This window comes from Lissotriton vulgaris, chromosome 2_1 (assembly GCF_964263255.1).
Source record: "Lissotriton vulgaris chromosome 2_1, aLisVul1.2, whole genome shotgun sequence".
Classification (NCBI taxonomy): domain Eukaryota; kingdom Metazoa; phylum Chordata; class Amphibia; order Caudata; family Salamandridae; genus Lissotriton; species Lissotriton vulgaris.
In genome coordinates this window covers 1,311,826,664-1,311,898,752 of record NC_141687.1, presented here as the reverse complement: position 1 = coordinate 1,311,898,752, position 72,089 = coordinate 1,311,826,664, and positions in this window count along the sequence as shown.

Here is a 72,089-nt window from a genome sequence, read left to right as displayed (position 1 = left end):
GCGGATGGTGTCTTCGGTGCTGATCGGAGTCCAGGTTCGGAGGGTGGTGGTGGGCGGCGTTGCTGTGGTCGTGGCGTGCGTCGGTTGAGTGCTGAAGCTGTTGTGTATGTCCGCGATCTTGTTGTGGAAGTAGGAGGCGAGGGAGTTGCAGAGGTCTTGCGAAGGGGTGATGTCGTTGTTTCCGGCGTTGGGGTTGGAGAGCTCTTTCACGATGTTGAAGAGTTCCTTGCAGTTGTGTGCGTTGCTGTCCAGCCGGTCCTTGAATGCAGTTTTCTTGGCGGCGCGGATCAGTTGGTGGTGCTTCCGGGTGGCGAGCTTGAGGGTGGTCATGTTGTCCGGTGTAGGTTCCTTTCTCCAGACTTTCTCGAGGGCTCTGCAGTTCTTCTTGGAGCTCTTGAGTTCGTCGGTGAACCATGGGGCTTTCTTGCTGCCGGGTCTGCTGGGCGGGGTCCTCAGAGGGGCGAGTTCGTCCGCGCAGTTGCTGATCCACTTCGTGAGGTTGTCGGCGGCCTGGCTGGGGTTTGCTGAGCTGGCAGGAGGGTGCTGGCTCAGGGAGGCGGCGAGCTGGTCGGCGGTGATCTTGTTCCAGCTTCTACGGGCAACCTGTTGCTGGTGGTGGTGGATCGTCGTTCTTTCGAAGGTGAAGTGGACGCAGCTGTGGTCCGTCCAGTGGAGTTCTGTGGCGTGGCTGAAGGCGATGTCTTTGCTGGATGAGAAGACAGCGTCGAGTGTGTGTCCGGCAAGGTGAGTGGGGGTGCTCACCAGTTGCTTAAGTCCAAGGTTGGCGAGGTTGTCGAGCAGGGTGCTGGTGTTGCGGTCGTTGTTGTTATCCAGGTGGAAGTTGAGGTCCCCCAGGAGGATGTAGTCAGCGGAGGGGAGGGCATGCAGGCTGACAAAGTCGGCGATGTCCTCGCTGAATTGAGTGCGTGGTCCCAGGGGTCGGTAGATCAGGGTGCCTCTCAGGGTGGTCTTCGGGTCGGTGTGGATCTGGAAGTGCAGGTGTTCGGCGGTGGTTAAGGTGTTGTCGATGCTAGTCGTGATACGGATGGTGTTCCTGTGGATGATGGCGATGCCTCCTCCCATCTTGTTGGCGGTGCGGTCCCTCCGGGTGATCTTGTAGCCCTCTGGGATGGCGATGGCGATGTCGGGCGCTGAAGAGGCGTTCATCCAGGTCTCCATGAGGAAGGCGACGTCAGGGGCTGTGGTGTCTAGGAGGTTCCAGAGTTCGATGGCGTGTCTGCGGACGGAGCGGGTGTTGAGCAGGATGCACTTGAGGTGGTAGCTGCTGGTGTTCGGCTTGGCAGGTGCTGGTGCCGGGCAGGTCCGGATGCAGGTGAACTTGCAGGCGTGGCAGCTGAAGGGTCCGTGGGAGCGTCGTGGGGTGGCTCGGTAGCATCCTGGGGTTCGGCCGGTGTTGAGAGCGATGAGGGTGGCGGCGGTGTACGTCAGGCGGGTCGGCCGGGATCCTCGTGGGCCAGGGGTCCTGGCGCTGGACGCGGTCCGGTCGCGGACGGGCGCAGACGGGCTTACCTTTGGCGCGCCTTCGGCGCACAATCGGCGCGCCCGCTGCGCGTTCGCACGGTCGCCATATATGGCGAAGTGCGCGGGGGGGCGGAGCAGCTGGGAGGCGGGAGCGGGGAGGGTACAGAAGGCAAAAAGGGGCGGGGTTAGCGGCGGTGGCGGGAAGCGGGGAGCGGGGAGGGAGGACGCAGGGGGCAAAACAGGCAAAAACAACAGGCAATACAGAAGGCAAATACAAATTACAAATTACAGGGAAACACTAAAAACAGTTCTAAACACCAATGATGACGGGGGCAGGTCAGGCGGTCACGGACCTCGCCGCTAGAAGCAGGGGGTGTGGTCACGCGGCGGCAGCTTGGGCAGCGGGCAGTAAGGCGGGGAAGACACACGCAGCAGCTGGTGGCCGTGCGGCGCGGGGGTGTCCTAGAACTAGGTCACACTCACCTGCGTCGCACGGTCGCCATATATGGCCAAGTGCGCGGGGGGGGCGGAGCAGCTGGGAGGCGGGAGCGGGGAGGGTACAGAAGGCAAAAAGGGGCGGGGTTAGCGGCGGTGGCGGGAAGCGGGGAGCGGGGAGGGAGGACGCAGGGGGCAAAACAGGCAAAAACAACGGGCAATACAGAAGGCAAATACAAATTACAAATTACAGGGAAACACTAAAAACAATTTTAAACACCAATGACGACGGGGGCAGGTCAGGCGGTCACGGACCACGCCGCTAGAAGCAGGGGGCATGGTCACGCGGCGGCAGCTTGGGCAGCGGGCAGTAAGGCGGGGAAGACACACGCAGCAGCTGGTGGCCGTGCGGCGCGGTGGTGTCCTAGAACTAGGTCACAGAAGGCTAGTACTTGAAAAAGGGGCAGGGTAGAGATTCCTGACCCCCCTAGGTTTTGTCATGGGGTCTCTAAAGGACCCCGAAGATCGAAAAAAAATATATGTATATTAAATAATCGCGGGGTCTGCGCAAGGTGCACGGACGGTGGTCTAAAAAAACAAAAAAAATACATTTAAATAACAAGTTTGAGTGTTTAGATGTTGGTTAAGTGTAATATCGAGTGGTGACTTTTTCATCTTTGGGTTTAGATAGGTGTTTTGTGGAGAGTTAGTATGGTAATAGATAGAGAGCAGTGGGTGTAGGTTGAAGATTATGTGAGTTTGAAAGTGTTGAAATTTTGAACCAATTAAAATGTTTCTTTGGTTTTAATTTTGTGTGTGATGCAATTTGATTGACTGGGTATCTGAATATGTATGAGAAATGGGAGGGAAACACAGCCATTTTGTAATTGTAGTGTCTGAGGTACACTTCTGAGGGATTTTTTTAGTTGAATATCTGGTGTGAGATTGACACAGTATTTACTGTTCAACAGTTTTCTAGAAGGTGAGTTGTTAATTTGTAAGGAGATCTATGTTGTTTAGTTTAAGTTAATAGGAAAAATGTTTTGCTACTCTCTCTGTCTTTCTCTCGCTCTCACTGTGTCCCTTTCTGTCCACCACTGTTCTTTTTCCTTTTTATCTTTTTCTAAAAATTCTTTTGTTTCACTTATTCCTTTTTCTTTTCTCTTTATATTGTTGTTTTTCTCTCAGTCTTCGATGTTCCGGTTGATGAGAGTAATTTTGAAGGAGAACTTTATGATGGAGGAGATGGCATGAAGGATTTCTATGATGAATCCTTGGATTCAGATTTAATGGAAGCTTTGGAATTCATTGAGATTGAGGATTCTTTTTGGGAGATTTTCAATGTTGATATTGCTGATGATGCAATGTTAGACGATGATTTAAATTTTGAAAATTCCCAACAATAAATTTCTATTTAGTAAATAAAATTTGTTTGAGAAATGAAACTTTTTTAAATGTAATTTATGAGGTAGTGGTCAAATAATTGTTGTATGGAGTGAGATTTGTAGTATAGAGTGCAACATTTTTGTGTTATATAGTAAGTTTACTCATATCCTTAAGCCTTATTGAAATGTAAAAACATGGAGATTACATGATAGTATGGGAACCGTGTAAATGTAACTGCATTGCTGTAATTTTTGAAATACCAATGCTGCCTTGTCTTTTTATACTACCCTAACAGCAGTGCACTATCCTTATTACTAAAGACTTGATAAAGCTAGTTTAATATTAATTATTTCTAAAAACAATAAATTAAAGTGATTTATTTTTCTTTCCAAGTTACAGCAAGAAAATTTAAATATAAAATGGATCACCACAATGAGGAGGCTGTTGTAATTTTTTATGAATTTTCTGCAACCTATATTGAGATTATGAATGAACCAGAAATTGACAGTATCAGTAATAATCAAGTTGATGTTGGAGGCAAAGACATGATGGAATTCTTTGATCAGTCTGTGGATGATGAATTTGTAGAATGTTTGGACACCATAGAGTGCCAGGAAATTTCTTTGCAGACTTTTCATGAGGAGAATCCAGAAGATGTGAATGAAGAAGAAATACCAGATCAGTTAATGTTGGAAGTTCTTTTACATTTTGAAAATTCTGAATATTAAATTTATAATTAGAAAGTAAGAATTGTTTGTTTGTAATTTATGAGGTAGTTTCCAAGTGATTGTGGTATGATGTAAGACTTGTAGTATAGAGTGCAATATCGCCGCCATTTTGTGGTTTCAAAAGAAAGTGAACAATAAAAGATGAAAACGTAGAAAGGGGTTCCCTGAAGGACTCCAAAGGTCAAAAATAATATTTATTTAAAAAAAAAAATTCTATAGCTCCGCGCATGGGAAGTGCTCGGTGAGTGCCCTGTGAGTGCTCGGAGAGAGCACCCTACCGCCGCCATTTTGTGGTTTTAAAAGAAAGTTAACAATAAAAGATGAAAACGTGGAAAGGGGGCAGGGTTGAGTGTCCATGACCCCCTAGCCCTTCTCAGGGGGCCTCTAAAGGACTCCAAAGGTCAAAAATAATGTTTATGCGGGAGGAGCCTAGCCTGCGACCATGATGGCCGCTTAAACCCTCGGCTCCGCCGACCCTCTCGCTTTCCTCCCGCATTGCAATTTATCCTGCAAGCTATCCTGTATTTGAGCCGAGTCATCGGAACCGGGAGGTGACTCCGATTCCAACGGTGTGTTCCCCGGCACGCTCCCTGCGGTAGAAGAGATGGGGCGTCCTCGCTTCCTCCCTGGCGCTTAATGGCGGTGACCGGGTCTTTGTTCCTCGGGGACGGCCGGCCCTGACCACAACAACAGCGGCCACTGAAGACGGGGCGGAGTCGGCCGGCGGAGAGTAGCTGCCGCACTGTGTTTTCCGCTGCAGTGATCCACTCTGCTCCGCTAATCTATACGCTTGGAGGATATCGCAGTTGCGAGTGATACATTGTATCGTTTTCCCAGCCCGTAGACGGCCCTGATAGCTTTTTCGTCTCCAGCACTGTGGTGGGTGCCATTTTGGAGATCGAGCACTCGGCACTTGCAACTGACGACCCCGGGCTGCTACTGAGAGTACGGACGACTGCCGACACTGCATTGGCACCATGTGTGGTGTCGGAATGGAGTGTGCTGCCCCTGTGCTATGCGGAGCGGCGGCGGGGTGATCGGCTGTTCGCAAGGGATGTTGGCGGCCAGTTTCGAGGACTATTACATGTCCGTGAGCCCCGTGTGCAGGGGGCTGCTGCATCCTTTCTTCCTGAGGCACCATTGATGATTGGTGATATTCTGGGCGCTCTAGGTACTTTGCGAGCTGCCCTACATAATAATGCCCAGGATCTGGGGGGCCGACTGGATGCCATTTTATCTGACGTGCCCTCGACTGGCCGAGTTTGCTCTCGAGTGCGGGGCACTGCGCCACACCCTGTATCCGACTACTGTGGACTGCCTACTCAGATGTATACGGAGGCGTTGGAGGTACGGGATCCTGATACCGCTGAGGTGCTGACTGTAATGGTTGTGAAGAGGTCTGGTGTTCGTGGACTTGTGCAGTGGCTGGGGAATCGTCTCCGGACGCCATGTCCAGCAACCCCTTTGTGGTCTACTGGCGTGACTCACTCTCCTATCCTGGAGCTGATGCTACTGCTTTGGCCAGCCGACCTTGGAGGATTGCTGCTATGCGTTGCTTCTTTTTGTACCGTTGTTGAACACATGGCTTTGAGTTGGACAGACTTTGGTGGACAGCGTCCTATTCTGTTGTGGTCGTCCCGTCCGCTTATCCCATCCAAGATGGCTACTGTGCAGCTGGACTTCGTCGATACACCAGATCGCAGGGGGCAAGGTTGAGGATGTTTTCCTTTTTTGATTGCTGTTGCTCGCACTGCTGGGACTATGAAGGACAGACGGGGGAGTTGAACGTTGGGTTTACATCGGTTCGGGGGTCCGGGGATGAGCGGCCAAGAATGCACGTGTTGGTTGTCTTGAGCACATACGTTTGGCCCTCCTCCGGTTTTATATGATTCCTTTCTTTCTTCCTTTTCTTTCTGCGTCTGTATTTCGGGTACTCTTTTTTGGGCGACAGGCACACTGCTAGGGGGGGTAGGCCGTAGCCTCTGCATGCGTGTAGGGTGGGGGTAGGGGGGGGTTATTTTGTCCGTTTCAGTTTCTATGGGCCTTATTTTTCTCTCTATTCTTAAATTCTTTTTCTTTTCTTGTTCCTTCTTTGGGTCAGTAGGGTGGTTCGGTGTGAGGTGGGTAGCGACCGGCATGCAACATAATTTGTGATTGTTTATCCTTTTGTGTTATCCCTATGCCGCTATTCTGGTTATGTTTTTCTGCTTGTTGGATTTCTTCTGGTAGACGTTGCCCACTCATGTCTTCGGTGGATTGTATGGACTTTGATCCTTCTTAGTTCCTATAATTTAAAACACACTTTAAATTTTTTTTAAAAATGAACCATAAATTCTCCTGTTTCTCGGTAGTGCGAAGATATCCAGTGTAACCCAGGCTGATTGTTATTTTGTATTGATGTGCTACTGAGTCGCCGTATAGCTTGCTAAAGTGCTTAAAAAGATGTCGAGGCTGGCCGGCTGGTTGTGGGCCCGTATTTGTTTGCTGATACTGCGCAATAAAGGTTTTAAAAAATAAAAAAAAATTTAAAAACATGTTTATTTTATTTTTTACATTTCTCTAGGTTCGCGCACGGGAAGTGCTCGGAGAGTGCCCTGTGAGTGCTCGGAGAGCGAACCTTACCACCACCATTTTGTGGTTTTAAAAGACAGTTAACAATAAAAGATGAAAACATGGCAAGGGGGCAGGGTTGAGTGTCCATGACCCCCTAGGCCTTCTCAGGGGGCCTCTAAATGACACCAAATGTCAAAAATAATGTTTATTTATTAAAAAAAAGTGCTCGGAAAGTGCTCAGTGTGCAGACCTTTTTAAAAATTAATAAATAAAAAAAAGGTAAAACACATATTTGAGGGTTTAGATGTTATTTGGCTCTAAAAAGAGCCGTTGTGTTCATTGTGGTTTTTTTTGTACCTACAAGTAAGTACCAATGCAGAGTCTGATGTTACAGAGAAAGACTTTGTTCCCATCATCAGTGAAATGTACACCATCTCTCCTATAGATGCCTTGCATGTTGTAAGGCAAGATGTTGTGGTATATACTACCCATTCTATAGTCTCTCATGTAAGCAGAAACAGATTTATTTACATGTTTCCTTGCTTTCTCAACCTGCGGACAAAATTGGTTGGACCAATTCCATTTTTGTCTTTGGCATATATTGGAATAGACAAAGGCAGTTTGAGGAAAAAGTGACATCAATTGTCCAAAGATGTCCTTTAAAAGCATTTCCAGACCTACCCCAGTCAATGTGCCTAAATCATTTCCACAACAGTGCACAATTATGAGGTCAGGGTGTGGGAGATGCATAAAGGATTTCACCAATGGTACCAATTGGTGACATCTCAATCCTCTCTGGCCAATCCACAAAATATCCACATTTGGTATATCAAGGTTGTGAATTCCTCTGTTTGCTGCGTACCTTTTAGACCAGAAAATAAAGCTGTGTCCCACAATCCATACTGAAGGCATCTTCAAGGCAGGTCTGGTTGTACTCAGATGAGGGCTGTAAATGAAATGGCAGTTGGAAAGCTTGCAGTTTAGAAAAAAAGAGGATGACATTCACTGCACTTGAAGCTTAAGAAATGATTGGTGCTTTTTGAAAATGCAACACAGCATAATAGGGTGTATAGTTTTGATTTTTGAAAGAAACCATTGAACTGGTTGAGAAAAGGTCTTTGAAAGGAACAATGCACATGATTAGCTGGTATATTGAGAGCTCAAACACCCTTGCTGGGTTCATTTGCAACATTATATGATGAACTTTTTACCTGTGTCCTTAGCTAGGTGGGAGTTACCATGGTAACAGGCTGAATGAGCACTAGGGGGATGGGTGAATATTATGTGAGTTTGAAAGTGTGCAAATGTAGAACCAATTAAAATGTTAGTTTAGCTTTGAAATAGTGTGGGAAGATATTTGATTGGTTATGACCACAGATATGTGTGAAGAATTAATGGGAAACTGTGCCATTTCTGGTTCCAGTGTCTGAGCTGCATTTCAGAGATTCTGCTTAAGAAAATCTGCTGTGTGTTTGACACTGTTCTAAATTTTCAAAAGCGATTTTAAAGGTGAGTAATGGTTCATTTAATATAGAGAGAGTGCTGTTTGCAGTATTGGGAAGCATAACAAGCATATTGGGCATCATTATTGTTGTATTTTGAAAATGAGTCAGGTTTCTGCATTGTAATGTAGTGCACATTTAAATGGGCTGTGCTCTATGTCTAAAACAATTTAACATGCTAAATGATTTTGGGCAATATGTCTGGCTTAAAGATTTTTGACAAGGATCACACTGAGTGTCTGTGTGAATTAAGGAATTATACTTTCACCTTTTTCCATAATGTTACCTGTGTTTTCCCACAGTTTGCATCTCTTAGCTTATAGGGTAGACTTCTTTTTAAAGTGTTTCTCATGCTTGGATTCAATGCTGGTATAGAGATACTGCTAATGGTTTCATTGGGCTAGTAAATATGTCTCTCTTTTTCTAGATTGTTTCTTATGCTTTGCTCAAATGCTGGTATATCGTTAAATGTGACACAAGGGGCTTGTAAACATGCTCCTTTCTTTGTTAAAGGTAACGCAAGGGCTTGTAAATATGCTCCTCTTTTTGATAAAGGTGACGCAAAGGGCTTTTAAATATGCTCCTCTTTTTGTTAAAGGTGACGCAAGGGGTTTGTAAATATGCTCCTGTTTATGTTAAAGGTGATGCAAGAGGTTTGTAAATATGCTCCTCTTTTTGTTAAAGGTGACGCAAGGGGCTTGTAAATATGCTCCTATTTTTGTTAAAGGTGACGCAAGGGGATTGTAAATATGCTCCTCTTTTTGTTAAAGGTACACATGGGGCTTGTAAATATGTTCCTATTTTTGTTAAAGGTGGCGCAAGGAGTTTGTAAATATGCTCCTCTTTTTGTTAAAGGTGACGGAAGGGGTTTGTAAATATGCTCCTGTTTTTGTTAACGGTGACGCAAGGGGCTTGTAAATATGCTCCTCTTTTTGTTAACGGTGACGCAAGGGGCTTGTAAATATACTCCTCTTTTTGTTAAAGGTGAAGCAAGGGGATTGTAAATATTCTATTATTTTTGTTAAAGGTGACGCGATGGGCTTGTAAATATGCTCCTATTTTTGTTAAAGGTGACGCAAGGGGCTCGTAAATATGCTCCTATTTTTGTTAAAGGTGACGCATGGGGCTTGTAAATATGCTCCTTCTTTTGTTAAAGGTGACGCAAGGGGCTTGTAAATATGCTCCTGTTTTTGTTAAACGTGGCTCAAGGGGTTTGTAAATATGCTCCTCTTTTTGTTAAAGGTAACGCAAGGGACTTGTAAATATGCTCCTCTTTTTGTTAAAGGTGACGCAAGGGGCTTGTAACTATGCCTCTATTTTTGTTAAAGGTGGCGCATGGGTCTTGTAAATATGCTCTTATTTTTGTTAAAGGTAGCGCATGGGGCTTGTAAATATGCTCCTATTTTTGTTAAAGGTGACGCAAGGGGCTTGTAAATATGCTCCTCTTTTTGTTAAAGGTGGCGCAAGGGGCTTGTAAATATGCTCCTCTTTTTGCTAAAGGTGACGCAAGGGGCTTGTAAATATGCTCCTATTTTTGTTAAAGGTGATGCAAGGGGCTTGTAAATATGCTCCTCTTTTCGTTAAAGCTGACGCAAGGGGCTTGTAAATATGCTCCTCTTGTTGTTAGAGGTGGTGCATGGTTTTTGTAAATATGCTCCTATTTTTGTTAAAGGTAGCACATGGGGCTTGTAAATATGCTCCTGTTTTTGTTAAAGGTGATGCAAGGGGCTTGTAAATATGCTCCTCTTTTTGTTAATGGTGACGCAAGGGGTTTTGTAAATATGTTCCAATTTTTGTTAAAGGTGACGCAAGGGGCTTGTAAATATGCTCCTATTTTTGCTACAGGTGACGCAAGGGGCTTGTAAATATGCTCCTCTTTTTGTTAAAGGTGACGCAAGGGGCTTGTAAATATGCTCCTATTTTTATTCAAGGTGACGCAAGGGGCTTGTAAATATGCTCCTCTTTTTGTTAAATGTGACGCAAGGGGCTTGTAAATAAGAAGAGGATTTCACTAATGACATAAATTGAGAAACAATATTAAAAAATGGACATATTTACAAGCCCCTTGCGCAACCTTTAACATGGGTAGAGGCAGTGAATGCATGCACAGAGATACAAATGGGACACAGAAAACAATATGAAATGGTGTGGGAGCTGCATAAAGGATTTCACTAATGGCATCAATTGAGAAACAATATAAAAAAGAGAGGTATATTTGCAAGCCCCTTATGCAATCTTTAACATGGGTGCAAGCAGTAAATGCATGCAGAGGGATAGGAGTGGCACACAGACAAGAATATGAAATGGTGTGAGAGATCCGTAAAGTATTTCACTAATGGCATCAATTGAGATAGAATATAAGAAAAAGAGGGGCATATTTACAAGCCCCTTGCGCAACCATTAACATGGCTACAGGCAGTCAATGCATGGAGAGTGATAGGAATAGCACACAGAAAAGAATATGAAATGGATTTCAGCAATGGAATCAATTGAGATACAATATTAAAAAAGGGGGCATATTTACAAGCCCCTTGTGCAACCTTTAACATGTGTACAAGCAATCAATGCCCATGTTAAAAGTTGCGCAAAGGGCTTGTGAATATGTGTCTCTTTTTTTATATTGTTGCTCAATTGATGCCATTAGTGAAATACATTTTATATTCTTTTCTGTGTGCCATTCCTAATTCCTCTACATGCAACCACTGCCTGCATCTATGTTAAAGGTTTCTCTTCCTGTAAAGAACTCAACAAGGGGGTTTGACTTCTCTGTATACCAGCTTTTCCTGTGAAATGTTCCTTTTAATGATCTTTTCTCAACCATTAGAATTACTTCTTTGAAAAATGAAAAGCATGCATTCTAATATGCTGTGTTGTATTTCAGAGATTCTGCTGAAGAAAATCTGGTGTATGTCACTGAGACTGTTCTAACTCTTCCAAAGCTTTTTTTCAGGTGAGTAATGATTTATTTAATATAGATAGAGTGTAGTATACACTCTTGGGACCATTAAGAAGTATATAGGGCTTTATTATTCTTTCATTGTGAATCATGTTTTTTTGTAATGCTGGTAAAAAAATTATGCATTATGGAAATCGATTTTTATATGACACACAAACACACACAACCAGGGAGATGGTGCAGGCATAGAGTGAGATGACACACACACACACAAACAGAAAGATGGTGCAGGCAGAGAGTGAGATGACACACGTACACAAATAAAGAGAGGGTGCAGGCAGAGAGTGATATGACACACACACACAAACAGAGAGATGGTGTGGGCAGAGAGTGAGATGACACACAGGTGCAAAGAGAGAGATGGTGGAAGGAGAGAGTGAGATGAGGCATGCAAAGAGGCTTGATATAGTTTGGAATTAGCATTTAAAAAACTTTTGAAATTCACTGAAAAAAACATAGGTTTCAGGTCATATATATTTAGGAATTAGCATTTAAGAAACCTTGCAAATTCACTGAAAAAACCATAGGTTTCAGGTCATATAGAGTTAGGAATTAGCATTTAAAAAACCTTGCAAATTCACCTAAAAAACATAGGTTTCAGGTCATATATAATTAGGAATTAGCATTTAAAAAAACGTGCAAATTCATTAAAAAAACATAGGTTTCAGGTCATATATAGTTAGGAATTAGCATTTTAAAAACCTTTGAAATTGCACCTATATAGTTAGTTGGACTAACTATATTTTGCACACCCGCATTCCACTTCTGATGATGTCACATATTACATCATTCATGACATGGTCAGTGACATCACTGATGACATCTCAAATGACATCACTGATGACATCACTGATGACATCATCCAGTGACTGTGTTTTTCTGTAAAGTTTAAATATGTTTTACATATTGAAGAATGAGTGGATGTATAAGTGTCTGGATGAAGGATTTAGTAGGTGCGTGACTGACTGTATGAGTGAGTGAGTGAGTGATTAAATGTGTCTTACTGAATGCATAGGTTAGTGAATAAACTGTCTGAATGTGTGCATCAGTATGTCTGTTGTTGTGTAAGCTGCTGCATGTATTGATCAGTAGCTATATGAGTGGCTATATGGGTCATTGATTGGTTGCCCAAGTATTTGTATGGGAGACTGAGTGTGTGTGTGGGTGGCTGGGAGGTGTGTGACTGTGCATAGATGTGTGAGCAGTTGATTCACTAGGTGTATGGGTTCAAGAGTGCATGTGGAAACAGCTGTATGGGGGGTTGACTGTGTGCATGTGTGTGTTGGTGAGTGAATGGATATCTCAGTGCTACATGTCCAAGTAAGTACATATGTAAAGCACAGTGCATGTGAGAGTTGGCATATATAAATGACTATACATGAGAGCCAGTGATTGTGCGAGTGGCTGTGTGGATCATTGTGTACTTGTATCAGTGATTGCATAAGAGAGTAAGTATGTGTTAGTATATGTTTGAATAAGTAAGGTGTTGTGTGCATAACTGTATAGTTGAGGAAATGGAAGTGTGATTGATTCTTTGCATGACTGACTAGGTGTGTGAGTAACTCCATGGATGAGTGCCAGTGTGTGAGTGTCTGTATAGGGGTATGAGTGCATATGTTAGTGTTGTATTGATGAATGACTGTATGTATGAGTGATTCTATGGGTGAATAAGTGGATGTGTGTGTGTAAACCTAGCAATCAGTGAGTGCGTATGTAGTAACTGGTATTGGTGTGTCAATGGTTTCAAGAATGGTAGTCTGGATTTAACACTGGGTGTATCAAAGGTTATATTAGAGTGTAAGGAGGTGCATCATATTATCACATGAATTATGTCATCAGTGATGTCATCAGTGATGTCACTGACCATGTCATGAATGATGTAATATGTGACATCATCAGCAGTGGATTGCGGGTGCGCGAAATATAGTTAGTCCAACTAACTATAAAGGTGCAATTTCAAAGGTTTTTTAAATGCTAATTCCTGACTATATATGACCTGAAACCTATGGTTTTTTCAATGAATATATATATATATATTTCATGGACTATCTATGAGCAAGGGCATCCGCCCGAAACGCGTCAGACCGTTGTGCTGTGTAACTGGTGAAATAAACAATATTTGCCTAATAATTTGGGACTCGCCGTGGTTTCTGTTCGCCAGATATGAACTGGAGGTGCAGGGCAAGTATTTTTGGATATATATATATATATTAGGCTCACTATCCGTCAACTCCCCTTCACTCACAGCCGGGTGCTGTAGCAGCAGGTGACGGAACCCGCGGGTCGCGCTGAGACCAAAGCTCCTTGCACAAAGTACATAGCACTCACAGGGACAGGTCCAATAAATATATTTATTGGGCAACACTCTCACAGACGCGTTTCGTGATTCTATGGGTGAATAAGTGGATGTGTGTGTAAACCTAGCAATCAGTGAGTGCGTGTGTCGTAACTGGTATTGGTGTGTCAATGGTTTCAAGAATGGTAGTCTGGATTTAACACTGGGTGTATCAAAGGTTATATTAGAGTGTAAGGAGGTGCATCATATTATCACATCAATTATGTCATCAGTGATGTCACTGACCATGTCATGAATGATGTAATATGTGACATCATCAGCAGTGGATTGCGGGTGCGCGAAATATAGTTAGTCCAACTAACTATATAGGTGCAATTTCAAAGGTTTTTTAAATGCTAATTCCTAACTATATATGACCTGAAACCTATGGTTTTTTCAATTAATAATTATATATATTTCATAGACTATCTGTGAGTAAGGGCATCTGCCCGAAACGCGTCAGACCGTTGTGCTGTGTAACTGGTGAAATAAACAATATTTGCCTGATAATTTGGGACTCGCCGTGGTTTCTGTTCGCCAGATATGAACTGGAGGTGCAGGGCAAGTATTTTTGGATATATATATATATAAAAATAAACAATAAAATATATATATATATATGGGCATACCGCAAGAGCCTCCTGCACATCCAGTTTCCACTGTATATAATATGGACTCTCACTACATGGGTTCAACTATGGACTTACTTAATAATTTCCATACGAAACGTGAATTGTATGTTGCGAATAACTACACATGTCTTTTTGCTGCTGTACGCGATGCATCTCACTTCATAGATCCCACACTCCTTTTTTAAGTTACCCCTATCACATGGTTGTTGATTTGGAAGTTACTTATTCCCTTTTGTTTATAGGCGATTTGGATTATGTATTTCATATGGGGACATTAGCCGATCCACGGCTGTATGTTTTTGTCTAACTCATGACGTTTAATTTTGTTACGCCATGCATGGAATAATGCGTCTGCCCATCTATGGGCTTAACCACTTTAGTCTATCTTAAGTATAATGTTACACAGTGTTACATATATAACACACATTACAAGATGGCCGCACCTATTCCATGCAAGGTGTAAGTCCCCTTGTCTATGTCCATGCCTTATTGAATGTGGGAGTGATTATCATCTGTTTAAAACAATGTCGGGAGTAAACACAGTGCATCACACACTGACGAAGGCAGACCGCCGAAACGCGTCTGTGTGCACCCCTCCGCTAAATAAAATCTAGCACGTTGAAACCTTCATCCTCGAGTGCTGTCTTATTCTTTCCGGGAGTCGGAGGGATTTGGAGCGTTTTATATATATATATATATATATATATATATATATATATATATATATATATATATATATATATATATATATTGCAGTACTCTATCCTTCGGGAATCCAGTAACAAAACCACGGACTCAGATAGACAACGCGGACCCAATTTCATCGTGCGTTTTCTTTATTTATTTAAAGTTTTCCGCCCTGCATCAGTACGCCGCTATATATATATATATATATAATATATATATATATATATATATATATATATATATATATATATATATATATATATATATATATATATATATATATATATATTACCTACTGGCGGTCGCCAGTAGGTATATATAGTTAGGATTTTTTCTCTATGGGATTTTTGAAAATTCTATGTCTAATAACTTTGGCGTTTGTGGACGGAATTGGCTGAAATTTTCAGGAAAATGGAACATTTTGTTTCTGAGCAGCCCCTGACAATTTGGGGGGGTTTCATCAAGGGGGGGCCGAGAAAAAAGGGGGGTCCCAAAACGCATTTTTCCCATGTTAATTTCCATAGGGCGGTTGGCCTCACTTTTAGCTCGAACGGCTGAATGGATTTGCACGAAACTTGGCAAAATTGTAGGGACTGTTAGCCTGATGTGCCTTTGCTAGGTCTCAATATATGTGCTCCAGTGGATTTTGAGTAATTTAGGTTCAAAAAAATATATATATCTGGGCGGAGCCTAACCACACATCTGATCTGATTGGCTGTCAGCACTTCATCCAAGAAGTGTTGGCAGCCATCTTGGGACCAATATACATGATAGCACCTCATTAAAAAGCATTGTAGTTAATAGAGGGTTTTAGGACTTTAGTTACATTATAAATCATTTGTTGATGGTACCATACTCGTTTTAGGAATTGTGGTGGGTTCTAAGGTGATTTTACCATGTGAAAAAACCTTCTGCTGTGATATCATGAATATTGTTTGAAAGAAAACTAATATCTCATGATTTTCCCACAGTGGTTTGGAAGGGGATCTATAAGCTAAACTGAAAGCATATTTTCTGTAAATTCACATTATCTTTCTCAGTCATGTGAAAATGAAGTCTGACATTCTCAGTAAAACATGTACATCCAACAAGGACAGAGACTGTCAGTTGATTCCTTTGTGTTCTACTGCAGCCTCCTAGAGTGTTCTAAAGAACAACTAGAGCGCTAACAGTCCTACTTATTACAAAGGTATGGCACACCTGAAGCCATCTTGATTGGAATAAAGTGGTAACTCTTAAAACATTTAATTTAAAAAGAAACAACATGAAGGGGTATATTTTGCCATAGAAAGTATGATTAGTGCTGCAGAATGAAAAATTAGGGCACATTTTGAGTGACTTCTCAAATCCTTTTCTATTTCATTAAAACATTCTGACATGCAGTCTCCCAAAATGGCCACCAGAGACAAAAGAGCCCAAATGTAGCCCAAATATCACCCAGATGTAGCCCAAGTATAGCCCAATGACAGAATGTCCCAGAGTGTTCTAAAGAACAACTAGAGCGCTAACAGTCCTACTTATTACAAAGGTATGGCACACCTGAAGCCATCTTGATTGGAATAAAGTGGTAACTCTTAAAACATTTAATTTAAAAAGAAACAACACGAGGGGGTATATTTTGCCATAGAAAGTATGATTAGTGCTGCAGAATGAAAAATTAGGGCACATTTTGAGTGACTTCTCAAATCCTTTTCTATTTCATTAAAACATTCTGACATGCAGTCTCCCAAAATGGCCACCAGAGACAAAAGAGCCCAAATGTAGCCCAAATATCACCCAGATGTAGCCCAAGTATAGCCCAATGACAGAATGTCCCAGAGTGTTCTAAAGAACAACTAGAGCGCTAACAGTCCTACTTATTACAAAGGTATAGCACACCTGGAGCCATCGTGATGGGAATAAAGTGGTAACTCTTAAGACATTTAATTTAAAAAGGAACAAAATGAGGGGGTATATTATGCAATAGAAGGTATTATTAGTGCTGCAGAAAGAAAAATTAGGGCACATTTTGAGTGACTTTTCAAATCCTCTTCTATTTCATTAAAAAATTCTGACATGCAGTCTCCCAAAATGGCCACCAGAGACAAAAGAGCCCAAATGTAGCCCAAATATCACCCAGATGTAGCCCAAGTATAGCCCAATGACAGAATGTCCCAGAGTGTTCTAAAGAACAACTAGAGCGCTAACAGTCCTACTTATTACAAAGGTATGGCACACCTGAAGCCATCTTGATTGGAATAAAGTGGTAACTCTTAAAACATTTAATTTAAAAAGGAACAAAATGAGGGGGTATATTTTGCCATATGAATTATGATTAGTGCTGCAGAAAGAAAAATTAGGGCACATTTTGAGTGACTTCTCAAACCCTCTTCAATTTCATTAAAAAATTCTGACATAGTCTCGCAAGATGGCCACCAGAGACAAAAGAGCCTAAATGTAGCCCAAATATCACCCAGATGTACCCCAAGTATAGCCCAATGACAGAATGTCCCAGAGTGTTCTAAAGAACAACTAGAGCGCTAACAGTCTTACTTATGACAAAAGTATGGCACACCAGAAGCCATCTTGATTGGAATGAAGTGGTAAGTCTGAAAACACTCAATTTAAAAAGGAACAACATGAGGGGGTTAATTTTGCCATAGAAAGTATGATTAGTGCTTCAGAAAGAAAAATTAGGGATCATTTTGAGTGACTTCTCAAATCCTCTTCTATTTCATTAAAAAAATTCTGACATGCAGACTGAAACATGCACTTTGAATACCAGCAGCAGACGTCCCTGGTGAGCAGTAGCTTTACTACAGTGATCTAATATGCAACTAGAGTGCTAACATTCAGAATTTATGGCAAATGTGTGACACATCTGAATGCCTTCTTGATGGAACCAAAGTAAACAAGCATTGAAAATGCAATAGATCTCGCCCTCATTTAAGTTAAAGCCATTCTGTTTGTAATGAGGTGGCTTTTTAGCTTTGCTTTTATTAGTGTTTTTTCAACTTTCATGTAAATAACGCACCGTTTTCACCAAATCGACTTTGCCCAAGCACACCCTTCCCTTCGGCCAACAAATCCCAAAAATTCGGCACACCTGCCGATCCACTCTCCCTACAGCTCACCCAAGCCCCGTCCCTCTAGCGCAACTGGAACATCCCAAATTCACCTTCTCCATGCGCACCAAAAACTCCCATTGAATAACATGACAATTCGCTACTCCGCACAAAAATTGCTCTTTAAAGCACTTCCACTGCTCCGATCCGCTTCAAACTTGGCTGGACACTAGTTCCAGCAATTCCCTAACATCTCACCAAAAATCAGCTCAATCCATCCACTGGAACGGGGACGAATTTCAACCCGAATACGCGCCCCCCGCAAACACAAAAAAAAGCCATAAAACGGCCAAATCTCGACCAAAAACCGCCAAAATCCCTCAAAACCTTGCCAACACCAATACGCACGAAACTGAACCGGCCCCTCAGCCCTAGGCTCCGGGAACCCTACTTAATTGACCCAAAAGCCCTAAAAAAGCAACATAATACACACGAAAACGCCCTAACAACCCTAAAATGCATATAAGTATATGTATGCATGCATTTATGTTTGTATTTATATGTAGATATACAGATGATATATGTTTATATATGTATGTATATATATATATTCACTGAAAAAACCATAGGCTATAGACCATATATAGTTAGGAATTAGCATTTACAAAACCTTGAAAATTCACTGAAAAAACCGTAGGTTATAGACCATATATAGTTAGGAATTAGCATTTACAAAACCTTGAAAATTCACTGAAAAAACCATAGGTTATAGACCATATATAGTTAGGAATTCGCATTTACAAAACCTTATTTTACTCACACAAAACCATTGAAATTCCATATATAGTTAGTTGCACTAACTATATATCGCGCACCCGCAATCCACTGCTGATGATGTCACATATTACATCATTCATGACATGGTCAGTGACATCACTGATGACATCACTGATGACATCTCAAATGACATCACTGATGACATCTCAAATGACATCACTGATGACATCACTGATGACATCTCATTTGACATTACTGATCACATCACTGATGATATCATTCATGTGATACTACGATGAACCTCTTCAGACTCTAATATAACCTTAGATACAATCAGTGTAAACAGACACTCACAGACTGTCACTCATCCATGGAGTTACTCACACACCTAGTCAGTCATGCAAAGAATCAATCACACCTCCATTTCCTCAACTATACAGTTATACAAACTTTACTTATTCAAACATATACTAACACATATTTACTCTCGTATACAATCCCTGATACAAGTTCACAATGATCCATACAGCCACTCACACATTCACTGGCTCTTATGCACAGTTATTTATATATGTCAACTCTCACATGTACTGTGTTTTACATATGTACTTACTTTGACATGTAGCACTGAGATATCCATTCACTCACCAATACACTCATGCACACAGTCAACCGCCCATACAGCTGTTTCCACATGCACTTTTAAAACCATACATCTAGTGAATCAACTGCTCACACATCTATGCACAGAGTCATACACCTCCCAGCCACCCACACACACACTCAGTCTCCCATACAAATACTTGGGCAACCAATCAATAACCCATATAGTTACTCATATAGCCACTTATCAACACATGCAAAGGTTTACAGAACAACAGACATAATGATGCACAAATTAAGACAGTTTAGTCACTAACCCATGCACTCAGTGAGACACATTTAATCACTCACTCATACAGTCAGTCATGCACCTACTAAATCCTTCATCCAGACACTTATACATCCACTCATTCTTCAATATGTAAGACATATTTTAACTTTACAGAAACATACAGTCACTGGATGTTGTCATCAGTGATGTCATCAGTGATGTCATTTGAGATGTCATCAGTGATGTCATCAGTGATGTCACTGACCATGTCATGAATGATGTAATATGTGACATCATCAGCAGTGGATTGCGGGTGCGCGATATATAGTTAGTGCAACTAACTATATATGGAATTTCAATGGTTTTGTGTGAGTAAAATAAGGTTTTGTAAATGCGAATTCCTAACTATATATGGTCTATAACCTATGGTTTTTTCAGTGAATATATATATATATATATATATATATATATCCTGGACACTCGAACCACTTCCAACTCCCGCCGACGGCGGTTTGGCGAGGAGAGAGACACAAACCTCACGGTTTTCTGGGCAACAATCTTCTTTTATTTAACGACCCAAACACACAACGCGTTTCAAGCCCTGAAGCCCTTGTTCACGTGCAAATTAGTGCATACGCATCTAAATTTTAAAGTTAAAAGTAACCACACCCATTGCTTGACATCACAGGTCACATGATAGTATGCATAAACAACAGACTAGATGTTCCACGTTTGTTACTCTATAAACAACAAACGCATTATAGAGGCATGTTTAACTGGTTCTGCACATTGTTATTTTATATACATGTAAATTTAAAAAAATAACATGTTATGTGCAAAAACGCTATTTTAAATTATGGTTTATACTTTGACATTTCTTGTTAGATAAATCCAACCTGCGCCTGTTACTGTAGTCCTTTCTATACAATCATTTATAACTGGATAAATCCATGTTTAATCATGTGCAAAACCTGCATAACTATTTTGTAAAAATTTAATTTTTACTTTGATTGTTTCTATTTTTAGTGCAAAACAAGTGTGTACTGTGCAAAATAGTGCAAATATATATATAAAGTGCTAAAGTGGACGACATATAAACAATTCACGATCTGATGTTATTATTCTATTGATACTGGTATACATTTCTAAAATAACTTTCTCCAAGTAAAATGTCAACAGGGGGCACAATACTTCTTTAGAAAACATGTATAAAAAAATATATATCCCTGCATTAAAAAAGAAACTAGGTCAATTAAAATCAGATCTGGAGGGAAAGAGAACACTATACATTTACAAGAAACCGGAAATTCATACAATTCATCAGAGCCATTCCTTATTTACTACTTACAATTTACAATTTACAGTGCTGCTTAGTCATAATATATCAGAGATGTTCGTATTTACAAATTATTAATCATTTATAAAAAATTACGCATATCATCTGTTGTGTTCAAACCGTTAGGCCATTTGCAATCGAACTCTAAGATATATTTAGTTTCCAACTGCCGTAACTGGCGTTCCCTGTTGCTGCCCCTTCTTTGTTTGGCAAAAGCGTCAATTACATAGTAAGATAGGCAATTGATATTGTTAGCATGAGTTCTTTTAAAATGTTGAGCCACAGGATAAGCTGCATCACTGTGGAGAATGGCTCTTATTTGCTGCAAGATCCTGACGTGCACCTGTAGCTTTGTACTACCAATGTAGTTAAGCCCACAGGTGCACGTCAGGACATATACAGCATATTCGGTTTTGCAACTGTATGTTCCTTGAATCGACATTGTAATTGTACTGAACGGAGTGGAGTATTCAGACTTATTGCATCCAAATTTACATGCTCTGCATGTTGCACATTTTTTAAACCCTTTAATAGGTTGTAACCAAGTTGTAACGTTCTTTAGCTCTGGCGATACCCTATCTAGAACCGAGCCCATAGTGCTGCTCCTTCTAAAAGTAATAATAGGTTTCTCAACTAGCCTATCACGAAGGATGTCGTCAGTGAGCACTATAGGCCAGTGTTTGTTGATTATAGATCTTACCTTACGCTCCTCCCTATTGTACGTGGTAATCAGTCTTGGAGTGTTTTTGATTTTATAAGCAGCTACAGTATCAGGGACTCGTGATGTGTCTAGTTGTTGCTCAAAGAGGCTACTTCTTGATCTTATTTTCGCCTTCTCTATTGCATCCTTAAGAATTTTTTCAGAGTATCCTCTGACTTTTAGTCTGCCCACCAGCTCAGATTGACAATTGAAAAAATCCTCCTCATTGCTACATATACGCTTCAACCTTAGGATTTCTCTGTGGGGAATACTAGCAATGAGGTGTTTTGGATGCGAGTTGGTTGCGTGTAAGTTAATATTTCCGGAAGTCGGTTTCCTATATAGGGTACTTTCAATTTTGTTATTTTTTACATACAGCCTTTCGTCCAAGAATTCTATTTCACTTTTGTGGATATGGGAAGTAAATTTAAGATTAAAGATATTATTATTAATCTCCTCTTTAGTCCCCCTCCACAAAATGAACACATCGCCTATGTATCTTAAGTACGACACAATTTGTGCATCATAGAGCGCCTGATGGGTGGTTTTGAGGACCTGCTCCTCCCACCTGCCCACATGCAAGCATGCATAACTGGGGGAGACGCAGGCCCCCATCACCACTCCTCTCACTTGTTTGTAAATATCTTTATCAAACAAAAAATTGTTATTGTACAGGCACCAACTAATGAGCTCTATAATGACCGTATTGTGTTCATAGAAAGTACTGGATCTAGTTTCCGAAAAATGTTTGACCGATGTTATGCCTTGCAAATGATCTATACTCGTATATAGAGCTTCTATATCGAGAGTGATAAGAAATAGATCATCTGTCCACTCTAATTTGTCAATTTTCTGTAGGAAGTCGCCTGTATCCTTGACATAGCTAGGCAACTCCATTACCAAGCTCTGTAGGAAAAAATCTATATACTGGCCTACATGTTCCCCTAGACTGTTAATGGTCTCCCTGGTATTGGGAAAACATTTTTATGTAGTTTTGGTATAAGATATAGAATCGGCAGTACCCGAAACTCATTATACATAAACTTATGCTCCTCCGTAGAAATAAGGCCCTGTCTTTTCCATAGTGCAAGATGTTTCTGCAATGTAATCTTGGCTTTGTCATACTCTTTTGCACTTGATTTAATATAGCAGCTCGCATCACTGAGTTGCCTTTGTGCCTCTGTTACATAATCTTTCCTCAGCCACAAAACAAGATTGCCACCCTTGTCAGATTTTTTAACTACCACATCCTGATTTTTCTCAAGTTTGTTCACCAACTCAACATACGCTCTTTTTTTAAAGAATAGATTTCTCTCCTTTCTACTTTTATGAACAGTATGATTTAATTTCTTCAAATCGTTTGTTACCATATCATGAAATACATCAATACTGTTCTTTGGCATGGGGGTACAAAACATGATTTAGGCTTGAAAGGGCTGATCTCAGCACCTTTTTGGACATGGTTGATTTTCCGCAATCTTTCCTGCGTTGCTATATCGGCATTCATCTGTGTGCTAGGTAACTCATCAGCTTCATCATAGAGTTCATGGACTAACAGTAGGTTAGGGATGTCAGACGCTACAAGACCCGGCATAGTCATTTCTTCTTGAGTGTCATTAGTTTCTTCATTATCTTTGTGTGACTTCAGCGTAAAGAATTGTTTAAGTTTCAGTTTCCTGATGTAACAATACACGTCGATTCTTGTGGGTGCATAGTTGAAACTGTCTCCTGGGCAATAGTTAAGGTCTAAGGCGAGTAGTTGTTCTTCTGCCTTCGTAAGTGTGATTGTAGATAAATTCACTACACTATTGTCTTTTATCGCCATTTTTTCTGTTGCCAATGCATTTTCTTTTTTATATTTTTGTTTGCATCTTTTGCGCTGTTCACGTCTTCTTTTTGTTCTTCGGCACTTGCTGCATATTTCTGCAGAGGCCGGAGTGTTTGCAGTCTGGCCTCCACTAAAAAATCCATTTCCTGTCCCACATGTAGGATGTTTTTTCTGCTCATAATGGGCGCAGATTCCGTGCTTGACTCACTCGTCAAAGATATTGTATCCAGGCTTGCAGTGTCTTCATTTATCTGTGCCTCATTTCTTGTTTCCTTACTTTCCTTACTTTTCATATTTTCGTTGCACTGTTGTATTTTAATTGGATCCAATTTACGTGAAAAAGTAAAGATCTGGCCATTCTCGTAATCTTCCAGATCTTGAGTGAATTTGCTCGCTTTTCTTATTTTGATTTTCTCTTCATGTTTCTTCACTCGTTCTTATATTGCTTCCTTCAGTTTAGTGATTTGATATGTTGTTTCGATTTTATCCAATTTCACAATGATTACTTCAATTTCTTTTAGAATCTCCAAGCGGTCGATATAAGCATACTTAAATAAGATCTTGACAAGGTTCATAGAGGCTGCTAAATTATTCTCCCCCCATTCGTGTAATGTATTGGGGTTAGGTTTATCAAAGCTGGGTGCTAGGAGGATACGCAACCCTCTCAGCACCCTTCCAACTTCAGCATATTTTTAGAGTGACCGATGCTCCCACCATTTAGTTATTTCCAGTTTTCGCTTTTTTTCAAGGTCTTTTAGTAAGGTTTTAGCATCAGAATCTTTGTCATTTTCCTACGCTGGCAGTGGGTTCAATGTTCTTCAAAGTGCTTGGTCGATTGCCAAACAATTCCTCTGCCGCCAATTCTCTTTCCCTCATTTCAGCGATAGACATACTGGGTCTCTTTAAACAATGATGATGTCTCCTTTGTAATCTCCTTCAACACCACGGAAACGGACCACAAAGTAAGTGATGGATCTTTTGCTGTATTTCGATGCTGCCATTACGCGTTTCGGATGATATGTGTATATATATATATATATATATATAATACATATAATATATAAAAGAAAGTTATTGTGTATTTTTTCTCTGTTTATTGTTTTTATTGTTGTGAAACTTTCTATGTGGGGGAGTACCTGAAAGGAAGGAAAGGCGTTGGCAGGATTTCTCCTGTAGGTGCTCATCTTAGGTTCCCTTCCATCATGTCCCTGCTACCTGCCTTAGTTGTCTCCATGGAGTAGTGAAGTGCACACTTCCCAGCTGTATTGTGGTGTACAGTTTAGGAGTGCAACCCTATACTAACTCCCCTAGTGGTGCTAAATCAATCACATGCTGTTGTTGCCCACAGAGCAGTGGCAGCTAGTGGCATTTGAAAGTGGTGCGGTAAAGCAGCAGCAGGTCTCTGGGCTAACGCATACACCATACATGAAATGATGACTCGTAACAACATAAGTACTTATCAACGTCGGTGGATGCTCTCTGCTCCTCTCAGGCACACACGCAGAGGCGCTCTTCTCTCTGGCTACTCCGGCTGTTACTGCCAGCAACAGTCAAGCGAAGAGCTATTACGGATACAGGGCAGATGCGCTCAAGCAATGGCAAACAGTGTCTTGGATGAAAGCGGGAACCACAGACCGAGTGACAGTGTTACTGGCAGAGATCGAATGAGGGTTAGAATGGCAGCCAGACTCTCACAATCATTGTGTTAAAGGCTCCTTGGCACCGTGAAAGGAATCCAAACTTTGACAGGCAATGCTTGAGTGTCAAAGACAGCTACAGTGAAAGGCGGGGAGTGGCAATAAACAGCACACGTATCACCAGACAAAGAGACATGACGAGACTGGGGGTATGAGGAGGGGACAGGACGAGTATGCAAAAGATTAACAATACAATGAGGAAAAAAATGTCATGGCATAAACAATGTATGCATGTTAATTTTTTTTAAACTTACCATCCCGCGCAACCTCAGCTTCTGGAAGGGTCCGTCTCCCGCCGTCCTGCGTTTTCGAATTCCAGCAGCTCTCGTCATCAGGACAATCAGCCTCTCTCCCTTCCCTCCACCAATAACAATGCTCCAAAGGCAGCGTTGTGATTGGTAAGGCGAAGCGGAGCGCGCCCCACTCGGGCCATTTTCTCCATGTACGCTGCTCATGCAGCAGCCTACATAGAGAACAAGCATTTACAATGCAATGGTTTCGCCTTTGGAAAAGTTAGAGCTATTGGCATTGCTCATGACATTTCTTTTTTTTTTTTACTTATAAACAAACAACATTGTTATTTACATTGCCAACAGCTCTCGCAGCCCACACAGCTCTCGCAGCCCACACAGCTCTCGCAGCCCACACAGCTCTCGCAGCCCATACTCGGGGTGACAAATGCAAAATGAACTACTGATGGACAGAATGCAGAACAATGTCATGCATTCACCCCAGTACAGAGATCTGGGCCTAAATCCATCTTTTCTTTGCTCACCATGCCATTCCAGTTTGGACCCAGCCATATGCAAATCAGTCTTGACCCTGCCCCCAATGGGAACAGTCCAGCCATAACTGCCAGGCCTGCACTGCTCGGCCTGGATTCAGCTTTGCTCCTTCTGGGATCAGAGAGTGGTCAGAAAGGTGTGGAGCCGATGCCTCAGAGAAGGATGGTGGCTTGTGTAAGGAGGGAACAGAGCAGAGCACTAGAAGTTTGTGTCTCTCACCTCACAGGCTGTGCGAGGAGCTGTTGGAGAAGCTGCACCTGGACATTGCCATGCTGAGTTTGATCTTCCGTAGTTTTGATTTGACGTTGGCTCATTGGCTCTGGGACTTTTGGATACACCCGGTTTATTTCAGAATTGTGCTGGAGGGTACACGTGGTTGCCATGTTCATGAAGTGTCTAGGATTTCCCCTAATCTCTAGATGCAAACCCGATACGTGTTACCTACACATACTAGGGGATGCTGCAGACGATAGAGCAGCCCTCAGTAATGGTACCTCTGGTGCGCCTTTAGGCGTGTCTGCACTACTCTCTTCGTTGTGCATGCAAGACCAGAAGATGCCACCATGAGCTAGTATAGGCACTGGCTGTTTCCGTAAAGGCACGCATGGCCACTATAAAGAGTTGTATGTAATGCGCATTGAAAAAAAAATTCAATCAATTGCTGCGTTTCGCATCCAGCAGAAAGAAGGCTCTGCTGAAATACGATCACTTCTGGGCGCTATAACCAGAGTGGTGCTCCCACACCATGACCTAAGGCTCTGGCAGTGCGCAGCAGGGGACGCTTATGAATTCACACGAAGCGTATCAGAAGGTGGGCGAAAATGTTGTGAGGGAAGGGGCCCCTCTTAAAGAGGGCGAAGGTCTTGTTTTGGCCGGCCACACTGCTACTGCTTCCCCTGCACATTGAGTTCAAGGCAGGGGCCTGTGAGAGGGACCCGACACTGACACACGCGACCCCAACACCCCAGTAGACTGGCCGCAAGTGCCCCACCCTCACTATCAGCCTTTGTGTTTTACGCTGTGTATCCCGCGATACCCACCCCCATACCCCCCCTTCTCAATTGCAGCCAGTGGGTTCAGGAATGAATCCCACCCCTCCCAACCTTGAAAGCACAGACAACTCTGGACTCTCCGGCTCTCCCCTCCCGGGTCTCTCTGGATCCTCTGGACCACCACCCCCACGTACACTCAGGATCTCTCTCACTGACTACCCTCGAGAACTCGTCCACAACCCTGTTTTCCTGGCTCTGGCTGACAGAGCCCGGGCCTGCTCTGCCCCCGGGGCCCTACCCCTCTCATCCCTACTCTTGGTGCAGCCAGTCCAGCCCTAGACTATACTCTGGACCAGGCCCGGCCCCTCGCCTCCCGCACTCCCCAGCTCCTTCTTGCGCTTGTCTTCTTGTTGCTGACAGAGCCCGGGCCTGCTCTGCCCCCCCCCCCCCCGGGGTCATATTTACCCCTCTCATCCTTACTCTTGGTGCAGCCAGTCCAGCCCAAGCCTACACTCCGGAGCAGTGCCCAGGCCCCACTGCCCCCCTCGCTCCCGCACTCACCAGGTCCTTCTTGCGCTTGTCCTCCTTGCCGTCGGGCCGTGCGATTTAACCAGGTCAGAACCATGAACAATAAAACAAAACACTAATAATAAAGGCTGAAGTCCATTTGGGTAGCCAAAGTTCAAATTAAAATTGGCATTTGGGTATAATCAGAATGAATTCAAGGTAGCAGTAATTGTAAACAGTGTGTACCATTTTGCCAAAGCTGTAGGAATGGTCTTGAGCTGTTAATCGGTTTCAGCCTTTCCCTTGCTTTTCAGAAACAAACTGGCCAAGTACATCATTAAAACATGTTAAGGCAAAAACTTAGCACTAAACGAAACATAACAGAGGATTCGAGTAGCTTGAAAGCCTCCATTTGTAGTAGCAGCATGTAGTGTGTATCCAGAAAGGGTTAATGTTTGACATTCAAAGAGTACGAACCAAGGACAAGTGAATGCACACCGCTGATGCGTAAATAACGAACCCTTTTAGAAAACACTAGATCAGAGACAAGCGTACAAAGAATAGATTCATTTGACCATAATGCACATATACATTCTTATTAATGTGTTCGATGCCCGATCTAAAGCTAAATTCAAACGCGTTATGCCACAGAGGCAAGGAGACAATATGTGTCCCGGAGGAACTGAAGGAGAGTGAACACCGCGCAGCAACTTCATGACTGCCACGAAGCAAGAGTAAACCGGGTGCAAAGAGCTAAATTTCTGAGTCCATTAAACCATGCTCTTTTCTTGTACTTTATAAATCGATGTTTCGCTAGCACCCCTTTGTACAAAAGTAGCCTGATTGTCACAAAAGTCCTACATGCTTTCTTGAGTTCAAGCAATGAGGAGGACACCTACTCATCCAGTTATCCCTGCACATCCATCTTAGACTACATCCGCTCGCATAATATGTGGTCGGCGGGCCATCTCATGTGCCTGATTGCCGCCAGTCCTGCTGCCTGTAATATTTAAAATACTTTGTCACTAAAATCGTAACAGGTGGCGCGGTGAACTTTAATGTCAAGACAGTCACCCGACCTTACCCACATGCTTAGGATGTCTCCCTGAACTGACCCCAATCTTGCAGATATAGTAACATTGCCCCAAAGACAAAATATGCCTTTAACACACAGTGAAGTAATCAAGAGTGTGCCCCAGGACGGAAGTGAAGGTGCCGGAGTCCGATGCGAAGAATAGATTCATTTGACCATAATGCACATATACATTCTTATTAATGTGTTCGATGCCCGATCTAAAGCTAAATTCAAACGCGTTATGCCACAGAGGCAAGGAGACAATATGTGTCCCGGAGGAACTGAAGGAGAGTGAACACCGCGCAGCAACTTCATGACTGCCACGAAGCAAGAGTAAACCGGGTGCAAAGAGCTAAATTTCTGAGTCCATTAAACCATGCTCTTTTCTTGTACTTTATAAATCGATGTTTCGCTAGCACCCCTTTGTACAAAAGTAGCCTGATTGTCACAAAAGTCCTACATGCTTTCTTGAGTTCAAGCAATGAGGAGGACACCTACTCATCCAGTTATCCCTGCACATCCATCTTAGACTACATCCGCTCGCATAATATGTGGTCGGCGGGCCATCTCATGTGCCTGATTGCCGCCAGTCCTGCTGCCTGTAATATTTAAAATACTTTGTCACTAAAATCGTAACAGGTGGCGCGGTGAACTTTAATGTCAAGACAGTCACCCGACCTTACCCACATGCTTAGGATGTCTCCCTGAACTGACCCCAATCTTGCAGATATAGTAACATTGCCCCAAAGACAAAATATGCCTTTAACACACAGTGAAGTAATCAAGAGTGTGCCCCAGGACGGAAGTGAAGGTGCCGGAGTCCGATGCGAAGAATAGATTCATTTGACCATAATGCACATATACATTCTTATTAATGTGTTCGATGCCCGATCTAAAGCTAAATTCAAACGCGTTATGCCACAGAGGCAAGGAGACAATATGTGTCCCGGAGGAACTGAAGGAGAGTGAACACCGCGCAGCAACTTCATGACTGCCACGAAGCAAGAGTAAACCGGGTGCAAAGAGCTAAATTTCTGAGTCCATTAAACCATGCTCTTTTCTTGTACTTTATAAATCGATGTTTCGCTAGCACCCCTTTGTACAAAAGTAGCCTGATTGTCACAAAAGTCCTACATGCTTTCTTGAGTTCAAGCAATGAGGAGGACACCTACTCATCCAGTTATCCCTGCACATCCTTCTTAGACTACATCCGCTCGCATAATATGTGGTCGGCGGGCCATCTCATGTGCCTGATTGCCGCCAGTCCTGCTGCCTGTAATATTTAAAATACTTTGTCACTAAAATCGTAACAGGTGGCGCGGTGAACTTTAATGTCAAGACAGTCACCCGACCTTACCCACATGCTTAGGATGTCTCCCTGAACTGACCCCAATCTTGCAGATATAGTAACATTGCCCCAAAGACAAAATATGCCTTTAACACACAGTGAAGTAATCAAGAGTGTGCCCCAGGACGGAAGTGAAGGTGCCGGAGTCCGATGCGAAGAATAGATTCATTTGACCATAATGCACATATACATTCTTATTAATGTGTTCGATGCCCGATCTAAAGCTAAATTCAAACGCGTTATGCCACAGAGGCAAGGAGACAATATGTGTCCCGGAGGAACTGAAGGAGAGTAAACACCGCGCAGCAACTTCATGACTGCCACGAAGCAAGAGTAAACCGGGTGCAAAGAGCTAAATTTCTGAGTCCATTAAACCATGCTCTTTTCTTGTACTTTATAAATCGATGTTTCGCTAGCACCCCTTTGTACAAAAGTAGCCTGATTGTCACAAAAGTCCTACATGCTTTCTTGAGTTCAAGCAATGAGGAGGACACCTACTCATCCAGTTATCCCTGAACATCCATCTTAGACTACATCCGCTCGCATAATATGTGGTCGGCGGGCCATCTCATGTGCCTGATTGCCGCCAGTCCTGCTGCCTGTAATATTTAAAATACTTTGTCACTAAAATCGTAACAGGTGGCGCGGTGAACTTTAATGTCAAGACAGTCACCGACCTTACCCACATGCTTAGGATGTCTCCCTGAACTGACCCCAATCTTGCAGATATAGTAACATTGCCCCAAAGACAAAATATGCCTTTAACACACAGTGAAGTAATCAAGAGTGTGCCCCAGGACGGAAGTGAAGGTGCCGGAGTCCGATGCGCACCAACGGAGACGCCGACACTGCAGGCAGCCGCGGGCACAGGATAAGCCTCTCCAAAACAGCCCCCACCGCTCCCACGGCTGCCCACAGCTCCCCGGGACCCCCGACACCTTACCTGTCAAGCTGGCTCACCCCCGGAGTACGCTGCCACTTCATCGCCGCCACGAGGTCCGGGATCGCGCCTCCGCCGCCGCGTGGTGCTAAGACGCGCTTCCAGTCTCCCCTTAAATTCGTGACCCGATGGCTACAGTTAAAATTCAAAGTTAAACAAGCACCTACGAGGACAGTGGGGGGCGGGAGAGGAACGGACGGCGGGAGGGGGCGGGAGAGGACACAGGGGGCGGGAGGGGGGCGGGAAAGGACACGAGAGGAACGGACGGCGGGAGGGGGCGGGAGAGGACACAGGGGGCGGGAGGGGGGCGGGAAAGGACACGAGAGGAACTGACGGCGGGAGGGAGGCGGGAAACGTGGGGACGGCGGGAGGAGGGACACAAGGCAGGACAGCAGCAAGCACGGCCCGGCCGGACCAGACTCGGGGGCGTTCCCGGCGTCGCGTGACGTCGGCAAAAGCCAAAGAATCTCGGGAACGCCCCCGTGTCTGGTCCGGCATTGACGGACGCCTCTCTGTTCCAATGGCTAGCCTCCATTTATGGAGCTAGCCAATGAAGCAGAGAGGCGTGTTCAAGTCACCCATACTAGAAACTACAGATTTCTCTGGAGGAGGAGCCTAACGGCTCCGCCCCCCAGCGAAACCTAAAAAGGGGGAGTGGGCGGTCCTGCTCAAGGGCAGGGGAGGAGTGGTTCACCCACTGTTGGGCATATTGACTGTTTGGACGGCCCCCGGGCCGACCAAACAGTTAGTACTAACAACAGTGGGTAAGCCACTCCCCCCTATCCTCAAGCAGGACTGCCCACCCCCAGCCAGGCACATAAAATGGTAGTTTTACCATTTATGTTTCTGCCTTCTCGCACTGCGAAAAAGCAGTGGGGATACGCCCCCATGGCCCAACGGGGGAGCCGCCTCTGCCACAGAGCAACCCTAAGTGGGGCTGTCACTTCTTACAAATGTCAGCTAACAAGGATCCTACTGATGGCACCAAAGACACACAAGCAACCTGCTCCTTTGCCAGGCCGCCTGGGCTTTCACTGCTCTTCTGCTGTGTTAAAAATCTATTAATTCAGTCCAGGAAATAGACAGTTGTACTTCTTCTTTAGGTGACCTTTAAACGGAGGTAGCGTCAATCTCATCTGCCCTGTAATACTCCACTGCACTGCTTCCTTGCAGGGCATAACATAGGCCCCTGCACAGAGGCGCACCTAGAGCCACATTTCGGGGGGGGCTAAGAAAAAATTTCGGGAGGGGCTGAACTTTAATCAGTAGGCAGAGTGGAGTGCAGAGTCGAGCTGCAGGGGCTCTTACTGACTCTTTTGACTTCTTTGGATCGTTTGATATTTTCCTTTGAACCACCAATATGTCAGATGAGATATAACATAGCCAAGAGGGACGCATAGATATAATTTATTTTGAACCACCAATAGGTCAGATGAGATATAACATTGCCAAGAGGGACACATAGATATAATTTAGACAAACCACGGAGTTCAAATAAGAATTTGTTTTAAAATGGGTTGAGTCTTTCTTCCATCTTTATAACTCGAGGCCCCGCCCTCTTTCGGATCGACCAGGAAGTGTTTAGCTCCGGAGCGGCTCTTATTTTAGAGAACAAACAGACAGAACGGGAATGCATACTCTGCGGTAGTGGGAACGAACGCGGAGCATTTTCTGACTCGATTTTGGGCAGACTTACGGACGTCAAAGAAGGTAATCCCTCACAGCCCCTCGCCTGCCACTTTTTTAACTTTGCGTCCTACTCACGGACATTTCCCTGAATCCTGTTTGTTCAACCTGCTGTAGGAGGCGGTGAACATTACGGAGGATCCGGTCCCCCTTCATACAAAGCCATCGCGTGTTGGAGGTAGGGAATGCGTGAACCCAGGTTCCTTATATCTAACGTTTGCAAGCGTTTTGTGATTTATGCAAAATAGACTGCTTTCTCTTTTACTCATTTTTTAGGCAGAATTTGATGCCTATTTCTCGACTTGGTAGACGTTCCTATATGCACCCTCCCAAGAGAAGTGGTAATCTATAACTGAAAATTCGACTGCTTTATAGGATAAACCTCCTGTAGCCTCTCCTGGTAATGATACTTGTTTAAAAAAAGGTACCTTTATAGCCCCTGCCTATGAAGTGCCAATACCAAGTTTACTGTTCAATTTTCTCTTTACATTTAGGCTTTTCACTAGAAATCGTAGTTGATTCAAATGGAATAGTGTGACTGATTGGAGTTTTCCTATATGGTTACAGTTTACACAGGATCCACCTATCCTATCTACCAACCTGTTGATAGTGGTAAGCCTTTTCAGGGTGACCTTTTGAAACACCAAGAGTGGTTCCAGTAATGATATCTTTACTGCAAGAATATATTCCATTCTTTCATCCTGTAGGCCGAAAATCAACACCTACCGATAAGAAATCTTAGAATAACCGGCCAAGACGCAAACCTGTAGAGGTCAACAGGTAATAATACATTTAGGAATTTATGACCATGTATCCTTTTGAGCCTATAGCAAATTGTGCAGACAAGTTCCTTTAAGCATAGATGTTTTTGCAAAATATTTTAAAGACCCAACTAGCATAATCTACTGTATATCTTCTGTTTGTACTAGCTGACACCCCATAGACCTGTAAAAAACATCAGTCTTTTCCCTACCATCCACAGTTTCAAATCACCAGTCTGGACCAAGAGAATCCAATCTTCTTTTGACCATACTCCTCTCGCCTCTTGCGAAAGGTGAGCGTTAGTCTATATTTTTCAATCCAACTATGTGGGATTCAGACATAGATAGACAACACGGTTTTTAACTGTTAACAATGTACCACCATCCTATGAATTTATAGACAGGAATGGTGTGTTTCTAATTCGTTTTTCTAATTGTCCCTTAGGAGGTTGCCCACCCACAACTTTCTTTGTCCTGATGAAGACCCTTTCGTAAGGAAAAGATTCCTACTGTTTATTTGGGTTGAAACGTAGACGACTACACAACCACCGACCAACTCCGGTCCCAATTTAGACATTCACGGCTCTAACGGAGTTAGGCCTGTTTTGCCAGTTATAATTTTGGACTCTATATGAGCCTCAAGCTGTGGCCCTGGTTTTAAGGGACCACATGTACATTGTCTTCAAATCATGAATAAGACTTGTCACTGAATGATTCAGACCACGCCTATCCTATCCCCTACACTTCCCTCATGTCACCCCCCTCCCCGTTGTGAATGTGGGCACATACACTGTATATAAACTTGTTGGTATCAAATAAATGTATAATGAGTACAAATCCATTAAATAGGATGTATGCAATTTTGAATTAAAATCTTTTTTGCATCCAATAGCTTTGCTTGTTTTGAATTAACTGAATACAAATGGAATGAATTTGTAAACTCTTTTCTCTAGGTCTCGGGACCCCGTCCTTTCATTCTAGGGGCTCTTACAAGGGCTGAAACAATAACAATGCCTAATTAACATTCAAATGGTCTTTAAGCGACCTGTAAAACGTTTGGGTGCGGCTGTGTGTGTGCCCGGGATCTGTCTCATCCCGGGCTGCTGCACACGACGGGGGGGGGCTGAAGCCTGGTGAGTTCAATGGGTGTTGCGCGCCCATGCCAGGCGGGAAGGGCTGCCTCCAAATCTCCAAGGGGCCCGACTCTCCTTGGGGCTCGCTCTCGAGCCGACGCCGAATGACTATCCAAAGATATAGGGGATTCATCAGCCCATCATTACATTCTGCTGGGGTACCGCGCCATTTTGTTACGCCACTGTTTCTGGTTAGTTTCACAGGGCAGCCATACACTGCTTGCGACGCTCTATGAAGCTCAACCAATGTTCTGCTACTTCTTATGGTCCGCTTCCTGCCAGTGGCATGGCTGCATTTGGGCGAGAAAGGCGTAGCCAAGTGATAAACTTGATACTTCCATGACCTCCCATGTCCTGTCTTTGGCACTGTTTGTGGGCACACGTTGGGGTGTGGTAGTTAAAGGCATTGGAACCACTAATTCGTGGTACATCCTCCCACAAATCTGTTTACCTTTGGCTTCATCGATCTCTCCGTGAGGAGGTGGCAAGAGGCGGTTGCGAGTCAATGAGAGGAGACGTCACAGATGCAGAGATTGCTGGGATACCAACACCTGTGCTGAATGTTCCAGTGTTTTGATTGGAAACGCTAAGCTGCAGTGCCCCTGACCCGGAGTGTCCTTTCTTTGTCACGGTCTTCACAAGCTTCGTATTGCTTTTATCAGTTTAATATTCGCACCTTGCACCTTCCTCCACGTTGTGTGCTTTGTTGGAACACAGGTTCTCAAGATGTAAACAAATGATAAGAATACAAAAGTGTAGCTACCCGTGCCGTTTGTAGGAAGAGTACAGAATGCCCCTGTGGGAGATAAGAAAATCATTTGTGTTGCTGTGATTATGCCCAATTCATGTTGGCAGCCTCTATCATGAACAGTTGGAATGTAATTTCTATTTATTTCTCGCAAATGCCCTGATTTCACATGAATTTGTCTGGTTCTCGCTGTTTTTTTTGCTACATCCAACCTTTTTCAGCCTATCTCTACCCTCTTCTATTCAGGTATCATACTATTCCCACATTTCTTTCTCTGTCTCTTGCCTTTTCTTTTAACATACCATCATTCTAGCCCCCGTAGATCCCTCCAGCGTTTCTTTTGTCCTTCTTCTCCCTATTCCATCATTGGCTTCCATTATTGTATCGCGATGAACACAGATGTACATGGTGGCTTATTTAAGCATTACTTTTACCTGGCAAGTACTGTTTCACTTGAAGGCTCTTCCTTTATAAGAAATATAGATATTCGTGGAGGCTTCCTTCATTAGCTTTCGTTAATGATATGCAATGGACCTTGATAAGCAGGTGGCCTCCTACTTTAATGCAGTGACTTTCGACACAGGCGGATGTGATCTTCCTCTTTAATGCAATGGCTTCTATGGCTGCCTCATGAAGATTGTTGATGTGCACTGACCATCTTAATGCAGTGCCTTCCATGACTATCTTCAGTGCTTAATCTGTAAAATATTAAGTGCAGGGGCTCAGATTTCTTTTTAGGAGGCCACCCCCACTTCCCTGGGATCCGCCTCCATCCTCCAATGGCACCACCCACTTTCTTTATTGGCTCCTCCCACACCAACAAGCCTCAAAACATCGGAGCCTCCTCCTCACTTCTTGAGTTTAGCAGGATGCTGAATGCCTAGCTCTTCACATATGAACCAGAGGGACCTCACACTTACACACCTGCCCAAGTGCCTGGATACCCTCTCAGGTGATTAGTGCACCATATAAATCAATATAACGTAACATAACATATGGAAAGCCTATAAAAACAACTCAAAAGTGAAATCAAATTACAGAATGTGTTTACATCTCAAAATGCAGCTTCAGGAAGGTCATTTCAGGACTTGAGGCAACTTGGCAAATTGAAGAGAATATGAGTGTACAGTGCTGTTTAAAAGAAAGGAAAAGATGAAGGAAGGAATACATTAAAGAAGGCAGCAACAAATGCAGGCAGGAAGTGGAGTAATGGAGTGAGGCGTGAGGAATTAAGTAATGGATAAAAGATGGAGGAAATAAGAAAGGAAGAAATTAAGAAATTAAGGGATAGAGGGAGACAGGAAGTGAACGATGTGTGATGGAAGAATATAAAGAAGAAAGGATTGCAGGAAGACAAGCACAAAGAAGGGCTGAGGATAAGAGAGGAAGAAGTTAAAGAAGGGATGAAGGACTGCTCAAGAAAAAAAGTAAGGAACAAATGGAGGAAGAAAGAAGATATGCAACAAAGGAGGAAGGGTGGGGAATGAATGATGATGTAAGGAAGCAAAAATTAAAAGAAAAAAGGAGACACGGCTTGAGGTGCGGAGGAAGAGAAAAAGGAAAGAAAGGAGGTCAGGTGAATGGATATTAGCATGAAATGTACTGGGTCAAGGAGGGACAGAGGGAATAATGAGTAATATTGCAAATAAATTGACAGTAAAAAGAAAGATTAAAATACATTTCTGTGTCCTTAACACACCATGTATGTTTGTGAATCATACATTCGCCAGAGGAGGCCTTGCAACCGAGTTCAAAATGCTGTTATCCAACTCAAAGGCACTCATTTTATCCACCAAAGAAAGATGAAAGACTGAGTGCCCACACCAAGACTAAAATGTATGACCCCAAGATCAAACATTTCACCAAGAATTGTTACAACACCCAGACAAAAACACACACATTTTCTCCTTCTCTCTATTTTGAAACTTTTCTAAATTTTTTTGAGTATTTTACAAATTATTGTAACTTATCTCACTTAGTACCCCTACCAGTCCGTATTCATTTTCTTCTTCACTGCCCATTAGACCCTCTCATGAAACCTGCTTTCCGTATATTGTGTCTTAACATTATAGGCCAGTGTGATTGTTGGGCAACCTCAAGCTCACCCTGCCAATCTTACTGACCAACAACTCCCCTGGTTCATACGTACCAGGTAAATGTAAAATGTAAATCCGTATTTGTAAAGCACAAACTACTCACCCTTGCGGGTCTCAAGGCGCTGGGAGCCGTCGTGGAAATTAAGTGAGCTATTGCCCAGAGTCACATGGTGATGAGCTAAACTGCCGGCAAAGTCAGGGATCAAACCGTGAACGCTGTGCTCCGAAGTCAGCTGCCCCGGCCGCTGCACCATACCATGAGCTGCACATCTCAGAGGCAAAGGCGTTCAAGCCATTGGACAAATTAATGTATGCAGGGTAGAAGAATGAGAAGGGAAATAAGGGAGTAAAACAGAGGAAAAGGGGGTCCACTACTCCAAACGTGAAAAAAACAGTTTTAACAATTGGTAGATATTTTGATGTTCAGTAACATTTGATGGAATCTTTCAGCTTTGGTGTGATCTAAAACTCTTGGACCTAAACCTTATATATCAATATATATATATATATATCAATAGAACAACATGCCTTCTTAACCTGTGAGTTTCAGCACTCTGTTGTTTTAAAGCTTGGTCATCTTTAGAGACATACTTTTTTGGGACCCCAGGGGTGTGGGTTGTCATTTGTGCAGCCTATGCAGTGGCAGTGAGGGCCCCTCTGAACTTAAATTATTGATGTTTTTACTACCCAACAGGAACGTTTAGGCCCCATTTTCTTTGCTAGGATTAGGGCCCATGGGAGCCTTTCTATGCCACTGCCCACCCCCTCTTCATTTCTGTACCCTTTCCTCTGTACTGTAAAGTTGAGCCTGTGTGATATACTCCCTGTGTGTACACCAGTCTCTGTACAGCGCCTTGCTCATTTCTGTTCACTTTGCACTAGATCATGGGTACTCACAAACTTTCTCTCGGGGGGCAAATTTACATTGTGATTTGTGTCCGAGGGCCGCACCGGTGGGGGCGGGGTCAGTGGGGGAGGGTGCGGGCTAGATCAACAAAAAAAACTATGACCATGAGGTTGATCACAGGTCCTTGCAGCGGATGCCTTCGTCCACTGAGCCACTAGACCCGGCATACACACATCTCTCTCCCTCACGCACTCACTCACGCCCTCTCTCGCTCTCTCTCTCTCCCTCCCTCTCTCTTTCCCTCTCTCCCTCCCTATCTCCCTCCCTCCCTCCCTGTCTCGCTCCCTCTCTCTCTCTCTCCCTCCCTCTCTCTCTCCCTCTCTCCCTCCCTATTTCGCTCCCTCTCTCCCTCCCTCGCTCCCTGTCTCACTCTCTCTCCCTCCCTCGCTCCCTCTCTCTCTCTCCCTCGCTCCCACCTTCCCTCGCTCCCTCCCTCTGTCTGTCTGTCTCTCTCACTCCCTCTCACCCCCTCTCTCTCTCACTCCCTCCCTCCCTCTCACTCACTCCCTCACTCACTCACTCCCTCCCTCTCTCTCTCTCCCTCTCCCTCCCTCTCTCGCTCCCTGTTTCGCTCCCTCCCTTGCTCCCACCCTCGCTCCCTCTCTCTCTCCCTCACTCCCACCCTCCATCACTCCCTCTGTCTGTCTCTCTCATTCCTGCTCTCTCTCACTCCCTGTCTCTCACTCCCTCTCTCTCTCTCCCTCCCTCTCTCTCCCTCCCTCTCTCCCTCGCTCCCTCTCTCCCTCCCTGTCTCCCTTGCTCACTCCATCTCTCCCTCTCCACCTCCCTCACTCCCTCGCTCCCTCTCTCCATCCCCCCTCTGTCTCCCTCCCTCTGTCTGTCTGTCTCTCACTGTCTCCTTCCCTCTGTCTGTCTCTCTCTCACTCCCTCCCTCACTCCCCCTCTCTCACTCCCTCTCTCACTCACTCCCCCCTCTCTCACTCCCTCCCTCTCTCACTCCCACCTATCTCACTCTCCCCCTCTCTCACGCCCTCTCTCCCGCCTCTCTCTCTCCCTGTTTCGCTCCCTCCCTTGCTCCCTCTCTCTCCCACCCTCGCTCCCTCTCTCTCTCCCTCACTCCCACCCTCCATCACTCCCTCTGTCTGTCTCTCTCATTCCTGCTCTCTCTCACTCCCTGTCTCTCACTCCCTCTCTCTCTCTCCCTCCCTCTCTCTCCCTCCCTCTCTCCCTCGCTCCCTCTCTCCCTCCCTGTCTCCCTTGCTCACTCCATCTCTCCCTCTCCGCCTCCCTCACTCCCTTGCTCCCTCTCTCCATCCCCCCTCTGTCTCCCTCCCTCTGTCTGTCTGTCTCTCACTGTCTCCTTCCCTCTGTCTGTCTCTCTCTCACTCCCTCCCTCACTCCCCCTCTCTCACTCCCTCTCTCACTTACTCCCCCCTCTCTCACTCCCTCCCTCTCTCACTCCCACCTATCTCACTCTCCCCCTCTCTCACGCCCTCCTCACTTCCCTCTCCCCGTCTCCCTCCCTCTCTCACTCCCCGTCTCACTCCCCGTCTCCCTCCCTCTTTCCCTTGCTCTCCCCCTCCCTCACTCCCTCTCTCCCTCCCTCCATCTCTCTACCTCCCTCTGTCACCCTCTGTCATCTCACCCTGACTGTGTGTCAGTCTGGGCTGAGACAGCTTCCAGTCGCACACAGCCATACCCAAGCACTTCACAGGTCATTAAAGGCCATTTGCATGCTAATGAGGCTTTGTTGTATTTCACCTTATCTTAGGCCCCTGCAGCTCCACTCTGGCTATGCGAGTATCGCCGGGCCCCCACAGAGCAGCAGAGACTCTCAGAGTCTGTCAGGGTTTAGGACAGCGCGCGCCTGCCTAAACTACAGTTCCCAGTAGCTTTAGGGAAATAACTACATTTCCCATGATTCCCGGTGGTGCAGCAGGATATCAGAGGGCGGAGCCAGGTGTTCGGGGCTCGTGATTCCTGTTTGTTAGCGAGGGCTGCTGCTCCACGGTGCCTCGGTATTCCTGCGTTTGAATCCGTGATCTTCCTCCGCCGAGGAAGAGACTTCTGCACGGTACTGTAATCGCGCTGGCTAGCGCGTATGTTCTGAACATACTTTTGGCTCGTTTCTTTCCTTTGACGCTGTTCTGGTTCCTCGCGGCTGCGAGTAGCTGTTAGAGAACTGTGCACCTAATCCCTTGGTATTACTCTTGGGGAAAGGCTTCTCTGAGGTTGTTCAAGAGAAGGGATTATCAGATCGGAATACAAGTGACGGAGTGCAGGGGGGGATGAGGACCTCCGCACTACCGGCATGAAATCGTGATGTTTTGAATCACTTTCGGTTATTGGACTTCCTTACCAAAGCGGATGGCAGTAGTGAAGGAACTACGCCATGCCGTGTTTGGTTTACATTTTTGTCTTGCCATCGTAAAGGAGACATTTGCGCTATTATAGCAAAGAGGATTCTGTTCATCTTTTTTGTTGGGAACTATTTTGTCATCTCCAAACACTGGCTTGCTGCATTTAGTTTTTGTACTTTCATAAGCCTTGGATTGCCTATTCTTCAGAGCTTTCCAGTTAATGGTCATAGGGTATGTTACTATTGAGTACTACTACTTTAGGCAGATAGTGTACATGTCCCCTGTGTTCTTACACTTGTTCTTGTGTTCATGCAGGGATAAAAGGAAGACCGAGGAACAGCAGTGTGGTGTATGCACATGTGTTTATACAGGTGAATTTAGGAGGTGTTTGTCTAGTGAGAAATTACTGAGTGTAGGGTTAAGAATTGTATTAACCATTGCCTATTTGTCTTACAGCTTCTTTTTCCCTGCTGCCCCTTTCCTTCTTCCCTTTATTCTTTTGGGTTTTTTCCCCTTTTGGGGTTTTTCCCTCGCCGTATCGTCTGAACACCCTGTGTGTATACTTCAGGGTGTTCGGAGGGTCCGGAGGTGGAGTATTGTTGCTGCATACGGATCCTGCGGAGTGGAATCCTGACAGAATCACGAGCCCACGAATTTCGCTCTGCCTGGTCCGTGTGTAGTAGCAATGGCGTCCATGGAGGATGTGTTGCAGGCTTTGGTCTTGGTGCAGCAGGAGTTGGCCTCTTCTAAGGCCGAAACCGCTGCTTTGCGGGAAAAAGTAGAACACCTGAGTGGTAATCCTTTTAACGCTTCTGCCTCGTCCTCTAATGTACAGGTTACTGTGCCCCCACCCATTCCATTGGCTACTCCAGAAAGGTTCTCCGGAGATCCCCGCAAAGTGCATGTGTTTATGACACAGGTTCTCATGCATTTCTCCTGTAAGCCATCAGCATTCCCCACAAACCATTCGAGGGTGGCTTTTGTGATCTCATATCTGGTGGGGGATGCGGCTGATTGGGCTGTGGTTTTGGTAAAACGCGACGATGCTCTCCTGTCAAACTGGACAGCGTTTAAAGCTGAATTCGAGAGAGTTTTCGATAGGAGAGCCACGGCATTCAGTGCTGATCGCGAGCTGTTAGCATTAAGACAAGGTAGGGGAGAATTAATTACTTATCTTACTGCATTCAACAGACTTGTGGCCGAAGCTGAATGGCCTGAGGAGAAAAGAATGTCTCTTTTCTATCAGGGGTTGCATGACGACCTAAAGGATGTGGTGGCACAGGTTGATCCTCAGCCTACTTCTTTTGTTGACATGGTAAACCTGGTGTTAAGATTGGATAGCTGGTTGTCTGACCGAGGGAGTAATAGGAGAAGATGGGAAAGAGGGTTTTACAGTGGTGAAAGAAACCCTCGTAAGGTAACTGGGGGAACAGAAAATCCTCCTGAACCCATGGAGATAGGAGCACTCAGAGCACCTTTATCGAGAGAAGAGAGAGAAGCAAGACGAGTACAAGGTTTATGCATGTACTGTGGGAAGAAGGGACATTACGTTCGGGAATGCCCTTCCAAACCCAAGTCTTCAGGGAATGTCAATAAGTTTAAAAAGGTCGCTGTATCAAATATAGCACAGGAGATTGAACAGAAAGGAGACAACGTATGTAGTGTAGACGGAGGGCATGCGTGGAAACTCACCTCTTTGTCTTCTCTTGGGACTGAAGAAACCGAATCACATATAGTTGTTGTCATGACGCTGGAATGCGACTTGGAACGTTATCAGGTAATGGTAATGTTGGATTCCGGAGCAACCGGCAATTTTGTGGATGAAGGTTTGGTGAAGCGGTTAGATTTACCTCTTGTTCCGAGGGAGAATCCTGAAGATGTATTGGCAGTTGATGGGCAACCATTAACATCAGGCCAGATAACTGAAAAAACCTGCGAGTTGGGTTTGTCTATGGTGTTACATGGTTATGTGCATTCTGAGGTTTTGGCTTTGAATATAATTGCTGCACCACAGTATGAGATTATTTTGGGTATGCCCTGGTTGCGTAAGCACAACCCGGTGGTGGATTGGCAGGCAAAAAAGTTCCAATTCAAGCTCGAGACTTGTCAGGACCATTTAGTGCCATGTGTTTCAGCTAATGTCACGGTATTAGCCACCCCTTTTATGGCAGCCACTGCTGTGGAAAAGGATGTTCGACTGCCTGTTGAATATGTGGCTTATGGGGATGTGTTCAGCGAGGTACAGGCAGAAACTCTACCCCCTCATAGGGAATATGACTGCCGCATAGATTTGGTGGAGGGGGCCACCATACCTTCTTGCAGAGTATACGCTTTATCCGTACCTGAAACCACCCATCTGAAAGAATACATTGAGCATTATACCAGATTGGGGTTCATCAGGCCCTCCCGCTCTCCTGCTGCCTCCCCTCTGTTTTTTATAGCGAAGGCCAACGGGGACTTGAGAGCATGTGTGGACTATCGCGTCTTGAACAAGAACACCATCCGCAACCGTTACCCTCTTCCCCTCATTTCAGTCTTGCTCGACCAGGTGAGGGAGGCCAAGATCTATACCCGTTTGGACCTACGTGGGGCGTATCACCTGGTCAGGGTAAGAGAAGGGGACGAGTGGAAAACGGCGTTCAAGACGCGATATGGGCTGTATGAGTATTTGGTGGTGCCTTTTGGGCTTTGTAATGCTCCTGCAGCGTTTCAGTTTTTTATCAATGACGTGTTGAAAGACTATGTTGACCAATTCGTGGTGATGTATATAGATGACATCTTGATATATTCACAGGATGTCTCACGTCATACTAGCCATGTATGCAAAGTTCTGGACAAATTAAGGGAACATAGGTTGTACGTGAAACTGAGTAAATGTGAGTTTGGGGTGCAGGAGGTGGAGTTTTTGGGTGTGAATTTCAGCCCAAGTGGTTTGCAGATGTTGGAGAGGAAGGTGAGTGCGGTGAGGGATTGGCCAGCCCCAAAGAACGTGAGAGAGGTGCAGAGTTTTTTGGGGTTCGCCAATTATTACAGACGGTTCATCTTGCATTTCTCCCAGACAGCAGTCCCCATTACCAGGTTGTTAAGAAAAGGAAAGATTTTTGTGTGGACGAGGGAGGCTGAGGATGCGTTCCAAGCTCTGAAAAGAGCTTTTACCACGGCTCCGGTGTTGGCACATCCCATATTAGAACATCCTTTCATAGTTGAGGCAGATGCCTCGGATGAAGCCATAGGGGCAGTTCTATCCCAGAGAGATTCCCACACAGGTCAGCTCCATCCTGTTGCTTATCTATCAAAGAAGTTGAGTTCGGCTGAGGTCAACTATTCTATAGCAGAGAAGGAGCTCTTGGCGATAAAGAGGGCTTTTCAGGAGTGGAGGCCTTACCTTTGGGGGGCTTGTCAGGCAGTGACAGTTTATACTGATCACCGGAACCTCCAATACATGTCCTCCGCGAGACATCTGACACAACGGCAAATGCGGTGGATGCTCTTTTTTGCGGAGTACAATTTTGTGGTAACTTTTCGTCCAGGCACTGAGAACAGGTTAGGAGATGCGCTGTCCAGACAGGAACTCCCCGCAAAACAGCCAGAGGAGGTGCATTCCATCATCCCTTCTGCTAAGGTGGTGTGTGTGATTAGGGCCGAAAAGTTTTTGGACAATATCAAGGGCTCTAGGTCTTCGGGGTCTTGGGGTCGTTGGGCAGCGGCCAAAGCAGACCGGAAGGTGAGACAGGGTTTGCCTTTTCAGGGGGAGCATTTGTTTTTACCCGCAGAGGAAATACGAAAGAAAGCCTTTTGTTGGTGTCACGAAGCTCCTGCTGCTGGACATCCTGGGGTTACCAAGACTGTGAGTTTGCTTAGGAGACACTTCTGGTGGGAGTCTTTGGTCAGAGACACTACTAGATGGGTGGAAAGGTGTGATACTTGTGCCAGAGCAAAAGGGGACAACACCAAAAAGAAGGGTCTGTTAATACCAATGCCCACCCCTGATCGGCCATGGCAGAATATAAGTTTAGACTTCATCACAGGATTACCTACTGATCAGGGTAAATCTGCTGTATTGGTGGTAGTAGACAATTTAACGAAAATGGGGCATTTTATACCTTGTGTAAATCTCCCCACTGCTAGTCAAACAGCACAGTTATTGGCTTCCCAAGTCATAAGACTGCATGGTATCCCAAGAGTAATAGTGTCAGACAGAGGGCCTCAATTCATCGCTCGTTTTTGGCGAATGTGGTGCAAGGCATTGGGTATTGAGTCAGCGCTCTCTACCAGCTTCCATCCTCAAACTGATGGACAAACAGAACGTCTGAATCAGACTTTAAAGAAGTACTTGCGCTGCTACTCCAAGGAAGCACATGAATCTTGGGTGGAGCTGCTGTGGATGGCAGAGTTGGCTTACAACAATGCATGGCACAGTTCGTTACGTATGTCACCATTCAAGGCCAATTTTGGTTATGATGCCAACACCTTGCCGATCAATATCCCAGAGGATTTGATTAACCAACCCTCCGTAAAGGAAAGAGTTCAGACTTTAAGGAAGGTACACAAAGTGGTACAGAAACATCTGCTAAAAGCAAAAGAGGTGTACAAACGATGGGAGGACAAACACCGTGCTCCTGGTCCTCAGTTCAAGGTAGGGGACAAGGTGTGGCTCTCAACCAAATACATTTGGTTCAAATTGAGAAGTATTTTCCATCCACGTTACATAGGGCCTTATCCCATCGTGAGACAAGTCAACCCTGTAGCGTACAAATTAAAGTTGCCTATTACCTTGAGAATTCATCCGGTGTTTCATGTGCACCTGTTGAAGAGAGTCCTCACGTCACGCAGAACGACGCCCCCTGCTATTGCTGGTGATGGGAATCTGGAGTACGAGGTGAGATCTATACGTGACTCCAAGTTCCGCAGGGGGGTTCTTTGGTATCTGGTTTCATGGAAGGGTTATGGAGCAGAGGAGGACTCATGGGAGCCGGTGCACAACATCAACGCTCCTAGGGCAGTCCGTTCTTTCCACGCAAGGTTTCCTGCTAAGCCGGGGCCTAGGAGGCGCTTGGGAGGAGGGCGTACTGTCAGGGTTTAGGACAGCGCGCGCCTGCCTAAACTACAGTTCCCAGTAGCTTTAGGGAAATAACTACATTTCCCATGATTCCCGGTGGTGCAGCAGGATATCAGAGGGCGGAGCCAGGTGTTTGGGGCTCGTGATTCCAGTTTGTTAGCGAGAGCTGCTGCTCCACGGTTCCTCGGTATTCCTGCGTTTGAATCCGTGATCTTCCTCCGCCGAGGAAGAGACTTCTGCACGGTACTGTAATCGCGCTGGCTAGCGCGTATGTTCTGAACATACTTTTGGCTAGTTTCTTTCTTTTGACGCTGTTCTGGTTCCTCGCGGCTGCGAGTAGCTGTTAGAGAACTGTGCACCTAATCCCTTGGTATTGCTCTCGGGGAAAGGCTTCTCTGAGGTTGTTCAAGAGAAGGGATTATCAGATTGGAATACAAGTGACGGAGTGCAGGGGGGGATGAGGACCTCCGCACTACCGGCATGAAATCGTGATGTTTTGAATCACTTTCGGTTATTGGACTTCCTTACCAAAGCGGATGGCAGTAGTGAAGGAACTACGCCATGCCGTGTTTGGTTTACATTTTTGTCTTGCCATCGTAAAGGAGACATTTGCGCTATTATAGCAAAGAGGATTCTGTTCATCTTTTTTGTTGGGAACTATTTTGTCATCTCCAAACACTGGCTTGCTGCATTTAGTTTTTGTACTTTCATAAGCCTTGGATTGCCTATTCTTCAGAGCTTTCCAGTTAATGGTCATAGGGTATGTTACTATTGAGTACTACTACTTTAGGCAGATAGTGTACATGTCCCCTGTGTTCTTACACTTGTTCTTGTGTTCATGCAGGGATAAAAGGAAGACCGAGGAACAGCAGTGTGGTGTATGCACATGTGTTTATACAGGTGAATTTAGGAGGTGTTTGTCTAGTGAGAAATTACTGAGTGTAGGGTTAAGAATTGTATTAACCATTGCCTATTTGTCTTACAGCTTCTTTTTCCCTGCTGCCCCTTTCCTTCTTCCCTTTATTCTTTTGGGTTTTTTCCCCTTTTGGGGTTTTTCCCTCGCCGTATCGTCTGAACACCCTGTGTGTATACTTCAGGGTGTTCGGAGGGTCCGGAGGTGGAGTATTGTTGCTGCATACGGATCCTGCGGAGTGCGATCCTGACAGAGTCGCACTGCAGCAGACACTCTTTAAAAAAAAAAAAAATACATAGGACGTGTGTTCAGTGGCGTCACTAGGGTTGGTGTCACCCGGTGCGGGTAACTCATGGTGTCACGCCCTCACAACTTACTGGATGGAGCAACTCACCCTCTGCCTGCACCATGTCCCCTCTGCCTGCACCATCTCTCCCTCTGTCCGCACCATCTCCCCTCCGCCTGCACCATTTCACCCCCTCCCTGCACCATCTTTCCCTCAGCCTACACCATCTCACCCTCTGCCTGCACCATCTCCCCTCTGCCTGCACCATATCCCCTCTGGTTGCACCATCTCTCCCTGTGTCCACACCATCTCCCCTCCGCCTGCACCATCTCCCCTCCGCCTGCACCATCTCTCCCTCTGCCTGCACCATCTCTCCCTTTGCCTACACCATCTCTCCCTCTGCCTGCACCATCTCCCCTCCACCTGCACCATCTCCTCTCCACCATCTCTACCTCTGCCTGCCCCCTCTCTCCCTCTGCCTGCACCATCTCCCCTCCACCTGCACCATCTCCCCTCCACCATCTCTCCCTCTGCCTGCCCCATCTCTCCCTCTGCCTGCACCATCTCTCCTTCTGCCTGCACCATCTCTCCCTCTGCCTGCCCCATCTCTCCCTCTGCCTGCACCATCTCTCCCTCTGCCTGCACCATCTCCCCTCTGCCTGCACCATCTCTCCCTTTTTCCACACTATCGCCCTCTCTGCCTGCACCATCTCCCTCTCTGCCTGCACCATCTCCCTCTCTGCCTGCACCATCTCCCTCTCTGCCTGCACCATCTCCCTCTCTGCCTGCACCATCTCCCCCTCTGCCTGCACCATCTCCCCCTCTGCCTGCACCATCTCCCCTCTGCCTGCACCATCTCTCCCTCAGTCTGCACCATCTCTCCCTCTGTCTGCACCATCTTCCCTCCGCTGCACCATCTCACCCCCTGCCTGCACCATCTCTCAGTCTGCACCATCTCACCCTCTGCCTGCACCATCTCACCCTCTGCCTGCACCATCTCACCCTCTGCCTGCACCATCTCTCTCTCTGCCTGCACCATCTCCCCTCCGCCTGCACCATCTCCCCTCCGCCTGCACCATCTCCCTTCCGCCTGCACCATCTCCCTTCCGCCTGCACCATCTCCCCTCCGCCTGCACCATCTCCCCTCCGCCTGCACCATCTCCCCTACGCCTGCACCATCTCACCCTCCGCCTGCACCATCTCCCTCTCAGCCTGCACCATCTCCCTCTCAGCCTGCACCATCTCCCTCTCAGCCTGCACCATCCCTCCCCCTCCACAAGCACCCCCTCCCCGCCTGCTGCTCTTTTAACCCTTTCCTCGCCGCCTTCTCCACCCCTCCCCCCATGGTTTCTCCCTCATAGTTCTCAGCTTTTTTCAAAGTGACTGTCGCGCCGCTGAGGATAAGTTTAAATAGACACAGAGCAGAGGCGAGGCTGAGCAGAGCTGTGTTACATACACAGCGTAACCAGATGGTGTCACCCCATGTGAGGGTGCCACCCGGTGCGGTCCGCCCCCCCCCCCGCTCCCCCTAGTGACGCCACTGCTCCCCAAGACCCGTCTCGCCCATCTGAAATGAATCCTACATTTGGCATCATGTTTCGTCTCAAGGCCAAAAGGAGTGACCACATCTCACCTGTGCTGGCCATTCTCCACTAGCTGCCCTTTGAAGCCTGGACCATGTACAAGACAGTCTGTATCACCCATAAGGCCCTGCGCACATCCACTCCCGTTACCTGGCAGACAAATTAAAGGTATCTGGAGCAGGTAGACCACAGCTGCTAGAACCTGCAACCTTCGAAAAGGAATGACTCATGGCACAATCCTTTTCAGGAAACGCTACCAGAACACGCAGCTCCTCCCTCCCAGCCTACCTCCACTACATCATCGGCGAGTTCAAAACTGAGCTGTAGGCCTTTCTCTGTGAAAGACACTTAGGGGCATATTAACAAGGGCTTTATCTCTGCTTTTTTGGCTTTAAAAGCCAAAAAAGCAGAGATAAAACTAGAGCCCTATCAGCAACAGGGTGCTAACACGCAAATTTGCATGTTACCTCTCTTTTACTCTACGCCTCCCCTTGCATCTCTAATGAGATGCAAAGGGGGCGTTCCAGAGTAAAATAATAGGAGAAATGTCGCTTATTATCAAGGATATCGCTAACTATGGTTAACGCTGATTTTTAACATCTGGTATTTTTCTGACTTAGCCAGGATATCCTATGTAAGGTGGATATCATGGCTAAGTATGTCTATCCCTATCAGCAAGCTATTGTCAAACCTTGTGGGATTATTTCTGTATTTCCAGCGATAATCTCACAATTTGCAGCTTGCGCTCTGCATTTTATCGCTTTGGAGATAAGCGTTGTCGATAGCACGCTATCTCCGTGATAAAATGCAGAGTTGGCCGGAGATAATTATCCTAGCGCTAAGTGCGCTGATCGATAATTATCGCCTGGCCTTGTTAATATGCCCCATAGTTAGTGACAACTTAGCTAAACTCTCCAGTGGGAACTTGTAATCTCGCCGCTATGGTTTAGCCTCTGACCATTGCCCTGGTATTCACTGCTCCACCACCATTGTATAAGTCATTTCACTGCCGCAACTCACACTGCCTACATCCTCAAACAGTTGTAATTCTAGGCCTAACATGATCTGCTGGTTTGCAAATTTGAAACATTACCACCTTATGTAATGATTGCATATTGTGTAAATTGGGGCCCTTATGTTACGACTTATGTTTTACTGTAAAGACCTGATCTAACCAAAGTGTGGGCCTTTGGAATGACCTATGTTTATTATAAAGCGCTCTAGCACCTTAAGGAAATGTTTGCGCTGTGTAAAAATGCATACATAAAATAAATAGGAATATTCAAGTTCTTTTAAACAGGTCAATCTGTGCCAGCGAAGCACCCCCTGCTTCCAAGCCTTCCTCGTACTCAGCGCCCAGACAACCTGTTGTGGCCTCGCAGCGCCTTTCTCCAAGTTTTCATCATCCCCAGCGCCTAAAGACCCGTCGTGGCACCCAAGCGCTGATTCTCTCTCTGGCGCTGCCTCGTGTGATATATGGGCGCTTCCGATATCTAGTTTCTCCTCTAGTTGACCGTGGTGGCGTGCGCTTGCGGCAAGCAATGCACGCATGTCACACACTCTCAGAACTGCACTGAGCACTCCTCGTTCATGTAACAGTCTCGGCAGAGGCCCCCGGACCATATATGACCAGACCAATGTCAGCTCTGCCCCGGGCCCGTGGTTTTAGAATAGGTAGGCAGGCTCAGGCTGCACTGCAGAGCGAGCCACGGAGCCAGCCAGCGTAACTAACCAGAATGGTGTCACCCCAGATGGGGTGACACCCGGTGCGGTCCGCACCCCCCGCACCCCCCTAGTGACGCCGCTGCGTGTGTTTGCAAGGTCCGCAGGCCACCAAGGAAACGGTATGAACGAGCCAAAGAAAGGTCAATCCGTCATGCGCTGCCGCACAGTTTAATCCATGGCAGCAACAGCCTTGTCATTCACGACTAGCAGTAGAACAGGCAAGCAATAATTACTGGGCCCACTGCCCAGGGGAGAAAAATTCAATAGACCTGGCCCTGGAAAATAAGTGCCGGTGCTACGCACCGGAAAGCACCAGCACAAATTAAGCACTGACTATATGCCGATGAATGTTGATGTCCATGAGGGCTCCAGTTCAATATCAGTGGCTTCCATTAAGGATGTGCAATGAATGTTGGATCACATGAGGGTTCTTTCTTTATACTAGTGGCTTTCAATAGAGTGCAGCGATGATTGCTGATGAGCATAAGGGCTTCTTCCTTACACCAGTGGCATGCATTAGTGAATCACAATGAATGTTGATGTGCATAAGGTCTCATTCTTTATTCTGTCAACATAAGTATGCAGTTCATAAGGAGGGGAAGAAGAAAATGAATATCAGGTCAGTATCAAAGGAATTGGAACGGGGGCGGTTCCCTTAGAAACTAGGGCCTCACTCACCCATGTGGTTGTCCTGCTTCATCACAGGGAATGCTCCTCAATGGGCACCATAAAGGGGGCTCTTCATTTGCAATCTTTTGTCCCAATGCCGTATGTGAAGTGTGGGAGTAGGGGTACAAAGAAACAAATAGCTACATGGTTTGTGGCACACGCTTTGTTTTTTAAAACTGCCCTCACCCACAAATTGTGGCATGCTTCATCATAGGGCTTGCTATCGACAACCCTGCACAGACCAATGCCTGGGATGGAGCAAAACAGAGAAGGAAGACAATACAAACAAAGTTTAGGGATCAGAAAGGAATAATTGTGCAGAAATAAGAATTTAAAACTGGCTCAGGAATATGCGCTGCCAGTTTTATTCCTGGGCTTCCTGGTCAGGATTAAAATATATTCAGGATGGTGGTGTCGGGGAGAGTTAGTACCCCACACCCCTTCTATCTGCATGTCTGTCAACATGTTTCGGGCGATTTGTTCTAGCCCTAAAATGGGTCTTGCGGCTTTTGTCAGGACCTAAGATCCCCTTGATTCCCCTACTCTCCTACCTTTCTTTGTTGGTAGGTTGAGGTTTGACCCAATCTGGTCTGGGGCGGCAATACACACTGCGATAATACTGAGTTTCACTATAGTAGTTGCTTGGAAAGTTGTGGGAGCGAGGGCGGCTCCTTGTAGTCAAACATTTGTCAAGGTGAGACTGCCGCTACCGCTACTCGCGGTATGAGCTGGTCACATGTCATCTCATTTGCTGTAATCCCAAATTGCCCATATTAGATAAACATGTTAAAGCAGTTAAAAAAATCATCAATAGTTTCCCCGTCTTTCTGTCGTTTTATGTAGAAATGATATCTTTCAAGTGTAATACTTATGGTAGGCTTAAAACTAGCGTCTAATCTTAATATTGCTTCATCAAATACATTCATTGCTTCATCTCCCTCCACATTTCAATTTTAAGCTAAAATCTGAAAACTTCGTGTCCCTCTGATCCTAAAGAATGCAGCAAAATACTTTTTTTCCTCTCAGTGGACATTCTATTGCCATCAAGTGCCAGAAAATCAAATTGAAACCCTCTTTCCACCTTTTCCATAGTATTGGTGGTTCCCCTTTTGCTTGTAAAAATTTCCAAGGAGGGTCTAACTGCATGTGTTCACCACTGTTACTCTCAATACAGAATCTGAATCAAAGGAGAACCTTTCTCATATTTCTACTTTATTTTCCGTGAAAAATGTATTTTTATATTGCTGGCTCTAGATATGACAATTTGCACTTATTGCACCAATAATTAAAAATTTGCTAACATTCGTGCCAAGAATTTTCAATTCTATTAAGGACAGGAGGCGAGGATTATGCTTTCTCAATTTCTTTACTGAAAAACACAGCAGCCAATCAGTACGCAGTAAAGAAATAACAAACTACATTACCCATCTTACCTTTTCTGGCGAAAGTCCTTGAACGCCACGTAACCAGGACACTCAGCACCTTCGTGGAGGAGAATATGATACTAGCGCCACGGCAGGCAGGGTTCCGCCCTTCACATTCTACGGAGTCTGTGGTACTCTCAGTACTTGACAACCTCAGAGAGGGAATGGACACCAGCCATCCCCAGGCCCTGGTCCTCCTCGATCTTTCCGCCGCCTTTGATATGGTTGATCACTCCATCCTACTGTCCCGGGTCAAGGCGGCGGGAATCGGCGGTGCTGCCTTGGTCTGGCTGTCCTCCTTTCTAAGCGGCCGTACCCAAGCAGTACGCTTGGGAGATTTTGCAGCAGACTTCCTGCCGGTCAAATGCAGGGTCCCCCAGGGCTCATCCCTGTCCCCGCTACTATTCAACCTGTACATCACCCCTCTCATCTTTGCCCTTCAACAGCTGAAGGTCTCCGTTTATAATTATGCGGATGACCTCCAGCTTATCTTTTCCCTATCTTCTTCCTCTGAGTCTATTTCTAATTTTCAATCTGTCATGACCTTTATCCGGGACTGGATGAACCACAACCACCTGAAGCTCAACCCCGACAAAACGGAGTTGGTGCTGACAGGTGGCAGCTCCAGTCCCTGGTCCTCCTCTTTCTGGCCTCCCTCTTTAGGTTCCCCCCCAACCCCTTCTTCCTCTGTAAAAACCCTCGGCTTCAAACTAGATGACCAACTCTCACTCCGCTCTCAAGTCAGTTCTGTGGTGTCCTCATCTTTTCACTCCCTTCGCACCATCCGCAAAGTCTCTCAGTTCTTCTCCTACCCGGCTCTCAAACTCATAGTCCTTGCAATGGTGATCCCCCGCCTGGACTACGGCAATGCCCTTTATTGTGGCATGCCCGCCTACAGCTTGCGCCGCCTCCAACTAGTCCAAAACCAGGCGGCTCGCCTTGTCTTCAATTTATCCAAGTCTCACCATGTTACTCCCCTCTTCAAGACTCTTCACTGGCTCCCCATTCGAGAACGAGCCCAGTTTAAACTAGGATGCATCATCTTCAACGCCCGCGCAGGCTCAGCCCCTGCCTTCATCAATTCCTCAATTCACCCCTATGTCCCCCCCAGGGAGCTGCGTTCCTCCACCCAACAACTGCTCCTAGTCCCCCGATTCAAACGTAAAAAGTGTGGTGGCTCCAAATTTTCCACACTCGCCCCCACCTTCTGGAATTCCCTCCCGGCTCATCTGAGATCTCTCTCCCAATACTCACTCTTTCGCAAGGCCTTGAAAACTTTCCTCTTCACACAAGCTTTCCCCTCTTAATTCCCCCCTCGCCACCCTCCCATTTCTGAAGCCTCAGGGATTCGTCTCAATTAGCGCCATGAAACCGTCAGGTGTACGCGCTCTTAAGAAATATTTTAAACTCAAACTCAAACTCAAACCCTGGGTAACCATAGAGTATGTGATAGTATAAATAGGGTCATAGAGGTGAACACTTCCTCTTTCTTTGTCCATAGTCAATTAGTAAAGGATCAAACGTAAAACTTAAACAATCCATCAAAGGTGTCCCCCGGAGAGGTCATTATCCGGCTGAAGTGGGGAAGGAACCTCCCAGAGCCACAGGAACAGCAACAGACCAAGCAGGAGAAGAAAGTCGCGGCACACTTCATTTAAGGTCGGAGCCTGAAGAAAAGAGACAGAAGCCGTAAAAACTGTTCCCCAAAAGAGTTGAAGACAGTAATCAGGACAGGGAGGGAAACATTTCATAAACAGTAACCAGAATGGTACAGCAAAAATGCAGTAAGCATAATATAAAGACAATAATGAAATAAGGGTGGGATAATCCTCGCCTCCTGTCCTTAATAGAATTGAAAATTCTTGGCACGAATGTTAGCAAATTTTTCATTCTATGGCAGGACGGAGGCTCCAATTATGCTTGTTTAAAGCTTCTCCACCACAACAGATGCAACATCTACAATTGGTTTAAAATTAAGCATGGGCGAATTTTGCGAATCTCGCGTTCGCGAATTTTGCGGATTTGCGAACTCGCAATCCGCAAAATCCGCGAATTCTTGCGAATTTGCGGATTTTTTTTTTTTGTGTTTGCAAGGATTTCTGCCAGTTCGCGAGGGTTTCGTACCAGTTCGCAATTGCGAACTTACATTTCGTCGCGCAACGGTCGCGAATTATGTTGTTTCTACGTCTGGTTCATCATCACAGGTTCCCAATCCCAGCACCCTCTGTTTCACCACTGCAACCCTCTGTTACATCAATGCCACCCTCTGGTTCATCATTACTGTAGATTATGGGGGGGAAAAGCAAGCACACCAGCCCTGCTTCAACTGAGATGAATTATTTGGGGTTAGTTTATTAATGTGTCACTGTTTTAAAATTCCAGTCTGGCACCTGCTTCCTTATCTGTAATTTTGCTTTCTGTTGCAGTGCATTTTTTTTCCCCAGGACCTTCTTTGTGGCCTACTTGTAGCTATTGTATGAGCCTGCTGTGAGGGTCAGAGCAGGGTCATACAATTGTTGCAACTAGCAACTGAATTCTGGAGGGGCCCCAGTCAGGAAGCACTACCGGGAATTGTTACTAATGATGAGTTTGAACTCTTGCCCCTGCCGAGTGCTTTCAGTTTTGAAAAACTCGTTTTTCTGCAATTTCGCGGGGTTCGCGGGGTGCGAACACGCGCGAGATCGGATTCGGAAGCCGCAAATTCGTGCGAATATGCAATTTGTTTTTTTTGCGGCGTGTTAGTTGGCAAGGTTTTGTGCGTTTTTGCGAGCCGCTCGTAGCGCAAGACGCGAAGTTACCCTCGCGGTCGTTCAAGGGCGCAGCCATCTTGTTTGCCTGACGTATTTCCGTTTCCGGGCGCGAAGTGTAATCTCGCAAAGTCCGCGGCTTGCCAGTACAGTCTCGCGCGTGTTCGCAAGGAAAATCTCGCGCGAACTTACCCGCGCGGTCGTGAACGGGCGCGGCCATCTTGTTTCTCATTCATTGCTATGGTTCTGGGCATGGTCTTTGTATCCTCTGTCAATCTCTGCCATCCTTTGCTTGTTTGAAGCTTTTTTTGATCTATTTTACTTATTATCTATCCCTCTATTTTTCTAGCCCTATATTTTTGTGTTTACTGATACTTTTGGTTAATTTTAAACTACTTTTGTAAACTCTTTTCTTTTCTTCTCTTCCCTATTCTATTTTCTTTATTCCTTTCCGCCCAGACCATGGTGAAGGGAGCCGGGAAGCATCCCGAGAAGGGGAAGGGTCCCGCACCCCGTGTCCGGCTCCCGTGCGGGCGTTTGAGGGGGGAGCTAGTGATGCCACGGGAGATCTTTACCCCGGAGGAGGTGGCCCAACTCATTTTTTATGTTCAGCGCCGCCTCCCCAGGACCATCATGGGAGGCGGCAAGATCAGTGCCGGGTACGGGGCCCGGGAGCGCCGGAAGCGGTGGGAGAAGGTGTGCCAGGCCATTTACCACCACTCTCGGGTCTGGCGCACCTACAACCAGGCCACCCACCGCTGGACGGATGTCCTGACCCGTGAGCGAGATCTGCTCGACCTCCTTGGCCTTGAGATCCCCGGGCTTGGTGAGTAGTAGTAGCTATGTCTTTACTACTATGTTTTCTCCTGCTGTGTTATTATATTGCAAATTTTTGTTTTTTACCAAGAGCAATAATGCTGCTCATTACATTGTAGGTAAATTTTATTTCAAAATCTTCTGTGCATTTCAGGTACACTGCTCTCCTTCTTCTCAGTAGTGTTGCTACTATGCTTATTTGTTTTAGATTTTGTGTTCATTTCATTGGCCTGTGAAATTATGTATGAGTGTAGTTGAAAGAACTGCGTAATGCTACACACTAAGGTTCAGATTTTTAATTACCGGCGCATCCCTGCAAAGTTGCAGGGATGCGCCAGTAATTGTGCGTCACGCCACCATCACCCATGGTGCGCCGTATTTACAATGCGGCGCGCCATGGGCCCAAAACGTCACCAAAGCGTTACGCATCTGTGCCGTAAAGGCGGCGCATTGCTGGAGTTGCGTCGCAACGATGGTGCAGCTCCATCAATGCTCTGGGGTGCCCTATCTCCCCAATGCTGCGTCAAGCCGTACGTCTGCTTCAAGCAGGCGCAGGGTTTGAGTCACGCATCATTGTCCTCAAAGTGACTGATTGAAATCTTGTAGATTTCCCTCAGCCAGTTTTAGGATGCGTTCCTGCGCAGGAACGCCCTCCCTTGCGCCGGAACACCCCTATTGGCGCAGGGCTTTACAACGTGATGCATCTCCCAGATGCGTCACGTTGTTAATATACGCCGCACCATTGCGCCTCTTTTGTGCTGTCGCTGCGTCACAAAAGTCACGCAACAATGGAGCAAAAGAGCCGGAAGGGCCTTCTAAATCAGCCCCTACAGACTCAAGTCCAGTCCTTCCTTTGTACACATGGCGATAAGAAGAAATAGTGGTGGTGGATTAATAGTTTGAGTATTTTAATGACTGGTGAATGTAGTAGGAAACTTTAGTGTTGTCGCTGATCTTCAATCACGATGGACTTTGGCTGTCACTTTGCGTGCTGCGGACTGCTGCCTGCCAATCCTAGGCAAACCTTTTTAGTACTTTGTTTAGTGAGTTACATAGGGTAGTTTCCAATTCGACGGTCCTCAAATCAAGCAATACTAAAGTAATGACGTAGTCGACCACATGAGATTGGTCAATAATATATCCCGTGGAGTCGTTCCCTATTTGCTATTTCGCAAAAATATTTTGTTACTTTGTTAGTTCTTTTTTAAATGTTTGATTTGGTTGAGAAATATCATCCATGTTTTCTGTTTTTCTTTCTTTCATGTTGTACATCAGCTTCCCCCAGGGGCAAGAGGAGGACACAGGTGGAGGAGGAGGAGGGTGCTGTTGTCGATGCAGGCCAGGACCGGGCAGTCGAGGGCTCCTTTGCTGGCCCCAGTAAGTTTTAATTTTAATATAGAGTACTTATTTTTTCCTAGCGTTCCTCATTCGATTTTTTCTAAATCGTCTTTGATCTTCTTGTAGACAGGATCTAAATTCTTATCCTGCCTCGACTATGACTCCGTGTGGTATTACTAGATGATTCTTATTAGTCTGTCTGTGTAGCTAACTAAGATTGCACATTTGGCATTTCCATTGGACTCCCATTCTAGTCAGCAATAGCTCTATGCACTGAGTGTAGTCCTCTGGGATTGTCCATAATGTCTTTTCAAGTATTCTAAATGTTTATGCTTTGACCATTGCCAACAATAAAAAGGTGAATGACCACCACCAAGAAATAATAAGATACTACTTTACTTTTGGTTTGGATAGGAGGACAATCCATTCTACTACTGTTGCAGGGACAAATCTGCACAAACAGAACTATGGACACTAAATAATGCATCGCTTAGCTTATCAATTATAATAGGTGCTGTAACTGTTAGACTTTCCACATACCTCAGTGATAACAGACTTTGTAGTTGAACCCCCAATCTCCTTACTGACTAGATAGTGTGGCAGAGTCATTTAGCTCCCAAAGTCACCGATGGCAGAGGCACGGACTCATGCTTGCAAAAATTCGAAAACCTTTAGCTCATCCACTCTAGTCTGGAGGACCAAAAACCACAGAGTCTATTTAAGTTTAAAAGCTTTATTAAAAGTAAACACATTTATTAAATTCAAGTTTGTCATAAAAGTGAACGTGTAACTGAAAATGGAAAAGTGCTTAGTGCTGACGATTAATTGGACACATTTCTTGTGGTCGAGCCGAGCTCTCACCTGGTTTGAACTTGATCCTGCTCGTGTTCTTAGAAGTCAAGGTTCTGTCTGTTAAGAGAAAAAGTGGTGCGTGTTAAAAAGTAAAAAGCAAACATTCATCAGTTGTGCCAAAAAGTGCAGCAAGACAACAGCCTTCCCTGGAAAAAGAGACATTTTTACTCTAGAGTACACAGTCAAAAATTATTAAATTGTACACTTTTTTTCACATTTCTTTCTTCCTCCTAGACCAAATATTATATAGTAGTGAGTGGTGTATTCTAACATTATTAAATGTACTTTGTAGGTGGAACATCTGGAGACGGGGCCAGCGCGGAGGTGGTGGTGGCATTGGACGAGGAGGACAACTCTGGGGAGGAGGCGGTGCAAGTGCCAGACAAGGACATGCCTGTGAGGGTTCACACGGTGGTGGCGGGCAGAGGTAAGCTATACATTCCTTAGTCATTGGGATTGAAGACTGCAGAGTGTGCTTTCTGCACGGGTGTATTATAAAAAAAAGCAGGTAGTAGCCTCCTCTAAATGTACTTCGACTTAGCTGTGAAGTTTTTGGCGAGAAGAATCCCAATCAGATCTGAGGTGAACTTGATGGATGGGATGAACGAAAAGCGAAAGAAGGGTGTAAGTGTGGAAGCACGAGAAATGTAATGATGACTGGCAAAGAAGAATGATATGTGTTTGCTTGGTCCCCGAGGGGGCTGGGAAGGTAAGAAAATGGTATGGTGCATGGCTGGGTGAATGATGAAGCAAGGATGGGTGGAAGGAGAACAGCCTGGGTGGGTGAGACAGAAACTGTATGTGTGCAATATACTTTGAATGGATGGATGCCTGGATCATTCATGGTACTATCTGACTCTTAGATAGCATATGTGAATCTAGAGAGAGTAGACGGTCACTGGATGAACTAAGTGTTACTTTGAAGAGCATGTAACACCGCACCCGCACGTCCGTTCCAGTGTAGGAAAGGCAAGGAAAAGAAGTTGTAACGTTGTCCAAAGACTACCATGAATAGTAGCAGTAGTTTGTATTGCAACTGCAAGCACAGCATATATCCAGTTATTACGGTGGACACTCCCTACCTCCCTTAATAACTTTAGTTTAGTAGTAGTACGTCATTCATGTGTGGGGGTATCACTGTTCACTCAATAATAAGCAAAGCACCTAAAGTCATCCCATATGTCATCAAATACATCCCATGTGAAGTGATAGATAATCAGATAATTTAGCTTCTTCATTTTCCTTTTCTAATACTCATTTGCACTGTAGGGTGAAAGCTAAATTAATTAAGCAGTAGCCCTTTTAACAGAGTATTCTCAGTGCCAACCGTAATAGAAAAGTAAGAGCTTCACCACCTGCATGTACTGGACCGGTACAGTAACGCAAGTCTGTCTCACTCACCATGGTGTGCGTCTGTTTTTCTCGGGTGCAAGTTCACTGCGCTGGCATTATGCCGGCTTGCATAAGATAACGTACCAATTTTCCTAAACAAGAGAGAAGAAGAAGAATAAGAGTGGTGTACTGTCATAGTCGACTGTAATAGAAGTCCATAGTGCTCGTAGAATTTGTTCCTTAAACTCCCACTAATGTTAGAGCAAGGATGAAGAAGTCGGAGGTTACATAGATACTGTCCTCAATAGTTATGCACTGTGCTTTCAATTTGCTACTTGTACTGTGACAACTTTCTGCTCAATCATTTTGTGTTAATCTTAAGGAGCATTGGTTACAGACTATGTCTTTCTTTTTTCATGTAGTTGCTCCTTCCAAATCCAAGACACCATCAAGGAGGAAGGAGCTGGCTCGAATGGCCCGGCAACGGAGGCTGGATGCCACTGTTGCTGAATATCGGCGGCTGGTGGCCCTGGAGGAGGAGGAGACGCAGTCTGGTACAACAACAACGTCCACTGGGACAGCTGCATCCTCCTCCGTGCGGGCTGCCAGCCAGCGCAGTGCTCCAGCGGTACGGAGCCGGGCTACCAAAGCCAAACGCCACCGCCCAGCAGCAAAGAAAGCAGCTGCCCCTCACAGGATTTGCAAGGCACACCGGCGCCGCTTATCCCTCAGACTGTCCTACCTGGAGCAGGAGGTCCATAATTATAAGAACGTGGTGGAGGGCCTCCGCTTCGAACTTGCCACCCTCCGCAAGGAGCATGATGCCCTGGCTGCTAATTCCAACAGCACCCTGCCATAGTGTCCCTTGCCCCTTTTTTAGAGACTTTTGGGGGGTGGGAATTGGGAGTTGTGATTTTTGGGGACTTTTGAAGGACAATCGTTGGGGTTAGGGAGGGTCTTGCGGGAGATTCTTTTGTTAGGGCTATAAAAATATACTTTTTGAAACTTTATCTGACCATACCTGTTTTTTACTGCTTTTGAGTCTGGTGGGTGGGGGTTTAACATAACAGTAAGTTTGTTTTCCTGAATAGTCCTAGGACTTTAGTAGTACTACCGTCAATCAAATCTCTCGTCTCTCCTAATACTCCATTATACTACCTCCAACCAAACGCCTATCTTACCTGTAATTTCTGTTTGCAAGTAGGGCTAGGCCCAGGGCTGGCTCCACGGGAAACAGCAAATAAGGTTGGCAATCCTGGGCGGATAAAATTTCCTCATAGCGGTGGTACTAGTGGTGTGACACAGTGGCAGTTGCTTGCCTATGAAAAAATAGAAAATGAAATCTGGTTTGTCCTCCTGAGCAATACAAAGGTACAATACAGAATATAGCAGGTGACAGAAGTACACTAGAACAGTGCCACATTGTAGCCTAACAAATGTTAAAGTATAACTAATTCGGTTGAAGTTCTTTGACATTAGCCATGGGTCTTTGTCAAGCAGAGTAATAATATATCCTCGGATTTCTTCACCAGCCTGTTGCTATCACCTTATCCTCCCCAGCAAGTGTGTGGATTTATTGCTGTAATTTAGTCACACATCAATCAAAACCACACAGCCCGGGGGAAGAGGGTTAGGGTTTGAAAAATGGATGGGTACGGGGGTTTTTGGGAAAGGTTTTGGGAGACAAGAAAAAGTAGCACAGCATGGACAAACAAATGTGAACATAAACAAATCTTTGGGTACAAACCTATCCATCAATCTTTGAAAGTGCATACACTACTGCATGCATGTCAGTTAAAAGTAAGTAGTACTTTCGACAACTGTGGAAGAAAGAATGCGACAGTACAGGGCGTGGGTGGAAATATTGATAACTATATTCAACATAAGGTCTCTGTAGCCAGATACCTGAGAGCCTTGCTGGTCACTATAAATCCATTCACAACAACACTCAATGGGGTTGGTCTGGAAGGTATAGTAGATAGAAAAGGAGAAATTGCTTTTTTTCTAGGTGTCCCCTCACTCACCAGGGTTGCCCCTTGGTGACATGCTTCATCATTGGGGCCATCCCAGTCCTCTACGGGCTGGGGCGTGCTGCGACTTGCGAATTACGTAGGAGCACTTACAAATGACTATGTGTGGTGCAGATGTGATAGTGGAGTGGACTAAGTGATGTGTTAAGGGATCAATTTAGAAGCAGAGAGAGATCCAAGAAATGCAGTCACAGTCAGAGAAAAAGGCAAGGGATACTGTATCTATGTGGTTGTAGTGGTCCTGTTGGAAGTGGTAAGTAAGTTGCCTGCAGAAAAAAAATCCTCCTTTTAGCGGCACTCCTCCATTGCAGCCGACGCTTCGTCCATCGATGTTGGTCACCAGAAGACACCCTGTAAAAAAAAGAACAGCATAGACAAACAATGGAACATAAACAATTCTTTGGGTACAAACCTATCCATCAATCTTTGAAAGTGCATGCACTACTGCATGCATGTCAGTGAAAAGTAAGTAGTACATTCGACAACTGTGGAAGAAAGAATGCGACAGTACAGGGCCTGTGTGGAATTATTGATAACGATATTCAACATAAGGTCTCTGTACTTAGCCAGATACCCGAGAGCCTTGCTGGTCACTATAAATCCATTCACAACAACACTCAGTGGGGTTGGTCTGGAAGGTATAGTAGATAGAAAAGGAGAAATTGCTTGTTTTCTAGGTGTCCCCTCACTCACCAGGGTTGCCCCTTGGTGACATGCTTCATCATTGGGGCCATCCCAGTCCTCTACGGCCTGGGGCGTGCTGCGACTTGCGAATTACGTAGGAGCACTTACAAATGACTATGTGTGGTGCAGATGTGATAGTGGAGTGGACTAAGTGATGTGTTAAGGGATCAATTTAGAAGCAGAGAGAGATCCAAGAAATACAGTCACAGTCAGAGAAAAAGGCAAGGGATACTGTATCTATGTGGTTGTAGTGGTCCTGTTGGAAGTGGTAAGTAAGTTGCCTGCAGAAAAAAAATCCTCCTTTTAGCAGCACTCCTCCATTGCAGCCGACGCTTCGTCCATCGATGTTGGTCACCAGAAGACACCCTGTAAAAAAAAGCACAGCATAGACAAACAATGGAACATAAACAATTCTTTGGGTACAAACCTATCCATCAATCTTTGAAAGTGCATGCACTACTGCATGCATGTCAGTGAAAAGTAAGTAGTACATTCGACAACTGTGGAAGAAAGAATGCGACAGTACAGGGCCTGTGTGGAATTATTGATAACGATATTCAACATAAGGTCTCTGTACTTAGCCAGATACCCGAGAGCCTTGCTGGTCACTATAAATCCATTCACAACAACACTCAGTGGGGTTGGTCTGGAAGGTATAGTAGATAGAAAAGGAGAAATTGCTTGTTTTCTAGGTGTCCCCTCACTCACCAGGGTTGCCCCTTCGTGACATGCTTCATCATTGGGGCCATCCCAGTCCTCTACGGCCTGGGGCGTGCTGCGACTTGCGAATTACGTAGGAGCACTTACAAATGACTATGTGTGGTGCAGATGTGATAGTGGAGTGGACTAAGTGATGTGTTAAGGGATCAATTTAGAAGCAGAGAGAGATCCAAGAAATGCAGTCACAGTCAGAGAAAAAGGCAAGGGATACTGTATCTATGTGGTTGTAGTGGTCCTGTTGGAAGTGGTAAGTAAGTTGCCTGCAGAAAAAAAATCCTCCTTTTAGCGGCACTCCTCCATTGCAGCCGACGCTTCGTCCATCGATGTTGGTCACCAGAAGACACCCTGTAAAAAAAAGCACAGCATAGACAAACAATGGAACATAAACAAATCTTTGGGTACAAACCTATCCATCAATCTTTGAAAGTGCATGCACTACTGCATGCATGTCAGTGAAAAGTAAGTAGTACATTCGACAACTGTGGAAGAAAGAATGCGACAGTACAGGGCCTGTGTGGAATTATTGAAAACGATATTCAACATAAGGTCTCTGTACTTAGCCAGATACCCGAGAGCCTTGCTGGTCACTATAAATCCATTCACAACAACACTCAGTGGGGTTGGTCTGGAAGGTATAGTAGATAGAAAAGGAGAAATTGCTTGTTTTCTAGGTGTCCCCTCACTCACCAGGGTTGCCCTTTGGTGACATGCTTCATCATTGGGGCCATCCCAGTCCTCTACGGCCTGGGGCGTGCTGCGACTTGCGAATTACGTAGGAGCACTTACAAATGACTATGTGTGGTGCAGATGTGATAGTGGAGTGGACTAAGTGATGTGTTAAGGGATCAATTTAGAAGCAGAGAGAGATCCAAGAAATGCAGTCACAGTCAGAGAAAAAGGCAAGGGATACTGTATCTATGTGGTTGTAGTGGTCCTGTTGGAAGTGGTAAGTAAGTTGCCTGCAGAAAAAAAATCCTCCTATTAGCGGCACTCCTCCATTGCAGCCGACGCTTCGTCCATCGATGTTGGTCACCAGAAGACACCCTGTCCACTGCCTGCCTGATGCTGAATTGTGGCTCGCTACTGTGAAGCCTGACTCCATCCTTTTTTCCCCATTGCAGAGACTGAAACCCGGCCTGTAATTATTCAACGGAAAACAGGAAGTGATATAATATTACAACACCACTGATAAATAAATATAAGGTATGTAGGCTGTGGAGTGCAAAAAGTCACAATTTGATTTTCCTAGTAGACAGTACAATATTTTTGAAAGTGCGTACTCTGAGTCACCTTTTGAAGGATAAATAAGTATGGGCAAATTAATGTAGCGGATCTTGCCCCTCAAGCTAGGTGTACTGTAAACTGTGTTTTAGAACAAAATTAGATCTTCCTAGCAGTGCTCCCACCCAGACCCTTACTAAAGCCAGTCGCAAAAATGTAGAAGACCCCCAATCAAATCTCAAAAAACGAGGCCTAGCAGAAAACTGGTGACAAAACTTACTTTGAAAGTAAAAGTAGGCCGAAGTACCCCCTTCCTAATTACCCATTACCCACCGTGGATTGCATTCAAACCACTTGCAAGCAACCAAGCAAAAGTAGCCATAGCCAGCATCGCTCCAAGACTCGAAATCCCCCCCACTCAAACACATGCAATAGAAATACTGCTAACCCTAACGAACCCTAAGTTAAGAATAGTGGCAAAGGCTTTCTTTAACTATGCCAAATCCCCTCTTTCCCACCATGGATTTTCTTCAAATGACTTGCAACCAAAATTACACATTCTCACGAGTGCTCTAAGACCCCAGAACTCAGTTGGAAAAATCTAGAACACCCCGAAACACATGCAATCCTGCTGCTAGGGCTAACCCTAACGAACCCTAAGTTACAAAAAGTGCCAAAAGGCTTTTCCGCGAGGATTTTGTCCCAACCACTTCTACCCGGTATTAGACCTTCCCAGGAATGCCCCAAGACCCGCCAACCCACCCGCCAAGAAGCATAACACCCCCAAACAGGCCAAAAGCAAAATCTCATACTTGCAATATTTCTGGGCCTTCGGTCCAAACGCACTGCGTAGCTAGGCCATAAGTCAGGGTTGCCACGACGGATTTCCTGAAAAGCAAATGCAATCAAGATTAGAGTGTCCCAGCAGTGCTCCCAGACCACGAAACTCAGCCACAAACAGACGGAACTCCCCCTAAGAGCACCTCAAAGGCAAGCAAGTCATCAAAAACACAAAAAATTTTCCGCCTGGGATTTGGTCCAAAACACTTTTATCCGGTATTTGAGCTTCCCAGCAATGGCCCCAGAGCCGTCAACCCAGGAGAAAACGATGGCCCCAGAGCCGTCAACCCAGGAGAAAACGAGTAGAAGACCCCCAAACAGCCAAAGAGCAAAAGTACAAAAATGGGGACTTAGTCAATTTTTCACAAATTTCCCAAATCACTCCGCGCGCGCTCTGCAGCTAGGCCCTAACTCCCCTCTGCCACCATGGATTTGCTTCAAACCTCTTGCAAAGTAAAGTATATATAGCCAGCAGTGCTCCCAGACCACGAAACTCACCCACAAACACCAGGAAGCCCCCCAAACAGGCCCCCGAAAACGCTACATAGAGCAAAATGTCAGAAATAGCCAAAAAAAATCGGCCTGGATTTTTTCCCAACCACTTCTACCCGGTATTATACCTTCCCAGGAATGCCCCAAGACCCGCCAACCCACCCGCCAAGAAGCATAACACCCCCAAACAGGCCAAAAGCAAAATCTCATACTTGCAATATTTCTGGGCTTTCGGTCCAAACGCACTGCGTAGCTAGGCCATAAGTCGGGGTTGCCACAACGGATTTCCTGAAAAGCAAATGCAATCAAGATTAGAGTGTCCCAGCAGTGCTCCCAGACCACGAAACTCACCCACAAACAGACGGAACCCCCCCTAAGAGCACCTCAAAGGCAAGCAAGTCATCAAAAACACAAAAAAAATTCCGCCTAGGATTTGGTCCAAAACACTTTTATCCGGTATTAGAGCTTCCCAGCAATGGCCCCAGAGCCGTCAACCCAGGAGAAAACGAGTAGAAGACCCCCAAACAGCCAAAGAGCAAAAGTACAAAAATGGGGACTTAGTCAATTTTTCACAAATTTCCCAAATCACTCCGCGCGCGCTCTGCAGCTAGGCCCTAACTCCCCTCTGCCACCATGGATTTGCTTCAAACCTCTTGCAAAGTAAAGTATATATAGCCAGCAGTACTCCCAGACCACGAAACTCATCCACAAACACCAGGAAGCCCCCCAAACAGGCCCCCGAAAACGCTACATAGAGCAAAATGTCAGAAATAGCCAAAAAGAAATCGGCCTGGATTTTGTCCCAACCACTTCTACCCGGTATTAGACCTTCCCAGGAATGCCCCAAGACCCGCCAACCCACCCGCCAAGAAGCATAACACCCCCAAACAGGCCAAAAGCAAAATCTCATACTTGCAATATTTCTGGGCCTTCGGTCCAAACGCGCTGCGTAGCTAGGCCATAAGTCGGGGTTGCCACGACGGATTTCCTGAAAAGCAAATGCAATCAAGATTAGAGTGTCCCAGCAGTGCTCCCAGACCACGAAACTCACCCACAAACACCAGGAAGCCCCCCAAACAGGCCCCCGAAAACGCTACATAGAGCAAAATGTCAGAAATAGCCAAAAAAAAATCGGCCTGGATTTTGTCCCAACCACTTCTACCCGGTATTAGACCTTCCCAGGAATGCCCCAAGACCCGCCAACCCACCCGCCAAGAAGCATAACACCCCCAAACAGGCCAAAAGCAAAATCTCATACTTGCAATATTTCTGGGCCTTCGGTCCAAACGCGCTGCGTAGCTAGGCCATAAGTCGGGGTTGCCACGACGGATTTCCTGAAAAGCAAATGCAATCAAGATTAGAGTGTCCCATCAGTGCTCCCAGACCACAAAACTCACCCACAAACACCAGGAAGCCCCCCAAACAGGCCCCCGAAAACGCTACATAGAGCAAAATGTCAGAAATAGCCAAAAAAAAATCGGCCTGGATTTTGTCCCAACCACTTCTACCCGGTATTAGACCTTCCCAGGAATGCCCCAAGACCCGCCAACCCACCCGCCAAGAAGCATAACACCCCCAAACAGGCCAAAAGCAAAATCTCATACTTGCAATATTTTTGGGCCTTCGGTCCAAACGCACTGCGTAGCTAGGCCATAAGTCGGGGTTGCCACGACGGATTTCCTGAAAAGCAAATGCAATCAAGATTAGAGTGTCCCAGCAGTGCTCCAAGACCACGAAACTCACCCACAAACAGACGGAACCCCCCCTAAGAGCACCTCAAAGGCAAGCAAGTCATCAAAAACACAAAAAAAATTCCGCCTGGGATTTGGTCCAAAACACTTTTATCCGGTATTAGAGCTTCCCAGCAATGGCCCCAGAGCCGTCAACCCAGGAGAAAACGAGTAGAAGACCCCCAAACAGCCAAAGAGCAAAAGTACAAAAATGGGGACTTAGTCAATTTTTCACAAATTTCCCAAATCACTCCGCGCGCGCTCTGCAGCTAGGCCCTAACTCCCCTCTGCCACCATGGATTTGCTTCAAACCTCTTGCAAAGTAAAGTATATATAGCCAGCAGTGCTCCCAGACCACGAAACTCACCCACAAACACCAGGAAGCCCCCCAAACAGGCCCCCGAAAACGCTACATAGAGCAAAATGTCAGAAATAGCCAAAAAAAAATCGGCCTGGATTTTGTCCCAACCACTTCTACCCGGTATTAGACCTTCCCAGGAATGCCCCAAGACCCGCCAACCCACCCGCCAAGAAGCATAACACCCCCAAACAGGCCAAAAGCAAAATCTCATACTTGCAATATTTCTCGGCCTTCGGTCCAAACGCGCTGCGTAGCTAGGCCATAAGTCGGGGTTGGCACGACGGATTTCCTGAAAAGCAAATGCAATCAAGATTAGAGTGTCCCAGCAATGCTCCCAGACCACGAAACTCACCCACAAACAGACGGAACCTTCCCTAAGAGCACCTAAAAGGCAAGCAAGTCATCAAAAACACAAAAAAAATTCTTCCTGGGATTTGGTCCAAACCACTTTTATCCGGTATTAGAGCTTCCCAACAATGGTCCCAGAGCCGTCAACTCACCTGCAAAGAGGTACAACAACACCCCCACAAGTGCTGAGTCTTTCTTCATTGGGCGTAAACCAGCCCTCTGGTTTGATGGAAATAGGAGTCTGGAGGAGGAGGATAGAGGAGCATGTTCTTCTGAACTTGTGAACCTGAGGAATGCAGACTGCGGCAACTTCAAATCAATTAGCAAACCAGCGAAGACAGTTCTGCTGATGGGCTTGATTTTGTGATTATCTGATTAAAGTTTGAAATATATTAACTGTGCACAACAAAGAAAGACAGACACACAGGAATAAAAGTGAATAGGGACGAAAAAGAAAGTTATTGATTCGTTGTCTCATTTTCAGGGCTCGGTATCACGGTCCAGGAATGAGAATAAGGCTTCGTCATCATACTCTGCGAATTCAGGCAGGGTGAGCTCAGTGTCACCTGACAGAGTAGAAATTCCCTCATCTATGTTGCTGGCCACCTCCTCTTCATCCGGCACGCTCTCTCGTACTCTGAAATCTGGTGGTATGAGGTGCTGATTCATCTTGATCATTGTTAACCTCTCCACATTTTTGGGCGAGAGGCGGCTCCGTTTTGGAGTTACAATCCCACCAGCCGCACTGAAAACCCGTTCAGAAGACACGCTTGCGAGTGGGCAAGACAAGTAGTTTAAAGCCAGGTTGGTGAGCTGTGGCCACAATTCTTTTTTCCCATGCCAATACGCCAATGGGTCAGAATTAACATAGACCTCTGTTGAGTCATTCAGATAGTCCTTCACCATCGACTCAAGGTCCTCATCCAAGGTTCCTCCACTTTGCTTAGCTCTTGCTGTGCCTCTGACCTTTTGAGAACCAAACCCACACAGAGCTAGCCAATCCTCTTCAGCCTCCAATGTTTCTGTTGTGTTTCGTGCAGATGATCCGGTTGCCGGTGTCTTTAACGGCTGAGAGGTCACTTGTGCCACAGCCACAGGTGCAGAAGTGGATTGTTTTGACTGGGGATGGCCTGCTGATGTACTGCCATTTCCTTCAATTTCCAGCTGTTCTGTTTCAAACCTCTTGGCTGACAAGGCTAGCCAACGTTTGTACTTTGGAACATGTTCATCATCAAAAGGAAAGAATGCTTGGCCTGCCAGCGCCTTTTTGTAGCGTGGATCCAGAATAGTAGCACAAATGTAATGCTGTTCTGAGTGGATCTTTTTAAGACGTTCATCACCTTGTAGGAGCTCTAATAATTGCTCAGCCAGAAGCAAAGAGTCTTGGTTTTTGTCATCTTTTCCAAACACAGAACACACCTCCTTCAGTTGGTCCTCCAGCATGTACAACAATGGGATAGCTTTTCCCAAATTAGAGTCCTCCTTGCTGACTGCACGCGTGAAGAACTCAAAAGGACGAAGCATGCGTGTCAGGCTTTCAACTATGTTCCATTGCGGCCCACCCATCCTCAGCTCCTCTGTACCCTCTTTAAGGAAGTATTGATCGAGTTCCGTATACTGCTCATACAGACGCTCAAGCATGTAGAAGGTTGAGTTCCAACGTGTTACCACCTCCTGGATGAGTGCTTTCACTGGCATTTGACGTTGATATAGCAGGCTCCTCAGCTGCTTCCGGGCCTTAAAAGAATGGCTGAAATGCTTGCACATTTTTCGGCAGGTCTCCAATACACTGTACGCTGCACTGCCTTTATTACCCAAGAATTTTTGGACAACCAGGTTTATACAGTGCGCCAAACACGGCACTCTGAAATAGTAACCGTCCCTCATGGCCTTCACTATATTGGCGCCATTGTCCGTGGAAACATAACCAACCTTGCGTTTTAGTGGGGACAGCCAGTTAAGGACCTTTGTGTTAAAGACATCCAAAATGTTTTCTGCTGTGTGACGTTTCTCCAAACCAAACATGGCTAGTGTTGCATGTTTCCGAGCAGCTTTAAAAACAATGTTCGTGTCAACACCTGTGTTTAGCTTTGCTTTAGCCCCTGAAAAAGAGACCCAGTGTGCAGTGATGCACATGTAATCAGCGCCTGCGCCACTGGTCCACATGTCTGTTGTCAGATGTATAGTGTGAACAGCACTCTTCTGCAAAGCTGCCCCAATCACCTTCAGAACATCTTCATGTAGTGCTGGAACCGCAACTCGGGCAAAATAGAACTGGCTAGGAACCTTCCATTTAGGGCAGAGCGCTGCCACTAATTCTAGAAAACCAACCCCTTCTACAAAAGAAAAAGGGAGAAGGTCCAGAGCTAGCATTTTAGCCAGCTTAGTGTTATACAGACGGGTCATTGGGTGGTTGCGTTCATATTGCGCTTCTGTAAACAACATCTTTTTAATGTTGCCCTGGACCAAGAATTTACGGGATGATGATGATCTCTTCGACCCAGTTACGCTCGCTGATGAACTTTTCCGCATTGATGTCTCACTCTCTCCCACACTCTTAGTGTGGCTCCCATGGGGTGTGCTGCTGACAGGGGAACTGGGTGTAAGTGAAGTGTTTGAATCGTCTTCTTCCTCCTCGTCATCATCAGATGAAAAATCAACGTTTTCATTGCGTGCAATTCGGGCTTCCTTGATCGCGTGTAGGTGCGCAAACCATTGGACATCGTGCGTTCTCCTAAGATGACCTCTCTGGCCTCCGGTACCATAGTTGGTACCAAACTTACCACGACTAACTCGAAGCTTACAAATGCTACAAATGGCTACGTTTTCCTTTTTTGGGCAAACACTAAAGAAGTCCCAAACTGGAGACTTGAAATGTCTTTGGGGGCCGGAGGAGGCGGCGATACTGGTGGTGGTGGTCCTGCTGCTAATGCCAGATGAAGTGGAGGATGTGGATTGCCGAACTTCAGTACGTTTTGCACTTTCACCACCACGAATTGAGGTCGAGGACGAGGTGGGTACCTTCTTGCGAGGAAGAAATATGGAAGCGGTAGGTTTTGGTGTACTACTTAACTCCAAATCTAATGATTCCATTTCCATTGCCTCCTCGCCGACATCATCATCACGCTCAGCAGCTTCTCGGGATAGGGTCAAAATGTCTCTCTGCTGCATGCCCGGTGGGGCTGCAGTGACCTTTGTGATGACTGGCTCGTCGTCATCGTGAGAGGCTTCATCACCAGCAGTATCTGTCACTTCTTGTTGAGCCTCATCACACTCCATAGGTTTGAGTTTTTGGACGACCTTCCTTTTACGCTTAGGTACCGGTGTCAGATCATGGTGTGCCTCACTGTCAGACCGCAGTTGTGGTTCCCAAGACAGATCACTTGCATCAGAACGAGGTGGGCTTGAAGAAGATGTAGACACCCCCCTTGATCTTTTCCTTGCTAGGGATGTGGAAGACAATGAATGATCATCAGGAGGAGTGGCTTCCAATGATACCTCGGCTTCATTGTCGATTTCCTGATGTGCCCCTACTTCGGGAGGAACAACTATTGTGGGCACTTGTGAACCTCCATGCACCTTTGCTTGCGCATCTCCTTTTGCTGCCTCTCCTTCCACATGTACTTGGGCGTGTACTTGCACATGGTGTTGTTGTTGCGGCTGTGGTTGTTCAACACTTGTCAGATGAGTTACAACAACCTGTGTTGATTCAGGGACATTGCTGCTACTTTCTTGCGATGAGCCAACATCACTGGTCGATGGTGATTGGAGAAGTACACTGACTGCCTCTGAAGCACTCAAGGGCTTTGACTTAAGTTGGCGTGGTGGTGGAGGCACTGAACCCAATGGAGCAGGGGTGCTGCTCCCAGCTTGGTCCCCAGCAGATCCTGCTGCTGCAGGCGTACTTTTTTTTTTCTCCCAAAAAACGTGGCGGGTGGCACACCAGCCTCCTTGGTAACTTGCTTCTTCTGCTCCTTACTAGCAACTTTCTTGCTAGAGGAGCTACGGAGACCTTTCTTTGGGGCCATCTTCTTCAGAGCAGGTCAGACAGCAGGCCGCAGTTGCACGAATTGTAGAGTTGTCTGAGGCCTGACGTGACGTCGTGTGACGTTATGCTGCACACACACACCGCTGCAGGACTTCTTCCTGGCACTGGTGGTTCTCTTGAGTCTTGTGCACCTAAAAAAAATGGAAGACAGAGGAACATCAGTTCAGTTATAGAGCACAAAAAAATCGAAAAACACTGCAAAATCAGCTCAATCCCAATCCATCCATGCCCTCCATAATGTTTAAATTCAAGACAACCCACAGAAAGACTAGGCCCATGCAAGACTCACTACCCCTGGGCATAAATAAAGGTTGAAAAGTAGGCAAAATGGTTGGAGGCCTAACAACAAAGCCTGCATTCAAAATGGCCACTTGCCTCCTAGCACATGGCCAGGGCCTGCCTGTACCAGCACTCAAAATGGCCCCCACCCACATGGCCTGTCCCCATGAACAATCCAAAAAATCGAAAAACACAGAAAAATCAGCACAATCCCCATGCCATCCATGCCCTCCATGATGTTTAAATTCAAGACACCCCACAGAAAGACTAGGCCCATGCACCACTCACTACCCCTGGTCAAAAGGCCCCAACAACAGGTCAAAAATCGAAAAACACAGAAA